At 34.8% G+C, this 72,089-nt stretch overlaps 3 protein-coding genes across 3 annotated transcripts; all 3 read right to left on the reverse strand.

Annotated features, from left to right (window-relative positions):
- Nucleotides 1–19,404: 19,404 nt before the first annotated feature.
- LOC120114644 (WEB family protein At1g75720-like) lies at nucleotides 19,405–20,503 on the reverse strand. The gene is made up of 2 exons (XM_039135479.1): nucleotides 20,360–20,503; nucleotides 19,405–20,002 (listed from the first exon to the last, which is right to left on the reverse strand). The coding sequence occupies exons 1-2, from the start codon at nucleotides 20,501–20,503 to the stop codon at nucleotides 19,583–19,585; spliced, it is 564 nt and encodes a 187-aa protein (XP_038991410.1). The 3' UTR covers nucleotides 19,405–19,582.
- Nucleotides 20,504–38,793: 18,290 nt separating this feature from the next.
- On the reverse strand, nucleotides 38,794–39,257 carry LOC120114646 (gibberellin-regulated protein 11-like). The gene is made up of 3 exons (XM_039135480.1): nucleotides 39,168–39,257; nucleotides 39,037–39,085; nucleotides 38,794–38,975 (listed from the first exon to the last, which is right to left on the reverse strand). The coding sequence occupies exons 1-3, from the start codon at nucleotides 39,255–39,257 to the stop codon at nucleotides 38,794–38,796; spliced, it is 321 nt and encodes a 106-aa protein (XP_038991411.1).
- Nucleotides 39,258–39,938: 681 nt separating this feature from the next.
- On the reverse strand, nucleotides 39,939–40,571 carry LOC120114631 (snakin-2-like). Its single transcript, XM_039135474.1, has 3 exons — nucleotides 40,460–40,571; nucleotides 40,333–40,375; nucleotides 39,939–40,241 (listed from the first exon to the last, which is right to left on the reverse strand). Exons 1-3 carry the CDS (start codon nucleotides 40,535–40,537, stop codon nucleotides 40,060–40,062), a joined length of 303 nt encoding a protein of 100 aa, XP_038991405.1. The 5' UTR covers nucleotides 40,538–40,571; the 3' UTR covers nucleotides 39,939–40,059.
- Nucleotides 40,572–72,089: the final 31,518 nt, after the last annotated feature.

The following is a 72,089-nucleotide window of genomic DNA, read 5'->3' on the forward strand; positions in this document are numbered from 1 at the left end:
GTTCCTTGTTGAGTCAAATATCAACTCTAAGAAATGTTTAGTCGCATAAATCTTACAATTACGTGTTCTGTAAAGGAGTATCCTTGCATATGGTCCCGTCAGATACGAGACTATAGGGACGTTTTCGTATCATCAGTAAAAGGTATGTGTTATCGACCCGCGATAATTAGTACTCTTAGGTTCAGTCTTGGAGGTAGAGATCTCCATGAGAGCGTTAAGAGTACTCAGGTTACTATTGCTAGTGTAGTGATCACACTGTTGTCAGAATCCCATAATATGTCTCAGCAAGTGCCAAGGCACTTTAGTTGTTAACTGGGCACAGATGTCCCAAGCACTCGCAATGAGTAAGTTAGCTCGATGTATATTCTGATGCAGTAGTTTTGAAATTTTACCCCATATTTTAGATATATTGTATGTGTTATAGCGAGTTGTGGGTCTCGTGGTTCAGTGAACCCTCAAACATCACTAGGATGACTTCTTGCTTGAATAGTAAGTGAATTAGCTAAGTAAGCCAAACATCGTCAGTAGTGTCTTTGTGTGGTATATAAGCGCGAGCTATATGTCGCACACATCAGCATGCAACTTTGTATAGTATCACAAATTTTATTTCAGATTAAAGGAAATCAAGTTCGTTAAGCGTCGTATGGCTAATGATAGCCGTCATCAGATAACTTAATAGTGGTAAGCGATAGTGAATGCCATATGTCAAGTCTAATAATCCTTAGCTAGTGTGCGAATGCGACATATTTTTGCTTGTGGGGTGTGTTCTCTGGGACAGCCAGATGTTGCTATTTTTGCTCGGTAAGTGGTTGATTTCCAATTGTGAACACCTTAGATGCTCGATAAGGTGAGTGGAGCGTCTATAAGTTGTAAGGTAAATGAGAAACAGTCAGGTACCATGGGCGAATATTAAATCAGAGTTTTCAAGAAGAAGCGTAGATCTCGACGTTAGGAAGTCGAGATTTGTCGTCATATTTTAGTAGTCGATATCGAGACAGTGCTTCCAAGAGCACGACGAGTCACTTATATTCAACAGTAAAAAAAGGGTATCCTCTTACACAGAAAATTATCTCGATTGAATGAGGTTAGCCAGAGAAGGATTTAGTGATAGCAGTAAGCTATGGAGTAACGTCATCCTTGTGAAATGCTCCGAGTGTGAAATACTAGATAGCCACAATGTGATTTCCTTAGCTTCGTGCTTCTTGAAGGTTTTCGCTTAAATTCAACGTTAGTAGCACCCTCAGAAAATCTTAGACCGATTTTTGCGGGTACCGAGCAGCATGTAAGATTGAGAGGGATTCTTCCTTAAGAATCAATTTTGATAAGGTTTACGTCCTTCGAGATTTCGTAACTATTTGACCTAAGGATAGGTCATTTGAACCAAGTAAATTTTGAGGACAAAATTTGATACATGCATCACAAGGCTCACATCAAAGGAAGAAGTAATAACTCTTCCAAATGATCCACTCGTCCAAGCATTGGAAAAGAAGATCAGAACAGAAGCAGACTTACGACGACTTTTTTAATGGGATCCTGATCTTATTTAGTCAAGATGTCTTCTGGAGATACAACCGTCTGTCTCTTATCTTTCTAACGGTTCTTAAATCGCATCAATCCATATGGCTATTCTACTGAAGACGGTGCATGCAGAAAATCCTATACGGGATTTTGTAAATATTACGAATTTTCAATATTTTTATTGATTATTTGTAATATAACTTAATATAGGATGATGCATTATCTTTTAGGATTAGATTTATTATTTTATTAGGAATTAAGGTTGGGTTAAAAATATTATCTTTAGTTATTATTATTTTATTAGGAATTAGAGTTAAGATATGTTTAGTTTATTATTATTTTATTCATTAGTTATTTAGGACCTTTAGAACTCAGCCCCTATATAAAGGAGGCTTCATTAAACTTTGTAATTCAAGATTTCTTTGATCAATAATACAAAGAGAGTTTGTTTTTGCAAGTGCTGATTGCCTTGTGCCTTCGAAGCTTCTTCTCCTGGAGTTCTTTCAAGCTCTTGTGAGGGAGATTAATCTTCACACTCCAATTTGCCTTTTCATCGCAACTAGGAGGGTTGGTTAGAGCCATATTATCGTGTTTGCCTTTTCATTGCGACTAGGAGGGCTCGATAGGACATTATCCATGATTTTCCACATCCATCCACGCCATCAATCATCTTTACCGTTCACTTTCATAAGGGAGATCTTTGATTTCTTGGTTATTTTCTCTATTTTTAATTCCTTTATGTTTTGTTTATCTTATTTTAATATTGTTTCTTTTCTTGTTTCCAGCACTAAAAGAAACCCTAAAGAACCCTAGCTATTGCCGCCACCTTCCTCATTCATTCCTTATTGTTCTTCACCGAGTCTAGAGCTTTTCTAGGTTTGATTCTTCAACAAGAGCAACGTTCATCAATCCGCCACCGCTTCCCTATCAATTGGTATCAGATTTGGGCCGATTCTTGGAAAGAAGTAAGCAATCTTGCTTGTTCTTGCACACAAATTCGTCAAGGTATCCCAACGGAGCTAGTCCGGAGAAGATTCGTCGTTTCAGGTTCTTTTTATTTAATTTTAATTTAGATTCAAAACCTTCTTGTTAGTTTGCTATTTTTTAGAAAAAAAAACAAAAAAAAACAAAAAGCCAAAATTTCAAAAAAAAAATGCAAATGAAGGTATTTAGGGCTGATTTTCTCCAGATATTATATTCATCCTAATATAAATCTCCAGTCCAAAATTCACCCAAATCGAAGTTCATTAGTGCCTTCAAATACATTCTTCAAGTTTCATTGGCAGATTCGATCTAGGATCTAGTCGAATTTCTTGAAAATTCTACAGGAGAAATTTCATGGTGAAAATTTCCAGATTGCAACTTCATATATTGAAGATCATTTACACAAAAAAGAATAAGATTTAGAGATCAAGAACACCTTCAAAAAAAGCAATCAAGAAAAACATATTGTTTGAGGACTCACCGTTCAACAGAGTCCACTGGATACTACTGAAGGTATTTGGTTATTAAATTTTACAGGTGGTTTCTTGATGCATCGAAAAACATTCAAGAATTTTTCCAAAATTTTAGGACACCGGTAACCCCCTCAAAAATGTTGCTCAAGTTGATCTAGCGTTTTCCAGGTTTCTGGGTTGTTTCTTTTTTTTTCTTTGACTCTTAGTGCTTTAGGTTCTTTTGTTTTTTCTTTTTGTTGTTCTTTTGCATTATCTAACACATTATCTTTCTTGTGTTAGTAGGACTAAAGAGTTTGCATATTTCTTCCTTCTTTGCATTCTCGTTCTCTTGGAGTCTGACCCTTGTTTGGCCTCTTAGAACTTTTAAGTTTTTCTTATAATCTTTGCTAGTAATCAAACTCCGATACGAACTGTGGAAGACTACTTGGTAAACTAAGTTTTAAAGAGTACAAGATCGGCTTACTTGCCTCTCGTTGTGTTACTTTCTTGGAGTGACTTGTGAGGTTTCTTGCTTTGTTGAATTTTCTTTCTTTTATTTTTATTTTACTTTAAAATTTTCTTTTGAGTGTTATGATTTCAGAATGGGCGACAATAACAACAAGACACTTACGGCTATCTTAGCCACACTTGCCCGACTCACGACTCAAGTTGAAAGATTTGATGAAATCGTGAGAGAACGACAAGAACCACAACTGGATCTACCAAACCAGAATCCAAGACCAAACAATGCTAAACTTTTGGTACCCGGGCGAGAACAACCACGTTTCCAAGCACCCAAACTCTTTACAAAACCAAAGTTCACGATCTCGTCTTTCAAAGGAGACAACGATCCAGACAGGTACATCGAATAGGAAGGAAAAGTTGATCTCATGTTTGCATACCATGACTGCCCCCAAGCTAAACAAGTTCACCTCATCACCATACAATTTGAAGGATATGCTCGAACTTGGTGGATGAAAACAAGGAAAAAGATCCAGAACTTCCAAATTACAACAATCACTTCTTGGACCGACCTCAAACAAACCATGAGGAACCGATTCCTACCGACACATTATACACGAGAAGTTAAACAACGACTACACCGACTTCGACAAGGTAGAAGTTCAGTTAAAGATTACTACAAGGAGATGCAGTCCTTACTCAATAGGGCTAACATAACCGAAAAAGAAGAAGTCACCGTGACAAGATTCGTCGTCGACTTAAACTCAAACATCACTGATCTTCTTGATCTAAAAGGGTACGAAAACCTTGAAGATACACTAAAGAATGCAATGACAATCGAAGCACAAATCCAAAGGAGATCTCGAATCAGTGAACATTACCAAGGTACTTCATCCTCTTACCAAGGTAATCCTTCAAATCCTTCCTCATCTTCTACTCCATCTTCTCTGAAAAAGCCAAGAGATGACAAACCTGACAAGGAGAAAGAATCAGCAAAGAATGACACACTTCAAGTCCCTAAAGATCAAATAATAATTTGTGAGGAGGTAGGGAAAGAAAAAAAAAAGTTGAGAAAGAGGCAAAAGCAAAAGAGGTCACTAGTTATAAAAGGTGAGTGAACCTAAATGTGAGAAGAAAAGAGTGACTCAAAATCTATGTGTGAGCACAAAAGAATTGAGAGAGAACCTTATTTACAAACAACCTTGCATCCTTGTTCACTTTAGGGAATCAATTGTTTCGATTTCTAACATTAACAAGGATTTGCCTAGTGTGTTTTCATCTCTTTTACAGGATTTTCGAGAAGTGTTAGGTGATCTACCTAACGAACTACCACTGAAAATAGGAAAATAATGCCAAACCAATCTAATTCAAGGTTCCATCATACCTCGTCAAACATACAATCTTGAAGAAACCAAAGAGTTGGATTTGTTACAAAAAGGCTACAACCAGGAAAGCCTTAGTCGTGACGCCATCTTAATGACGAAACATGATTTGACCAACACTACATGCTTTATAGTTCGTGCACAGAAAATCCATGTAAATGATGAAATAGTAAAAGCAATACGAGACTGACTCACACCATCTTCCATAGCCAAGAGTTGTCGAATAATATTAGGTGACCCTCCTGACGGGTTACCACCTGAAAGCCCTAATCACTATGCCATATCAATTAAGAGTCACGATTTACGGGAGTCCAAAGGTAAGTATTTTATTACTCAATTTAATGACATTGTAACATACTTCTTTTCCTTCTTACAAGGTCAGGCTCGTGAAGTTTTCATCCATACTAAACACAACTCCTTTAAGTGCGTAGCTGACCGAGGTAAGCAAAACACATTAGACGATGCACTACCACGAAGGTATACTCTTAAGCATGCTACTATTCCAAGAATTGAACATATAAAAGATGTATATCATGATAACTCGGATATTTCTGATATTTCTACCCATACTTTTAATGAGTTTTATCTTGTATATGAGTTTCCTTGCCAACTAAACAGGTTCTACAATCCACAAATCTACTGTCAAGAATTATTAATTCATGAACCACACTTAGGAGACTTAAGGGATTACTTTAACAAACTAGTTGACATGGTTTTTAAAAACTCATTCTCACCACACACGAATAAAACCATGCAGAAATTATCTGAAGAAATCATACAGAAAGCAAACAGTGGTCGACACCATGTTGAATTTCAACCTAAACATCAGATTACAAGACTTGTATGCAAAAGCGGATTTCAAGACTACAAGAAATCAGTTCCTACAAAGAAGAAACCTCGACTGAAACGCATAAAGACACATCACATTGATCCTGGTAAATGTTTCACAAGTTTTCCTTTCAACACATCTAAGTCTCTTTCTCTTGGATTTTTAGATTCGAGGATGAATCCTTTTGAGGAGTGGGGGAATGATACATGCACCAGATTCCATAATACATGTTTATTTGGACTAATGTTTCTACTCGAACCTATTAGAAGAACAAAGTCTCGAAGATTCAAAGCATATCTATTCGGTAAGTATAATGTGAATGAATCATTAAACGATTCTAATGTTGCTCCCTTTAATGTTTCAGATTCGAGGTCGAATCTTTTTGAAGAAAGGGAGGATGATACATCCATCACAAGGCTCACATCAAAGGAAGAAGTAATAACTCTTCCAAATGATCCACTCGTCCAAGCATTGGAAAAGAAGATCAGAACAGAAGCAGACTTACGATGACTTTTTTAATGGGATCCTGATCTTATTTAGTCAAGATGTCTTCTGGAGATACAACCGTCTGTCTCTTATCTTTCTAACGGTTCTTGAATCGCATCAATCCGATATCGGGAACTTAAGATATGGCTATTCTACTGAAGACGGTGCATGCAGAAAATCCTATACGGGATTAATACGGGATTTTGTAAACATTACGAATTTTCAATATTTTTATTGATTATTTGTAATATAACTTAATATAGGATGATGCATTATCTTTTAGGATTAGATTTATTATTTTATTAGGAATTAAGGTTGGGTTAAAAATATTATCTTTAGTTATTATTATTTTATTAGGAATTAGAGTTAAGATATGTTTAGTTTATTATTATTTTATTCATTAGTTATATAGGACCTTTAGAACTCAGCCTCTATATAAAGGAGGCTTCATTAAACTTTGTAATTCAAGATTTCTTTGATCAATAATACAACGAGAGTTTGTTTTTGCAAGTGTTGATTGCCTTGTGCCTTCGAAGCTTCTTCTCCTGGAGTTCTTTCAAGCTCTTGTGAGGGAGATTGATCTTCACACTCCAATTTGCCTTTTCATCGCAACTAGGAGGGTTGGTTAGAGCCATATTATCGTGTTTGCCTTTTCATTGCGACTAGGAAGGCTCGATAGGACATTATCCATCGATTTTCCACATCCATCCACGCCATCAATCATCTTTACCGTTCACTTTCATAAGGGAGATCTTTGATTTCTTGGTTATTTTCTCTATTTTTAATTCATTTATCTTTTGTTTATCTTATTTTAATCTTGTTTCTTTTCTTGTTTCTAGCACTAAAAGAAACCCTAAAGAACCCTAGCTATTGCCGCCACCTTCTCATTCATACCTTATTGTTCTTCATCGAGTCTAGAGCTTTTCTAGGTTTGATTCTTCAACAAGAGCAATGTTCATCAATCCGCCACCGCTTCCCTATCAAAATTTCTTTTAAGAAGAGGGAGTTGGACACCCCAAATTTCGGGAAAGTAGTTTAGGTTTACCCAAGAGGTAAGTAGACCCCATAAAATTTATAATTCAAGTCATTAGGCTTAATTAGGTTAGAATTGGGCCCAATTAGCCATAGAAAGGAGATTTATGAATTATGGAAAGATGATGGAGGATCGATAGTGCAAATTTTCCATTTTTAAAAGATGAATGCTTTTATACCTTTCATCTCCATCTTCTCTCCATTTCTTTTATTTTCTTCTCTCTTCTCCCCTCCAAGTTCCTTAGAAAAGGTAAGATCTTTAGTCAATTTCATGCTTCAAATTCGTCCTTAATTTAACTAGTAGCATCTTTTACATGAATCAAAGCTTTGGGTTCTTTGGTTGCAATAAAAAAGTGATGGGTTTTCATCCAGGTCATGGTGGAGGATGATTTCTAGCTGAAGGAGCTCAATTTCATGATTCAGTCATCAAGGTAGTGTATTTCTAATCCTTTGAAGTTTTAAGTTTCCATAAATTTCAAGAAATTGCTAGCATTTGGATATTTGATCATGTTTAGAGTTTATATTTGATTTCATGATCAAATCACATTTTAAGTGTTAATAATGTGCTTTTAAGAAACCTTAAGACCTTAAACAACTTTCTAAAACTTTAGAACAAGATTTGAAACTAAACCAAGTCAGTTAGGGTGATTTTTAGGTGACTTTTATTCCTAAAATATCTATTTCAGGGTTTGAATATCAATATTGGGGTGAACAGTATCGATTTTGGTTCAATTGGGGCTAAACTTATGGTTTTCATAGGAGAATATCGATACTGACAAGATGAGTATTGATATTGTCCCTACAGTATCGATACAAAAACCTCATTTTTACAACTGAGTGCATTTTTTGTATCGGTACTTATAGGGGTATCGATACCTGAACCTAGGGTATCAGTACTACAACTAAAGTATTGATATTACCCACTTTGTATGATCAGATTCGACATGGTTAAGGGCCATAAGAGTTAGGGATAATTCATAAGGAAAAGACTTAGACCATGAATAACGTAATTGGCCAAAGGGGCCCAGTGACACTCGTAGGAGTGGGTTACAACCAGTGTAACCATTGTAGGAGTTATACGTCCAAGTATGTTTAGTGAGCACATAACATATATTTATTGATGGAGGATCAGTGCAAAGGGTGTACCGATGAGAGGTATGACCAAGTAATTAGATATAAGACATTAGTGTCGTATATCGCAAGAACGACTGAGAATGTTGGACGTACAACTACTCTTTTAGTTCGATGGAGAATTGAGGAAAAGCATAGTAATTGCAAATAGAGTGTCGCTTCCCAGAAATAAACCTGAGGTAAATATCATACCTACCAGAACCATTGCCTGTAAATAGTCAACACATAATCGTCATAAAGTCTCAAAACGCATAAAGATCTTCCCAGAGTCAAAGAATGACTAAAACACCCTTAAGTGGTGTAAAAATGGATTAGTACATATTATCAGTTATAATAGATTAATTAACCCTCACATAATGGTCTAGATGAGAAAATGAGCGAGATAACAACTAGAAACAAAAATAGTAACAGTAACAGCTTGAAATAGTATCAGCTAGGATGTCATAAAACTAACCTTTGTGTGATATTCGGGAAAAAGCTAGGACACTCGAATTATTTTAGCAGTAGGTCGACTGTCTTGTTTGTCATTATGTTTAGGTATATTCCAGTCATTGCCAAGGCACTTCTCTTGCCAACTGAGCACATATGTCCCAAGAATTGACAGAGTAAGTTGATGGGTGTACATTTTCAATGCAGATTTTGGATCTCACCCTAGTGTACCAGAGGGTATATTGACAAGCTAAAAGGGTGTATGAGCTCTTAGATGCAAGATCCCTCAGCCACACCATAATGCCCACCACAACTTTATGTTTATTGTTATGTGTCCTATATTAGTATCCGATAGGCTAGAGGGTTCTGTAAACTCCGAGTTATAGGAACCCTCAGTCGTACCATGATGCCTATCTCAGCTAGTGTATGAGACACAATAGAGTCAGTATTGCATTCAGATAATGCATAGTAGAATCAATGTTGCATTCAGGTAATGCACAATAAAGTTAATATTGCATTCAGATAATGCACAATAGAGTCAGTGTAACATTTAGATGATGCACAACATAGTTAGTGTTACATTCAGATAATGTATAGGAACACCAATATTGCATTTAGATAATGCACATCAGATACTGTCATTTGGGTTAGAGACCCTTAGAGGTGTACTCATGATTAAACCCTTAGCAGAGAATTTAGGGAAGCATGAGACCCTCACTTCAGATATAGGACAACTAAGCCTTTAGTAGGTAGCACTTAATCTATATCATGCATTTACCTACTGCTTAGTATCATATCTTTAGCATGCTTGTGTTTATAAAATTCTTATGTTGCTCTAGATTAGCGATTATACTATTAGGCTTTATAAGTTTTATCTTAAGATATTTTTCGTTGGCAGGTTAGTAGCATGAGCAGTTTGTGGAGCTCCATCGTAGCAGGACTTCCAGTATCTCCTTCAGAGTATTGTACCGTAGCTTAATGGGCATATATATTCATAGAATCTTACTCATGTATTCAGTTTATTAAACTCAGAGTTTGCATTATTTTAATTTTAAATTATGTGTTACGGAGCTTTGATTTTGTAAAATGGTTTTATAACATTATTTAAGTTTTATTTATGATACCATTCATCACATTTGAAAAAAAAATAATAAGTTTCAAAAATTAGGGGTTGCCTTGGTAGCCCAATATGGTACTTTAGGCCCAATCGGGTTTAGAGTGTTATATTTTGACCTTTTCTCTATATCATAGATTGTATGATTGAGTCGAAACGATGTATTGTTTAGGGGACCCGACCTGATGATTCGATCTTCATTAGTATCCTCTCAAGGACAGATTAGTGTTACCGAGCAATGTGACCTGAACTTTGTTTGCTAATTAATGATTTTATTTTAAACCATTCTTCTTGATCAATGTCAAATTCATTAAGAGATAAAGCAAAGAATTAGGTATGGCTCCCCCAGACTTAGAAAGGTTAAGTTTAACACTGATAGAGCTGTCATAGGCTCCCTTGGTCAAGATGGGATAGGCGGCAATTTGAAGAATCACTTGGGAGTAATAATCGTTGAATTCTCAAAGTCTATCAGATGCTCAAACCCTACATCTGTTGAGTTGCTAGCTATCAGGAAAACCCTCAAGATTTTCAGTGGGCTAAGGTAGAATAATATGCCTCATCTGGTGGTAGAATTTGATTCAAAGAATATGGTGCAATGGTTAGTGAACCCTCATTCTTATCCGCCTGAGTTTAAAAATTGGTTCCCAACTGTAATCGTATTGGCAGTAAGTTTAGTTTGGAATATGAGTTTAAAGAATAAGTTCAGTTTCATATAGAACTATTAACCCTCGTCAATATTTTACCCTTAAAATGTTTTCTTTAAAATATAATATTATGAATATATTTTATAATTTTATATTGTATTTAATATATTAAATAACATTATAATGTGAAAATAATATGAAATATATATATATATATATATTTTATATGGTTAGAGAAAGTCAAAAAATTGGTAGAGAAACTTGAATAACTCAACCCAAATTTATTAAACCCGACTTGATTTGAAAATTTTTCAATTTAAGTTCGAGTTGTAAAATTCAACTAGTTAACTTGAATAACTCAAAATTTTTGGACTCAACTTGATCAAATGCTAACCCCTAGTTTTGGTGAAGCAAGCAAGTTAGCAACGTCACGACATACGAATGTTATGTGTAACATCCTAAATTCTAGGTTAATAGTTTAGGGTTTACTCGAGAGGTAAGTGGACCATGTGGGCGTTCCAATTTAAGGTCATTGGATCAAGCTAGGCCTAATTGGAATTGGGCCTAATTATCCATAAAAATGAGATTTTGTTTATAAAAATGAAAAAGAGGAAGGACTAAGAGTATAATTAGACAATTAAAGAAAAGAGGATAACACCTTAGGTTTTATTAGTAGGTTCTCCTATATTTTTTTTCTTTGTGTTTCTTCTTCGTCTTTTCTCCATCTTTTCTTCTTCATTCTTCCTCCTAAGAACCATAGCTCAAAGGTAAGTTCTTGGGCATCTTTCATACTTCAATTTTATTCCTAATCCCTCCAACAACCTAGTTTTAATCATTCAAAGCCTTAGGTTCTTTGTTTGCAAGAAAGTGAGGTTTTATCAACCAAGTCTTGGTGGAGAGTGATTGTTAGCTAAAGGAGATTCATTTAGAGATTATTTAACCAATGTAGTGTATTTCTAATCCTTTGGGGTGTTAAGGATTTCATAAATATAAAGAATTGCTAAGATTTGGTATTTGAGCATTTTAGGGTTTATACTTGGTTTCATGATTAAATGGTGTTTTGGATGTAAAGAATGTATTTTTATGCAATTTTAAAGCCCTAAGTAACATCCTAAAACTTTAGAACATGATTAGGAACCAAAGTAAGACCTTTGGGATGTTTTTAGAGTGTTTCTCGAGCTGAAACAAGGCATTTCTGGGTTCGAATATCGATATTGGATGAACATAATCGATATTGGATGAACAGAATCGATATTGGATGAACAGAATCGATATTGGATGAATTAGGACAAAATCTTAGGATTTCAAGCTGGAAGTATCAATACTACTTGGGAGAGTATCGATACTTCTCCTACCATATCGATACTCAAGATATATAGTATCGATATTGGGTCAGATTGTCAGCAACAGAAGCCATTTTTTGTATCGATACTTATAGGGTATCGATACTTAACCCAAGGGTATCGATACTGCAAGTAGAATATCAATAGTACTCACTTTGGATGGTTAGATTTGACTTTTTTAAGGCCCATAAGAGCTAAGGATGATTCGTAATGGGAAAATTAGTTCGTGAGGGACCCAAACAACTAAGAGGGTCTAAACACACTCGTAGGAGTGGGTTACAACCGAAGTAACCATACTAAGCGTAATGCGTCCAAGTATATTTAGTGTAACATGCATCAAATAATTAAAAACGAAGATTATTGTAGAGGATATACCAACAAACGGTACGATAAGTAAGTCATATTTCGTAATAGTGAAGTTATATTCTTAGGAAACGTTAGTGAACCGAGAACGTATAAGTCGTCCCTTCAATTCAAGGGGTATTAAAGGAAAGTACGATAAAATGACTAGAGCGTCGCTACCCAATAATAAACCTGAGTCGGGTATCGGACTAGCTAGTTTTATAGCCAGTGAACATCAAACAGGGTAATCGTCGTTAGGTCAGGTATCAGACAATGCACATCAGAGTGAATGTTGCATTTAGATAATGCACAACAGAGTCAGTGCATTTTGAGAATGCATAGCAACTATAGTGATTATACCTTTTAGAGGTATACTCATGGAGAGGCTCTTAGCAGAGGATTAAAGGAAGCATGAGACTCATATTTTAGCGATAAAACAATTAACCCTTAAGTAGGTAGAACTTGATTAAAATCATACATGTACCAACAACTTAGTACCATGTCTTTAGCATGCTTAAGTTTATGAGACTCATAATGCTGCTTAAATTAGATATTGTACTGTTGGGCTTTGTAAGCTCAACGTTCGCAGATTTTTAGCTTGGGTCATTTGTGGAGTACCGTTATAGTAGGACTTCCAATATCTCCGTTAGAATATTGTACTATAGCTTTAGTGAGCATATATATTCATAGAGCCTTATGTATTTGGTTTATAAAACTCTGATTTTGTATTATTTTGCTTATAAAAAATATGTCATGGAGCTCTAATTTATAAAAATGTAAAGTGTTTTATAATTGTTATTTACATCTATATGATACCATTTAGTATGTTTGAAATGAAAATAAACAGGATTTTGAAAATCATGTGTTGTCATGGCATCCTAATGTGGCACTTTAGGCCCAATCGGGTTTAGGGTGTTACACCATGTCATCGTGCCGTTAAATCATTTACGGAGGAGTGGCATAATTGAACATAAAATTAAACGTTAGTGTTAAAATTGACAAAATTAAAAGTTTAGTGGTATAAACGAGTCAATGCTTAAAGTTTGGTGATATCTTGTGTAGTACCCTATTACTATTGGATGCTTCTCTCCTTATATTTTTCATGTATGTTTTTAAAGGTAAATTATATGAATGACCACTTAACTACAAGGGACTTTTAAATTGATCGTTGATGTATTACTTTTGTTATTAAATCAATCAATTATTTAAATGATATGTTTAAAAAATTATATAAATGATGTCAATTAAACCACATATCCTTAATATTTGATACATAAATTGATATGGTTAAAAAATAGTAAATTACATATTTAGCTTTCATTTTTTACATATTCTATCAATTTGGATCTATTTTTAATTTAATTTTCTAATCGGATAGTTACACGAAGAATAATTTTGAGAGAAATCAAACCTGAGAATTAGCAGATTGAGCGTGCCATAATCACTTGGCCAAATCTCATGTTTGACAATGAATTACGACATTATAGATATATATATATATCATAGTTAATGCAAAAAAGTGATTGAGTGAGGACTCAAACCTAGACTAATGAAAGACTATTAAATTATTGGAATTATTTAAATAAATCTAAAAATTAACTTGATAGACAAAATTAATAGAATAATTATTAAATATCATAATTTTTTTTGAAAAAAGGTGTTCTATAATTAAATTGTAATTCATGTAGTACATATTTTGTTTATTAATATATACAAGTTCTTTGTAAGTAGTTGGTTACTCTCTTCCTTGGTGGATTTTCGAATCTTCCAAAGAAAGAGATTTGGAATCTGTCATTTGTTTGTACATTGAGAATAATCTTCGTTTGGACATGTTCCTTGGGTTATGTTTTGATTTCCATCCTATTTGTCAAGGATTCCAAGTGCCCTAGACTCGAAGCCAAGGTTAATGTACAACTATCAAAACTAAAGCATAAAGGCTTAATGTGATATATTGAATCCAAACCTAATCCAATTTTTCTTTATTTTGGATAAATCTTGTTTATTCATTCAGAACAAATCTTCAATCAAATAAACTTCATAACCATAAAAAACAGCACTTAAAGAATAACAGAGACTTAAGCTAAATCTCCCATTAAACAACAGATTAGCTATGAAATTTGTTTACAACCACGGTAGAATCAAGCTCAAACACAACATTTGGCCATCCTTCTTGAGCCATAGTAATTGCTGCAACGAGATCATGGAGTTCTGCAAGCCCGGAGTTGAAGCAGCCAGTAGAAGAGCTAGACCTTTAAGAACAGCTTAACACTCATCACGTGCATTGACCCCCGTATTCGCGATACGAAAGATTGGGTCAAAGGCTTCATCCGTATTTATTTTGACGGTATCCACTGCTCACCGTGAGAAGGTCTGATAGTTTGGCGGTTGACAGAACTTTGAGCAGTATCCCCATAAAGTGCCTGAACGTTAGCTACAAGTACTCAAGCAGGTTGAACCCGTCCATCATGAACAATCGAATTTCATCCATAGGATCACTAGAAAACCTACGACTGCCTCAAGACCTAACATAGCGACTGTCGTTTCTAACCAAAGTAAAGGAGAAATACAAACTAAATTGATAAGTGTACTTGGTATACCAGTAAGCTGCAACACTTTCTTATAAAAACTACAATCTTGTACTACATGTAAAGTTGTTTCCATGTCAAGTCGGTAACGAGGGAATAACCCATCGCTAATGTCCGCCGCCCAGACCCTAGAACCCACCGACAAGGCTTCATGCACTAAACGCCATGCTAGAATGAGTTCTTTAGGGAGTGTCTTCAACTTGGCCATGGTTTTCTAGAGTGTGGACACAGCTTCCGAAGAATGGGTAGGAGTTTGGAACCACCAATATGTTGAGGGAACGATATAGTTATCGGAAACATGATTGCTCCATACAATGCTATCATGGAAACACGGAGCTATCAACACATGAAGCACATTATCTGTATCTTGAGGATGGAAAAAGCTATGACCTTCATTTTATCACAGCAAGGGCGATCACGCATCATGAAGTCTCCATATTGTGCCTCCATTGCAAAGTTGCAATCGTAGGTACCTGCAAGCGTAGTTACTCTAATACTACCCCACCTATCCTTGAACACACGGGTATCACTATTATAGCCAAAGCGCCAGAAGAAAACATTCGATAGGGCCTGTAAGCTTTATGAAGACTTTTCCAAGCATACGAGTTGTTGTTTCCAATCTTAGCATTTAACACATTGACATCAAGAAAGTACTTTGCACTTAACACTCAGGCTAACAATGAATCTGGTACCTTAATAAGCCTCCAAATTTTCTTGCTTAACATTGTTAAATTAAAAGATCAAAGGTCACGAACCCTAGCCTACCCACCCGCTTAGGTTTGCAGATAGTATTCCATGCAAGGAGAGGCCAACCTCGTTCATAGATTTTCCCCATCCACCAAAATCGACCCATGATTCCAGTAATCTTGTTGAAAAGATGCTCTGGCAACAGATAACAAGACATAGCATATTGAGGTAATGATTGAGCGATAGCTTTAAGAAACACCTCCAAACCTCCTTGGGATAAAAGCCATTTAGTCGAACCAGTAACCCTAGTCAGAACCTTATCACGTAGATAACCAAAAGTCCTCATTTTGTTTTTCCTAATATAAAGCGGAAGGCCAAGGTAATGACCAAGAGAATCAACTGCTTGAATATAGAAAATTTACATCATTCGAGCAAGATGGTCTTCTATGGTGTTTGGACTAAAATAAATAAAAGATTTTGAAAGATTAATCCGCTATCCCGAGGACGATTCATATATTCCTAACATGTCTTTAATATGTTGTTCCTCAGAAACAGAATTCTTAAGGAACACTAGACTATCATCTGCAAATAGTAAATGAAATACTTGTGGTATATTTCGAAAAGCACGAATTCCTTTAATTGCCCCTGAACGTTACGCTTTATGAAATAATACTGACAAGCCCTATGTCACAAACAGAAACAAGAACAGAGACAATGGGTTTCCCAATCGAAGACTCCTACTAAAGGTAAAGTCCCGTGTCAAAGATCCATTAACACGGGCAACGAAGGAAACAAACATGACACACGTCATAATTAGATCAACAAAGACAGGACTGAAGCCAAACTTAATCATAACACTCCAAAAGAAAGCTCATTTGACTATATCATAAGCCTTCTCGATGTCCAATTTAAGGGTCGCATCCTTATTAATATCGTTCCTAGACGAGTTTTTATAATGTAAAAGTTCATGAGGTACTAGAATGTTATCAGAGATTTGACGACCAGAAAGAAAGGCTGCCTAGTTGTCATTAACGCATCGAGCCATCACTGGCTTCAATCTATTTACCAAACTTTAGAAACACCTTTATAAATCATTGTACATAAACTGATAGGTCTCATCTGTTTCATGTACTTTGGGTCTTCAATTTTAGGTATTAGAACAATAATAGTCTTGTTTACCTTAACCGTGTCCTGGTGCCTATAAAGAAGATCCATGCAAAGTCATATGACATCATCGTGAAAGAAGTGATTACAGTCTCAATGGCATCTAAGATAGTAGCATTCAGAATCACTTGTGAGGATGTAAACAAATCCTTAAAATTACTAACAACAATGTCCTCCATCTCATCGTGATTTTCAGTCCAGCACTCGTATACGTCGTATATGTCGTGAAGTCTACTCTTCTTTTGACCTTGACTTGAATGAGCATGAAAGAATGTCGTATTTCACCATAGGCTAACCAATTGACCTTTGAGCGTTGGAACCAATACTTATCTTCTTTATCAAGAAGAATTTACAGTTCCTTTTTGGCATTGAGGAATCGTGTCAAATTAACCAAACGCAAATTCATATGTAAGCCATCATTTATATATTTATGAAGTTTTGCAATCCTCTTGTGATTAGAGGATAGATGATTAAGCTATCAGTCCTTGAGTGAAACCCCAATCGCCTCAATTTTATCAAGAGCAGAAAAATTGGTAAATTTCCAAGCAGATAGAACTCGTAAATAGAACTCTTTCTAATTAGAGTATCAGTCCTCGTATTGAAAAAGATCATCACATTGACCATGCCACATAGCACTTTGATGACCTACCGTATTCATAACTAAAAAAAAGTGATTCGAATAGTCGAAATACTCCGTTGAGACACGAAATTGGGAGTGAGCGATTAGCCAATTTGATGATGCCACAAATCTGTCTAACCTCTCCACGATAATAGTGTTGTTATAGCTGCCAGAAAACCAAGAGAACCACCCCTCACTTGTTTACAATCAAAAAGATTATTACGATCTAGAGTAGTTCGAAATTCGTCCAATTTGAACAAGAGGTTTTTGTCGACCACCAAACCTTTTTCGATTCGGTCAATATTTCATTAAAATCACCTCCAATCAACTAGGGCTAATTAGAAGCTCGTTTCATCAAATCAAGACAACTTCATGTCTCATGTTTAAATTTTGCGTTATAGTGCCCATAAATGCCAGTAAAATGGAATTGTTGGTATTAATTTTCACAATAACATCAATGTGACGTGGGAAGTAGGACAAAAGATCAACATCAATATTATTATTCCAAAGCAGCATAAGACCGGTACAATTATCACTACGATCCTCAGTGAAACACCTAGTCATTCCTAATTTATTCCTAAGAGCTTCTCTCTGATTTTGCCTTACTCTAATCTCTCACCAAAAAAAATACTAGGAGAACGTTAAGCGACAAGCGCCCGAGAGCCTGACGAGGATTACCTAACCCTCGACAGTTCCAATATAAGAGATCAATGGCGTCTACAAAGATAACAATACATCTTCATCCTATTTAAATTTCAAGTGGTCAAAATTAGGGATGGACATGGGACCCGAACTCGATTGTTTCCTATTTGATTTGACTCTATTGAGTCATTTTAAAAAAAAATCATGTTTAAATTGGGTTCGAGTTTAGGGTTAAAAATATTTAATCCGACATGACTAGAAAATAATGTAATTATAGTTTATATATTTTAGGGATAATTGAAATAATATATCTCTTTATATTATTTTTTCAATTAGATTTGTATTTTTTGAATAAAATTAAGAATTTTTTTATAAATATATTTATGTCATGTCTAATCGAGTCAGGTCGAGTTCGGATTTTAACTTAAAAGACACATCGGGTTTGAGGTCTAGTGAAATCATGCTAAATATGATTGGTTGAGTTTGAGGTGAATGGTGTATATTTTTTAGTCAGGTCGAGTTAACCGAAAACCTAACTTATACTCATCCCTAATCTAAACTCGAAGTACTTAAAATTATTTAAATTTAAAATAATTCGAATCTGTAAGATTTCAAAGTTATCAGAATTTAGAATGATCTTAAATCTTTTAACATGTCTCTAAAACCAAAATCTCAAATCTTAAAAATGTTTTAAATTTTAATTTTACTTGAATATAAAAATAATTTTTATTCTAAAATCGAAAATGACCTAACTTAAAATCAATCCAATTTATCCTATTGATGGTTCTAGGCTAAAAGACTTCAAACACGTCTAGGATCCAAGTATTTAGTGGGTCAATTGGGCTGCTTAAGGCTCCAGCAAACTTGGTAACATCATTTGCCATTTCTTATTTGTCATAGTGATTTTTAGCCAAGTAAATGAAACAGGTTATGTAAATGAGTGAGGAAATGAAAATGGTAAAGCATGAAAGAGGGGTTGCTGACGTTTATTTCATTACTAGGGGGTTGGTGTCTGTCTCTCATAACTAAAGTATCAAAAAGCAAATTGAAGTTGGACCATTTAAGCTTTGATAGCTACAAAAGCCAGATATTTGATAGCCCTCCCTCTTTCCGAACCAAACACATGCCATAGTAGATCGTAATGTTTTTTTCTCATTTAATCACTGGTCTATTAATTGAATAATTCAAATCGAATATTATAGAGACTCGTCAAGAATATAACTGATTGTAATGTTGATCAACCTATTTAAGCATTACAAAGGGTTTCTCTCCATGGGCGGAACTAAACTGGGACCAGCAAGAGCCTTATCTTTAGGAAATAAATAAAATAAGTTTTATCGAATCCTCTTCATTTAAAAAATATATATATTTAGGAAATAAAAAATATTTTAACCCATTTAATAAATTTCTGGTTCCGTTCTTGTTTCCCTCCTTTTCTTTTCAATCTATGTTTGAAATTTTACATTTATGACTCAGATTGGGGCAGTATGGGAGATTACAAGTCACCACCATTGGTAACATTCCAGAGAAGGTAAAAGCTAAAGAAATTTTAAAAAGTCAAATCCAACTGTGAACTTTATTACATAGCTCTCTTATAAAACTGTCTCATTCTGCTTATGACTTACCCTGCTACAACTTACAAGTGTATAAAGAAGGAAAACTATGGAACTTAAGAAAAGAAAAGAAAAAGGGTTCAGTTGATAATTATTGTTGGAACTATGGAGTGATTGAGGGACTTCATGGTGATGCAATTTCTGGGTTTCTTTTTTTCCTGGAGAATAACCCTCCAATCAGGGGAATGAATGGCTTCTCCTTCTTCTTTCTTAGTGAAGGGTGCCTCTCGAGTTTCTCCAAACCTGGTGGAATAATAACTTGAGCCAAAGAAGGTGGATTTGCAAATGTCACGTATCTCTTCTTTTGGAACTCTGTTCCTTGTTCATTACATGTTTGTGTTTTCTTCACTTGGTCTGGGTCTCGTTCCTTCATTTTCTGCAGTTCTCTCTTTGTTCTATCTAGCTCCTCTTTAAGCGAAGACAGACAATTCGCCATTGTCATACTCTCCTCTATGGCTTTTTCAAGATTATGTTTTGTCTCTTCCAGCTCAGCCGTCATGGTTCCCAGCCTGGATGAACCATTTCCACTTGCTTCACCATACATCTGTCGGAAATTAACTTGGTAAACTGGTGACTTTAGATTATAACATTACCAAAGGTATCATATAAAGTTTACAATATTCCAGTGGATTAGTTTACAAGGAAACTGACTGTGACAGAATATATGCTTGCTTCCTTGATGGACAATCCTCCCTTTCTAAAGTTTTGAAAATATTCTCGGACATTTTAGAAGGGTGATGGAACCATATGCTTGATTTACCATATGGATCATTGATGAAACCGATAGGCATGACATGTTATATTTTTACAGTAAATGAACATCTAGAGTGATGGAGAAAGTACACATGCATGGCTATCTACAATGACGAAAAGGAGAAAAGAAACAAGTCGAATTAATTACCTCCTTGAGTCTGTTGGCATAAAGCTCACCGGCTAAAACTTTCTCCCCGAACAAGGCGACCGCCTCTTTCACCGAACTGAATGGCGCCCTGGTATCGATCTCCGCCCGCTTGATCATCACAACTCCACCTTCGCCTTCTGTCATGTCATAGTTGTCAAAAGAGTGAGGAAAGAAGCCTGTTATGTATTTAGGGAGGTTGGTTTCGAGTTTCAAGTGGCTAAATGTTGAAATGGAGCAAAGGGATATAGGGTGGGAAGGGAGCTTTTACTTGTCGTTCACTTCACTGGAATTCTATTATATATTTGACAATGAAATCTGAAAGTGAGGCCGGTGGGGCGTTGATGGGCTTGAAAAGAGGCACTTTTTAACGTCAAAGGGTCCAATATCTAGCACTTGGGAGTTTTTGGGTCCCTTCTCTCTCGCCGTATGATTTACTTTCAAGAGTGGAAATTATTATTATTATTTTTAAAACATGGGCACTTATAATTTAATGTTTGTTTAAAAGACACTCAATTATTTGATACTGAATACTCAAATATTCTGTGAACGTCGTGCTCAAAACTAGGATCTCTAGAGATATTAATCATTTCTTTAATAATTGAAATAGTTTAACTAATGCAATAGAAGAAATTAATGGTTTTATAAATAGTAGAAATTAATGGTTTTATAATTTTGGGCATTAGTTAATTTGTGTGTTACGAGGATTTCATTTCATATTTGGTTTAAAAGAGAGGTTGGCTGTTGGCACAATTATGATACAACTAACTTTTACTTGGACGGGGTATCCAAATAAAAGTTGCTTGGCTAAGAGGTTAGCTAGGTGCATGAAGGAGTTGTGGGTGAATCACAATTCGCTTTTATCAATGTGAAACAAATAACGGATTGTTCATTTATTGCGAATGATGTGATTGATGATCTGAAAAGAAGAAAAAGGGAAGCAATCGTGTTCAAAGCCGACTTTCGGAAAACTTATGACTCGGTGGATTGTCATTTTTTTGGATTTGGTTATACAAAATATGGGATTTGGTAGAAAATAACGTAAATGAGTGTCCATGTGCATGTCTACAGCATCCATATCCGTGCTGGTAAACGTATATCCCTCGAGTAAAATTCATATAAAAAAGGGTTGCGCCAGGGATGTCCGCTATCCCTGTTCCTGTTTAACATTATTGGAGAAGCGATGAGTAGTATGTTTAGGAAAGCAGTCGAGCTGGATTTGATCAAAGGGTTTCCGGTAGGGATGGATGGGTTAATCGTATCCCATGTCCACTTTGCCGATTATCTCATCATGTTATTGGAGGCGAGTGAGGAGTCCATAATTAATACTAAAGGTATTCTGCGTATTTTTGAAGTTGCATCCGGTTTAAGCCTGAATATGAGCAAATCCAAGATTTTTGGGGTCAATGTCGATGATAGTCGTGTGACCGCATGGGCGGAGCGTATTAAGTGTGAGAAAGACAATTTCCCATCGATGTACCTAGGATTGCCGTTGGGTTTCTCGAGAAATTCAGCAGCTCTTTGGGAGCCTATAGTGGAGAGAGTTGGAGCTAGGCAGACTTGCGTGTGAGGAATCGTGCATTTTTAAATAAGTGGATCTGGAGGTTTGGGCAAGAACCGGCAAGCCTCTGGAGAAGAGTGGTTTCCGAGAAGTATGAATCGACCCGCTTGCCTTGCTTCCTGCTGGTTCCCCTTCAAGGTTCTATTCGGGAACATGGAAAAATATTGTAGCGCCTCTATCTAAGGAGGAGGATGTGTTCATTAGAAGCCTGAAATGCTGTGTGGGAAATGGTAATATGATTGAGTTCTGGGAGGATCATTGGACGGAGTCTGGTCGCTAAAAAAGACATTTTCGAGGATTTTCGGGGTGGCCATCAAGGAGGGAAAAGTATCTGAGTTTGGATTCTGGACAAATGATAATTGGGAGTGGAATATTGAGGTTAGAAGGCCGTTATTTGAATGGGAGTTACCTATTTGGGATGAATTCATGGGCATTTTAAACAGAGCGGTATTGAATCCTGGAGAGAGGGACAACGTTCGATGGGGTGGGAATCGAAGGGGTATTTACTCTCCTAAGGATTTTTTGCTTAAATTTAACCAATAATGGGGGAGACATAGATAGTATCTGGAAGCTCGTTTGGGTGAAGTTCGTTCCATCGAAGGTTCAAGCTTTTGTTTGGAGGGCGGTGCTTTGGCGAATTCCTACCCTTGTGGAGCTAGAAAAGAGAGGTGTCCAAGTTGCATCTAATCTTTATATTTTCTGAAGAGAAGAACCAGAAACAGTCGCCCATTTGTTTTGGAAGTGTAAAGTAATATGGAATATGTGGATAAGATGGTGCGCGTGTTGGAACCTTAATTTAATATTCCCAGGAGAGCTACGATCTTTGTGTTGAAAATAATAGTGATAGCAGCCGGCGGTTGCTTTTGTTTTTAATTATTATTTTTTGTTGGATTATGCAAGGGATAATTACAACATTTAATCATTGTACTTTAAGATATTTATAAGATTAGTTCTTCGGTTTCAACTATAAATACCCTAGTTCATTTAGCTTCAAAACCATCCCAAAGCATTCTAATTTTCTTCCAATACTAGAGAATTTAGAGAGTTTCTTGAGAGTTGTTTTCTCCTTTTTATCAAGAGAGAATTATCATTGTTTTCTCCTTGGTAGATCGAGAGAGGTTGTAATTCATATTTTCTCATAGTGAAATTCTTCTACCGTTGCCCGTGGTTTTTACCCTATATTATTTAGGGGTTTTCCACGTAAATTTTGTGTCTCTTTTATCTTCATTTTTATTTTCTCAAATTATCAGTTGCGATTTTGCTCTATCCGATAGCCGTCTTCCGCAACAATTGGTATCCGGGCCAGATTTGAGTGTGTAATATCTGCTTATTGTCTTTGTGGTTGCCACCAAAAGGTGGATCCTCCAACATAAGAAAATAAGAAGGTATTACCCATTTTTTGAGGTTCTAAAGAACTATTCACAATAGTGAAATAGTGAGAGCTATCAATAATAGAAGCTATGGCAACAAAATTTGACATTGAAAAGTTCAATGGGAGAAATTTCTCATTGTGGAAATTGAAGATGAAGGCCTTCCTCAGGAAAGACGCGTGTCTAGCGGCTATCAATAAAAGGCCGGTGGATTTCGCAGATGACATCAAATGGAACGAGATGGACGGGAATGCTATGGCAAACTTTCATCTAGCATTAGCAGATGAAGTATTGTCAAGCATCGAGGAGAAGAAGACAACTAAGGAGATATGAGATCATCTCACCAAATTGTACGAGGCCACATCGCTGCACAATAAAATTTTCCTTAAGAGGAAATTGTACACTCTCCGTATGCCAGAATCTACTTCAGTGACGGAGCACTTAAATACACTGAACACCTTATTTTCTCAGCTTACATCCTTAAGCTGTAAAATAGGAGAACAAGAACGTGTTGAACTTCTACTTCAAAGTCTACCGGATTCGTACGATCAACTCATCATCAACTTGACAAACAGTAATGTCACTAGTCTAGTCTTCGATAACGTTGCAGCTGCTGTTCTACAAGAAGAAAATCAGCGCAAGAACAAGGAAGACGGACAAGTAAATCTGTAACAAGTAGAAGCGTTGACAACGATGAGAGAGAAATCAACAGAACGTGGCCAAAGCAGCAGTCACAAACATGGTAGATCGAAGTCAAGAAGCAAAAAGAATTTAAAGTGCTACCACTGTGGAAAGAATGGTTACTTGAAGTTGGAGTCTAAATAAAAACTCCAATCCATAAGGCAATACCGCAAACACTTCAGATGATGGGGATGCTCTATGCTGTGAAGCGTCAACCACCGTGGAAGGTAGAAAATGATTTGCAGATATATGGCTCATTGATTCGGGAGCAACATATCACATGACCTCAAGAAGAGAATGGTTCCATCAGTATGAACCTGTCTCAGGAAGATCTGTGTATAGTTGCAATGATCATGCCTTAGAGATCATTGGAGTGGGAACCATCAAATTGAAGATGTACGATGGAACAATCAAAGTTGTTCGAGATGTGCGGCACATGAAAGGCCTGAAGAAAAATTTATTATCCTACGGATTGTTGGATAATAATGCAAGCAAGATTGAAACACATAAATGAATCATGAAGGTGTTCCGTGGAGCGCTTGTGGTGCTGAAAAGCGAAAAGATAACTGCAAACTTGTACATGCTGAAGGGAGAGACTTTGCTAGAAGCAGAAGCCTCTGTTGCCTCATGTAGTTCAGATTCTTCAATGCTATGGCATCAGAAACTTGGACACATGTCAGAATAAGGAATGAAAGTCCTTGTGAAGGAAAAGCTACTTCCAGGCTTAACAAAGGTATCACTAACTTTGTGTGAGCATTGCATAACAAGTAAGCAGCACCGGTTAAAATTCAACACGTCAAATTCTAGAGGCAAAAGTGTTCTATAATTGGTTCACTCTGACGTATGGCAAGCACCAGTTACATCCCTAGGCGGAGCAAAATATTTTGTCTCATTTACTGATGACTACTCTAGGAGATATTGGGTGTACCCTATTAAGAAGAAGTCAGATGTGTTTTCAACTTTCAAAAACTTCAAAGCGCGGGTGGAACTTGATTCTGGAAATAAGATCAAGTGTTTCAGAACAGATAATGGAGGAGAATACACAAGCGAAGAATTTGATGACTTTTGTAAGAAAGAAGGCATCAAAAGACAGTTCACAGTGGCGAACACTCCTCAACAAAATGGAGTGGCAGAGCGGATGAGCAGAATCTTGTTAGAAAGAACAAGAGCAATGTTGAGGGACGCATGCCTAGAAAAATCATTTTGGGCAGAAGCAGTCAATACCGCCTGTTATTTGGTGAATCGAGCTCCATCAACTGCAATAGAGCTGAAGACACCAATGGAGATGTGGACTGGTAAACCAGCTGATTATTCAAACCTCCATGTATTTGGAAGTATTGTGTACGTGATGTACAACGCCCAAGAAATTTCAAAGCTGGATCCAAAATCCAGGAAATGCAAATTCTTGGGGTATGCTGATGGAGTAAAGGGGTATCGCTTGTGGGATCCCACTGCCCGCAAAGTGATCATTAGCAGGTGTCGCAACTGTCTTTCGGTTGGGCCCTGAAATTGGGCTTCGACTTGAAAATGTGGATTGGAGTCGCCACCGATCATTTATTTAAAGATAAATGGGTTGATCGGATACCCTATTTCTTACCTGATCTGCGTCTTACCAGAAATATGTCGGGCTCGGGAGTCGGTTACGGTCAAGGAAGGATTAGCACTCTTGAACCGCCCTTTCGGTACTACGTAATTTTCAGTTGTCTTAATTAAGAAAAATAACAAGTTAAATTAAAAGATAAAATAATGATCCAAAATTACTTACCTTTGACGGATTTACAAAAATACCCTTTAAAAGTCAAAATATGGGTTAGAAGAGATGAATAAATGATAAATAAAGTAAAACAAATAAAATAAGGAGATTAAGTAAGAAATAAAGTAAATATAAAATGAATAGAATATATAAAATAAAAAAAACAATAACACTAATATATGCACAACAAACAACTAAATAAAAATAAAATGATAATGCAAATAAATAAAACAAGTAAAAGAATATAAAAACATAAAATATAGGATAAATATAAAAATAGATAAATAAATGAGTAAAATATATAAAAAAAGTAAAAGCATATATATATATAAGTAAAATAATAATAACAAAAAAAAAAAGAAAATCAAAAGTAATATACGTATATATACATGCAAAATAGGAAATATAAATATATATATATATATATAACACTAATAAAAAACATATATACATATATAAAATTAATAGAAAGTAATATGCATATATAACAAGAATAATAAAGTAGGAAAAAAATGATTTAGGGGGGAGAATTAAATATTTTAAAAAAATAAACACGCCTCGGGGGTGGATCTAGGTTCGAAACTTCGAAATCCCACCCTTTTTTAGTCATCGGCGCAACCCACGTTTTTGGTTATTCGAACCAAATCTCAAGAAAAATAACGTGCACATGCGAGAAATGAACGAACCAATGTAAAAAAAGATGCTACCTTTTATTTCCTTTTCGAATCGTTTACAACAACTTTGCCTTTGTATTTTCCGTGCCTTCCTCTGTGTTTTGTGTGTAAAATCGTGTGTTACAATGGTGAGTTACAATGGCTATTTATAGTGCTTGTGGATCCTATCTTTAGGAATTTAAATCTTAGTAGAACTCTATCCTATTTTTAGGAGTTTGAATCCTAGCAAAATGTTATCCTATTTTTAGGAGTTTGAATCCTAAAATTCTATCCTATTTTTAGGAGTTTGAATCCTAGTAGGACGAAAAATGTGTGTTGACAGCTGCCCCTCTTTGCCCATAGTCGTGTAACGGGGATAGGGCAAAGATTAAAAGACACACTTTTCGTTCAGTTGAGTTGAAAATTAACTCTGATGTTTCAATAACTCCCTCTCGAATTGAGTTACGGATGACTCCTCCATCGTGAAGTCAAGTTCATCTTGAAATGATATGAAATTAAAGCCGTCGTTCGGAATTTGAATCAGCACGTGGTTTCCCGTTACCCTTCGGTCTTCTTCTCGGTTTAAAGACCTTGGATCGGAATCGAACTCAGAAATCTTCATTAACAGATTTCTCTGTTTGAAAATGGTTGTTTGTCACTAAGGCACGGCTAACCCAGGTCCTCTTCTCGACTTGAAAACCTCAACTGCAACCGGAAAGTAGTGCGATTGATGTGTCATCGAGCTGAATGGAGTCGAACTCGACAATTTTGATGGCAGATAATCCTTCTTTGAGTTGGATATCCTTCGTCGTGAAGTTGAAATCCAAGTAAGTAGCATTGTTCCAAGTCCAATATCCTCCGTCGTGAAGTTGAAATTGGCTCTGGAACCGGGAAATTGTTTGTTGACAACCAGCCGTCCCTTCGTTGTGAAGTTGAACTTGTGTTGTCTCGAGTCCAATATCCTTCGTTGTGAAGTTGAAATTGAATCTGAATGAAATTTTGTTGACAAGCAGCGGTCCCTTCGTCGTGAAGTTGAACTTGCGTTGTCTGGAGTCCAATATCCTTCGTTGTGAAGTTGAAATTGGCTCTGAGATTGGGAAGTTGTTGTTGACAAGCAGCGGTCCCTTCGTCGTGAAGTTGAACTTGCATTGTCTGGAGTCCAATCTCTTTCGTTGTGAAGTTGAAATTGGCTCTGAGATTGGGAAGTTGTTGTTGACAAGCAGCGGTCCCTTCATCGTGAAGTTGAACTTGCGTTGTCTGAAGTCCAATATCCTTCGTTGTGAAGCTGAAATTGACTCTGAAATTGAGAAGTTGTTTGTTGACAACCAGCCGTCCCTTCGTTGTGAAGTTGAACTTGTGTTGCCTCGAGTGCCACGATATCCTCCTTCGTGGAGTTGAAATCGCAGATGGCCCCTTCGTTGTGAAGTTGAGCCTTGACTTGAATATCCTTCGTCGTGAAGTTGAAATCCAAGTATTGTATGTTGCGGGTGGACACAATTCCCTTCGCCGTGAAGTTGGAACCGTGGAGACCCCTTTATTGTGAAGTTTGGCTTCGAGCTAGATATCCTTCGTCGTGAAGTTGAAATCCACTCTCGAGCAAATCCTGTCGCTTTGAGTTCAATATCCTTCGCCGCGAAGTTGAAATTGACTCTAGCTAAAACCTGAAAAAATTATGCATATATGTGATGCTATGGATGCAATGCTCTTAGGTGTGCCTAAAATGCATATGCAACATATGTTATTTTTTGGGGCTCTGGAGAGAAATCTCGATCTCTAGTTGCCTGTCTGGAATCTTGATTCTTGAATCTTCAAATTTTGATCCCTGATCTTGAATTCTTCAAATGTTCAAATTTGATGTGCACATTCTATTTTTGATTTGAGAAATGCTTCTCGACCATCTCAAGTATGTGCCTGAGCTGAGTGTAACGGTTCAGATGATGCTTCAAGAGAAATTGTCTCAAAAGAGACAAAACTCGTTTCAAGGGAAACGATCTCAAAGATATTTGTTGTTTCAAGGGAAACGGTCTTAAGGGAGACAAAATTTTGTTTTAAGAAAAACTGTCTCAAGAGAGACAAAACTTAGTTCCAAAAGAAATTGTCTCACGGGGAGATGAAATTAGTTCCAAGGAAAACATATTCAAAGATGATGCTTCAAGAGAAAACTGTCTCAAGGGAGACAAAATTTTGTTTTAAGAGAAACTGTCTCAAGAGAGACGAAATTCATTTCAAGGGAAATGTTTTCAATGTTTATGTTTCAAGAGAAACTATCTCAAGAGAGACGAAATTCATTTCAAGGGAAATGTTTTCAATGTTTATGTTTCAAGAGAAACTGTCTCAAGGGAGACAAAATTTTGTTTCAAGGGAAACTATCTCAAGAGAGACAAAATTCATTTCAAGGCAAATATTTTCAATGTTTATGTTTCAAGAGAAATTGTCTCAATGGAGACGGAATTTTGTTTCAAGGGAAACTATCTCAAGAGAGACAAAACTCATTTCAAGGGAAATGTTTTCAATGTTTATGTTTCAAGAGAAACTGCCTCAAGGGAGAAAAAATTTTGTTTCAAGGGAAACTGTCTCAAGAGAGACAAAGTTTGTTTCAAGGGAAACTGTCTCAAGAGAGACAATGGTGAGCACGATTCCCTTCGTCGTGAAGTTGAAATCGTGGGTGGCCCCTTCGTCGTGAAGTTGAGCCAGGAATTGGATATCCTTCATCGTGAAGTTGAAATCCAACTTGAAAATACAAACTGGATCGGTTCTGAATTATCTCTCGAACTCGTCTGAAGTTGATTCTAAGATCTGTCGATCTTTCAATATGTCAAATTGGTTGAAGTGTAGCTTCTTGCTGCTGAGTTAAGCAACCAACATCAATCTTTAAAGGTGCTTTTGAATCGAGTATCCTTCGTCTTGAAGTCGAAACTTGACTCTAAAAGCTACAAAAATTATGTATGTGGGGAAAAAATGATGCTCTAAAATGTATGCATAAGATGCATATAACATGAATTGGTTATATTTTATCTCTTGAAAAAGGCATGATAATTCGCATTAGGATGTTGAATCCCCAAAGATGCCCAAAAAAATGCCCCAATATTTCATTTTGAATCTTCAAAGATGCCCTAAATATTCCTCATTTCTTGCTTCAGCATTGATTCTGAGCATGAGTTTTGTGTCTAAGAGTCACATGTCATTTACCAAGATCCACTCTAGAGAGACTGTCTTGTTTGAAAAAAATGTTTTTCTTTCTCTTTTAATATCAATTAAAAGAGTTTCAAAAAATGTTTAATCCCAAGTTTTAAAAATATTGCCCCTTTCACGGTTTTACAATTGAGACGAATCATAAAACTAGAGTTCATTGGATATCAAAGAATTAATTACAATGTTAATCCTTCAATAAATTATAGCTATTTGACAAGTGTCAAGATCAAAGCTATCTTTGAGAGATGGTCAAGTAAGGAAAGGATAAAAAGTCTCAGGTTATTGTGTTTGGTCAAAGGTTTGGCATTTGATGCTCAAAGGTTTGACATTGGATGCTCAAAAGATTGATGGGGTAGCTTGCATGCTCCTCTGCTGGAAGTGTTCCCTGACTCCCAACCTTTGTTGTCACACTCGGATTGTGCGATGCCTTATCAAGGAATTTACGTGATCGCCTCAGTTGCACAATTTTTATATTCGAGCCGCCTTTTCAGGTTTTCAACTCGAACCCTCCTTTGGTTTCAAGACGTTATTCAGGATTTACGTCTTGAACCCCCCTTTGTTATTTTTTCTACCATGCATTAATTACATTGTTTTTTTGCAAACAACGATTAATCCTGATGGGCGGGATGAAATCTGAAGATAGTCTCTTCTGTTTAGAAATCCATGTATGATTAGAAGGGACTTTTAAGGCACGTAATGTAGGCCAAGGCTCATGCTTATGAAAGAAAAGGATAAATAGGCCCAAACAAGTGTTTCAGGGTGTTGAACCAAAGATCAATTCATTCTGATGCCTTCAATTCTGTCTTGCTCAATTTGGATCTGCTCATATGTGTTTCTCTGGATTTTCTCTGGATGTTCCATGATCTTCGAGTGAAGTGATTCAGAGATTCGGGAATGATTGTGCTTGATCAATCTCATAGTTTGAAGCTTGATGTGCCATTTGTCTTTAGGGAATCTTTGCATGTGCTTTTTGTCCCTTTTTCTTTTTGATTTTTGCTTTTTTTTCCTTTTGTTCTTGTTTCTCTTTTTCTTTGTTTTTTTTTTTTTTTGCTTCTTTTCTTTTTTGTTCTTGATTGGATCTTCGCACTTGCCATTTGGTCCACCTTTTGGTGTCTCCTTTTGATTGATGTCTTCACTCATGTGAGCAGATTTCTTCTACCTTGCCCCCCAATGTGGAGGGTGATCCTTGGTTAGGGTTGAATCAGAAGAAAAATACTACAGGCTCAAAAGGGGACACAAGGGATATATATTTTCTCCTGTTGTAAAGGGATAAAGAAAGAAAGCCGTTCATCATTTCATACATGGAAGTCCTCACAGAAGAGGTATCCCCAGGGGGATAGATTTTCAGGATTAATTTCATTCACATGAAAACAGTGTAGTTAATGCGTGATAGAATTATTTCAAATGAATTATTTTTTTTTGCTCCTTGCTCCCAACATATCTCAATGTTCAGGCTCCCGACGAGATGCCCCAAATTGTGTCTTAGAAGAATGGGTATTAAAATGTCAATTGTGAGTCTAAAAAGACAACGGTGTGACTTTATTTGACTCAAAGAAAGGTATGGGTGTATCAAAAAGATAAAGACAATGTTCAAGAATTTCAAAGGGAAGTTATGTCAAAATTTGGTCTTTTTGGTAATGATCAAGGTATTTCCATTTTGGGGTTTGAGACATGATAAGAAAGGTCTAATCTTGTCATATGTCAAAAATCTATAATTCTTGAAGAGTTAAAAGAATCCTTAATTCATTTAATATTCGAAGAACTAAAGATTAAAATTTGTTCAATTGCTCCACCTTAGAAAGTAGCATAAATTCAATCGTTTAAAAGATTAAGCAAACATGAAATATCAGTGACGTGTTCAAACAAAACAATCCTCTAAGTGCAAATGGTATATGCCATGCCCCCTTCTTTGGCTGTCAATGCCCCTGAATCCATCAGGTTTTGGATCTTGCGCTTCAGCGCCTTATAGTTCTCAGAGGAATGTTTGGAGCTTCTTATGTGGTAACAGTTAACAGCTTCAACATTGTAGTCCTTAGGATATGAGGATTCTTTTCTTAGATCATCCTAGCCGGCTTTGTCCTATCATCAGCTGATTAGGCTCTTTAATGTTACAATCTTGCTTCCATGTGGTTAAATTCGCTTCATCGAGTCCTTTACGACTTAATTTCATGTTTGTGAAAATGCTTAAAATGTAGATGAAAATGCAAAAAGGCAAAAATGCAAAATGCAAGAATGCACGAAATGTTCGAGGCATTGATCCAGAAAAGTGTCCATTATTATAAATAATCCTTATTCAGACAAAAATGTTTTATCTTGTAAGAGATATAAAAACAATAAAAGGTATGTTCGGACTAAATCTTCTAGACATCCATCCGAGATACTTTCTTCCATGACTCGACTGCTTCTTTGATCATCTTCTTATAACTGTCACCGTGATACATAAACTCTGATATAGATAATCCATATGTTGTTGGGACAAACTGATATGCCCCATACTGTCTAAGTGCCAACAACAGAGCATACCCAACTGCACCTCAAAGTCCAAATAGGGTCATAGTGTCAGAATTCCCACACTTGAAAAGAACATCACTGAGGAACAACCAGGGGGCTCTCCAGGTAATATCCCGGTCCTGAAGATGAGTGAAGACTTTCATCCATTTCTCTTTTGAAGCGCCTTCATGTCATGTCATGGTGATGAACTCTCTCAAAGGTGAATACGTAGTGATAAATCTACAGTAGGCAACCCCATTAGTCTTTCAGAAGTGGATGTGAATCCAGAAGTGGATGTGAATCCAGACTTGAAGGAACTGAACACATCCAATGAATCTACCTCCACCAGCTCTTCGGTAATGGTTGAGAGACCAAAAGGTCTCGGCTGAGATGGTCGGTGCTGGGTTGACTCGTTTCGGAAGTTGCTCAAACAGTTCCACCACGGCTGCGTCAATGCATCCTAAAACCTTTGGAAAGATGATCAAGCCATCCAGACCTAGTGCAAAAAGGTCTATAGTCTTCCATTCATCACGGTGGTCCTTCATTAGTTTCCCTTATGTGGATCCACTCAATTCCTTGCCCGTTACCTTTGTTTCAGAGTCGTTCAGTCACCCATTTTTCATCAACTCCTGCAATCTTAGCCAGTCCGTTCTTGAAAGGCTGACTCTTGATATGTTTGATGTAGGCTCGCTCCAGTTTAATGCTTTCACAGTGCAATAGTGTAGTATACTCCTCGATGGTAGGTACCATGTCCTCCTGGTTAAAAGTGAAGCAACTGTATCCCAGGTTCAAAAATTGAACCAAGACTCTGATTAAGGGCTCATCGGTCTTAACATGAAGCAAAAATGCAATGTCACCATACCGCTGACTGAACTTCTATTTCCGATCATTATTTCAACTATCTCAGATATCTCGAAGTTCTTGCACATTATTCTGTTTTAGGTTGATAGAGGCGTAGCTAACCAGCACTAACACATAGCTTCCTTGAAGACTGTCTCCCTTTTCCCTTCTGAGTCTTCTCGGACCATAGTCGTACCTCGGGGTTTTTAATCTCTTGTATTACAACACCTTTGTCCATGGATTCAGATTATTCGAGTTTTAACAAACACGTTTTAGTGGATCAATGACCTCTTTTATGATGCAAGTGATGAAAATAAAATAAAAGAAAGATGAAAAGAGTTAGTGAGGTGAAAAAAAAAATAAAAAACGATCATAAAAATGAAAGTCCTACCCCACATGATATCTACCCCACATGCTTATTATTCCTACCCGGACATGATCTCTATCCCGCATGCTACTTTCAAACAAATCCTAACCGCATATTTGTCTAGTTCGCATGCTTTGAACAGAAACTAAAGCAGGAAACAAAGCAGCCTAGGGTTTGGAATGAGATTTTGGGGTGGGCTCTAATTCTCCATGGTCTCCCGGTTTAGGTGCTAAAAAATGGTACCCGAGTTCTCCTTGCTGGTGCCCCCTTGGGCTTGCCAGACCCTTAGTCCTAAACCCATCACAGGCTTGTGTGGACTAAGTTAAACTCGAGAGGAAACATTCCCTTATGCCCATACGGAGAATAAATTCACACGAATGCATAAGGTATATGAATCCCGAAGGTTACTTGCTAGGCCCATACGAAGAATAAATTCACACGAAGGCGTCGCTTTCACCCCCACTTAAATAGAGTTCGGAGCTCGGGTATAGAGCCTTTAGATGAAAAATCTTTAAGGGCTGAAATCATTAAAAAATGGTCAGTACAACTATTTACTTCGAAAATATAATCAAAAGTAAGCAATAAGGATCGAAATGTTACCTTAAAATTTAAACTTACCCTTTTCATTAAAAAGACAACTAGAAATTACCTTAGCCTGACTCACTTACGGTCCCCAGCGGAGTCGCCAAGCTGTCGCAACTATCTTTCGGTTGGGCCCCGAAATTGGGCTTCGACTTGAAAAATGTGGATTGGAGTCGCCACCGATTATTTATTTAAAGATAAATGGGTTGATCGGATACCCTATTTCTTACCTGATCTGCGTCTTACCAGAAATATGTCGGGCTCGGGAGTCGGTTACGATCAAGGAAGGATTAGCACTCTTGAACCGCCCTTTCGGTACTACGTAATTTCCAGTTGTCTTAATTAAGAAAAATAACAAGTTAAATTAAAAGATAAAATAATGATCCAAAATTACTTACCTTTGACGGATTTACAAATATACCCTTTAAAAGTCAAAATATGGGTTAGAAGAGATGAATAAATGATAAATAAAGTAAAACAAATAAAATAAGGAGATTAAGTAAGAAATAAAGTAAATATAAAATGAATAGAATATATAAAATAAAAAAACAATAACACTAATATATGCACAACAAACAATTAAATAAAAATAAAATGATAATGCAAATAAATAAAACAAGTAAAAGAATATAAAAACATAAAATATAGGATAAATATAAAAATAGATAAATAAATGAGTAAAATATATAAAAAAGTAAAAGCATATATATATATAAGTAAAATAATAATAATAAAAAAAAGAAAATCAAAAGTAATATACGTATATATACATGCAAAATAAGAAATATATATATATATATATATATAATAACACTAATAAAAAAACATATATACATATATAATAAAATTAATAGAAAGTAATATGCATATATAACAAGAATAATAAAGTAGGAAAAAAATGATTTAGGGGGGAGAATTAAATATTTTAAAAAAATGAACACGCCTCGGGGGTGGATCTAGGTTCGAAACTTCGAAATCCCACCCTTTTTTAGTCATCGGCGCAACCCACGTTTTGGGTTATTCGAACCAAATCTCAAGAAAAATAACGTGCACATGCGAGAAATGAACGAACCAATGTAAAAAAAGATGCTACCTTTTATTTCCTTTTCGAATCGTTTACAACAACTTTGCCTTTGTATTTTCCGTGCCTTCCTCTGTGTTTTGTGTGTAAAATCGTGTGTTACAATGGTGAGTTACAATGGCTATTTATAGTGCTTGTGGATCCTATCTTTAGGAATTTAAATCTTAGTAGAACTCTATCTTAATTTTAGGAGTTTGAATCCTAGCAAAATGTTATCCTATTTTTAGGAGTTTGAATCCTAAAATTCTATCCTATTTTTAGGAGTTTGAATCCTAGTAGGACGAAAAATGTGTGTTGACAGCAGGGATGTTATCTTTGTAGAAGATAAGCTACAAAGAAAAGAAGACGATGACAGCGCTGAAAAGTCAGAGACTACACAGATACATGTGGAAAAGGAGTTTGAACAAGGAGATTCTTCTGAAGCAAAATCAGCACATGATGAACAAGAACCAGAGAGTTCTGAAGCTCCAACAACTCGTCAATCAGATCGTGTGAGAAGACGTCCCAATTGGCACTCAGATTATGTTATAGAAAGAAATGTTGCATACTGTCTTTTAACAGAGGACGGTGAGCCATCAACATACCAGGAGGCAATAAACAGCTCAGATGCTTCACTGTGGATGATGGCGATGCAAGAAGAAATCGAAGCCCTTCATAAAAATAATACATGGGATCTTGTGCCACTACCACAAGGAAGGAATCCAATTGGTAACAAATGAGTTTTCAAAATCAAGCGAAATGTTGACGATCAAGTGGAGAGGTATCGTGCAAGACCGGTGGTCAAAGGATATGCTCAGAAAGAAGGTATTGATTTCAATGAAATTTTTTCTCCTGTGGTTCGACTAACAACAGTTCGAGTAGTCTTGGCAATGTGTGCTACATTGAATTTACATCTTGAACAGTTAGATGTTAAAACAACTTTTCTTCATGGAAATCTTGAAGAATAGATTTATATGCTCAAGCCTGAAGGTTTTGAAGAAGACGAAAAGAAGAACTTGGTTTGCAGGTTGAACAAATCTCTGTACAGTCTAAAGCAGGCGCCGAGGTGTTGGTATAAGAGATTTGATTCCTTCATTATGTGCCTTGGATACAACAGACTTAATACAGACCCTTGTACTTATTTCAAGAGGTCTGGTGAAAACGATTTTGTTATATTGTTGTTGTATGTGGATGACATGTTAGTTGCAGGACCCAACAAAGATCATATTGAAGAATTGAAGGCACAACTGGCTAGGGAATTTGAAATGAAGGACTTGGGATCAACAAGATTTAGGGATGCAAATTCACCGAGACAGAAGTAATAGGAAGATTTGGCTTTCACAAAAGAATTACTTGAAGAAAATCTTGTCACGATTTAGCATGCAAGATTGTAAGCCAATTTCTACCCCTCTTCCTATTAACTTCAAATTATCCTCCAGTATGAGTCCTAGCAGTGAAGAAGAGAGGATGAAGATGTCTCGAGTACCATATGCATCAGCAGTGGGAAGTTTAATGTTCGCTATGATATGCACAAGACCAGACATTGCACAAGTAGTGGGAGTGGTTAGTCAGTACATGCGAATCCAAGCAAAAAGCATTGGAAAACAGTGAAGAGGATCCTGAGATACATCAAAGGAACCTCAAATGTTGCATTATGTTACGGAGGATCAAACTTACTAATAAATGGTTATGTAGATTCTGACTATGCAGGGGATTTGGATAAAAGCAAATATATTACAAGATATGTGTTCAAAGTTGCTGGTGGAGCTGTAAGTTGGGTTTCAAAATTGCAGTCAGTTGTGGCTACGTCCACAACAGAGGCAGAATATGTAGCAGCTACACAAGCCAGTAAATAAGCAATTTGGTTGAAGATGCTATTGGAGGAGCTTGGGCACAATCAAGAGTATGTCTCTCTGTTTTGTGACAGTCAGAGCGCCTTGCATCTAACAAGGAATCCAACATTTCATTCAAGGACAAAGCACATACGAGTTCAGTACCATTTCATTCGTGAAAAGGTTGAAGTGACAATAGATATGCAGAAGATTCATACCAAAGACAACATAGCAGATTTCATGACGAAGGCGATCAACGCTGATAAATTTACTTGGTGTCGATTCTCTTGTGGCCTGACAGAAATATAAGCAACATAAAGGTACAAGGTAGAAAGAATGGTGTGAAGATATGATTGTTCCAATCAAATCTTCAAGTGGGAGATTGTTGAAAATAATAGTCATAGCAGCCGACGGCTGCTTTTGTTTTTAATTATTATTTTTTGTTGAATTATGCAAGGGATAATTACAACATTTAATCATTGTACTTTAGGGTATTTACAAGATTAGTCCTTAGGTTTCAACTATAAATACCCTAGCTCATTTAGCTTCAAAATCATCCCAAAGCATTCTAGCTTTCTTCCAATACTAGAGAATTTAGAGAGTTTCTTGAGAGTTGTTTTCTCCTTTTTATCAAGAGAGAATTATCATTGTTTTCTCCTTGGTAGATCGAGAGAGGTTGTAATTCATATTTTCTCATAGTGAAATTATTCTACCGTTGCCCGTAGTTTTTACCCTATATTATTTAGGGGTTTTCCACGTAAATTTTGTGTCTCTTTTATTTTCATTTTTATTTTCTCAAATTATCAGTTGCGATTTCTCTCTATCCGATAGTCGTCTTCCGCAACACTTTGCTAGTTCAATGGGTTTCTCAACCTATAGCTTTCAATCGGAAAACATTTGGCAGTTAGTTTTTTGTGGATTTGTTTGGTCGTTTTGGATCTGCAGGAATGAGACGGTGTTTAATAACAGGTGCTGGTGCGTGGAGCAATTATTTGAGGCGGCAACTTTAAAAGCGGGTTTCTGGTGTAAATACGCTTGGCCGGAGATTTGTTTGTCGGACACGGATCTATTTATATGCCCAAATGCCATCATGTCAGAGTCGTTTATCGGAATGATCGGCAGCAGTTGGAAGAAGTTAATCTGAGTTCGTGGTTGTGTGGTAGTTGTTATGGATGTCGATGTCTGCAGAATTTGTGATGATTGTTCATGGCTTGTTGATTCTAGTATTGGATTAATTAAAGTGGTGCTTGAATTCTTGAAGTGGGCCAGGATTTCATATGGTACTTCCTTGTTGCAGTATTCAATGGAAATGAATTAAACAATGTGGGTGTTGTGCAAGGCGATCGAAATATCAAATTGGTGAGTGGAGGGATGGGTTAGTGGTGGCACCTCGCTTTGAGGGGAAGCAGATTACGTGTTCCTGTGTCCTTTTCTTAGGGAGTTTTACTATTGTTAATTCTTTGGTTAGTATACCGGTTCTGTCGTGTGAGAGTTGCATTGCCAATGTTGCTCAAGTGATCTTTTTATTGTGTACTCTATTTTTTTTTAACGATACCCATATTTGTATCTCATTTTGTGTGTATTCCGTTAATACAATACAAAACACTCTTGACTCCAAATTCATACCCAAAAAAATGTAAATCATATAATTGGATCATAGCACAAAAAAATCCCTTTCAGGTAAGGAATTATAAATTGTTAAAATTAATCAACACTGACATTAATAAATTTGAAGGGACTATAACATGAGAAAAAAGAAAAGAGTATTTTTTTATTCGTGATTATGATTTGTTGAAAACTGAAAAGATGACTCGTCATAAAAAAATCAAAAAGATGTAAAAGTACAGGAAAGTTAGAGTACAAAAACCATTAGGATGCTCTTATTCAATCTTGTAGGATTTGGAACGCATTCATTACTAAATTACAGATTACTTTGGACCAAAATTACTATTCATTACAAAAACCACATATATGTTTTACACTGCAATTAATATTATTTAGTTACTTTCAAAATCATAATACTTTAACTCGTTATTAAAGCAGATTATATGGTTTACTAAGGGCATTTGTGTCTGCCGCCGTGGGTGGTCATGTCACGGTAGCACGGGCACACGTCATAGTTGCCGGAGGTTCCCGGAGGGACACAATGGCACCGATCGCAGCACGTACCACATGCTCTCTTGCAAAGGTTGGGCCTCGACGATAACTTGCATCTCTCCCCACAAGCTTCGTCACAATCTGAACCAAACATAAACATCATTTATAACGTTCAAACAAAAATGAAATCACTATTTCTTACCGATTTCCTCATCGGTCATGGAATGTTCTTCTGCCGTGTTCTTGATCACCTGCAATACATGAAAATGGGCAAGAATATTGTATGGTATATAGGAAAATTAAGAACAAAGTTATATAGAAATGGGGTTTTACCATTGGATCAGACGACTGAGCAAAGTGAGGTAACAGCAAAAGAGAAACAAGAAACAGAGGTAAAAGAGTCTTGGAGTTGGAGACGGCCATTACTTGGAAACAAAACGTACGATCAAAACAGGAGCTGACCTGCTATGGTATTTATAGTGAGCTATAGAAAATAAAGGAGGTAATATTCTAGATAGATGTGCTTGATTCTAACCCAAGGTAAAGTAGGTTGATGTTTAAAAGTAAAGCTATCAGAGTAATCAATGACTAATGAGCAGTTATAGATTGAATTATCTGCCATTTTTCCTCATTTCATTGTTATTGTCCAATAAATAAATGAATGAAAGATATTCAATCATATTTATTTTCCCAATATGGACTATATGATCAACATCCAATTCGTTTTTCATATTTAATTTGTTTTTGAAGAATTGTGATCCAAAAATTTACGTCTTTCACGATACAAATTAAGAGCATCTAGGACCATATTGATCGAGATAAAGATGAAATTTGGTTGTATGCTTGTACAACTCATCCTTTAAGAATCAGGCATATAATCGTTTGTTTTTTAAGGACACGGGTTGTCTTCTTTTTCCAAGGCTGATCATTTGCCTACCAAACCCACTTAAAACACACGTACATGCATTAAAAATCAAAATACTATTCACGTAAATGAAAGCAAATATAATTACAAACTTCATTATTATCATTAAAATATGACGCATTAAAATTCAAGCCAACAAATCGTTAGGCATATATCATCGCAAAAAGAAAGAAACGATCAACTAAATGAGTTGTGCTTTACGTATGACACACTTTTAATTTATTTATTCTTACACCATGCTATTCGTTTATTTCATCACAAAGCTGAAAGCAAAAGATTCGTTCCAAGTTGATTAAAAACTCAAGGGCACTTGCGTCTGCCACCGTGGGTGGTCATGCTAGCATAGCAAGGGCACATTTCTTGGTTCCCGGCGGTTCCCGGTGGAACACAGTTGCAGCGTGCGCAGCATGTCCCGCAAGCCCTATTGCATAGGTGTGGCCTCGATGATAACCGGCACCTCACCGCACAAGCCCCTCCGCAGTCTGGGAAAAAAAAACAACAACACTAATCGATTTGTCAAATGAAGTGTGTCAGTCCAATTTCTCGATACCACCGAGGATCTATGATAGTTACCCATTTTCGTTGGGGGAGCGGTTCCCTTGCTGGCACTTGTCACCTGTGTTTCACATCAACATGTAGCATAAATTAGGTTACTACTCATAACTAGCAATCATTCAAAAAAAAAGTGATCAAGCTTTACCAGTTGATCAGCACCGACAAGTTGGATAAGGAGAAGAGAAATGAGAAGTGAAGCGATCAAAGCCTTGGAGATAGCCATGACCGAAACAAAAAAAAATGGAGAGACGTGTTTGGTTTTTCGTGTCTATATCTTAGAGTTATGTGTGGAAAACAAAAAATTTCTCGTATTTATAGCCAAAAGAATTTGCTAAGGGAGAGTGCAAAGGAGTGATACTTGTACCGGAAAGGGGGTTTGGTGGATGTCTATGGGTCAGGTTTTCATTAATTCGAACTGATTCAAAAAATTTACATTTTCTACTTAAAATCTGATTTGATTCGAATTTAGGATGGTTTTATCAAACCAGAATTTAACCCTTTCTCTTAGATTAAATCTAATTCTAATCTAAGTTTACCTGAAACAAATATATTTATAAAAAAATATTAATTTTATTTGATAAAAAAAATTCTAATTGAAAAAATACTATAAAATGAATATTATTGTAATTATCGTTAAATATATAAAACATACTTATATTATTTTTCAAGTTGAGTCCGATCAAGTATTTTTTTCATTCAAAATCTGAATCCAACCCAACCTATATTTAAATATAAACTCAAATATATTTTTAGAAAACTTAACCTAATAAAATTGAATTAGGTCAGAACCTTTGGATTCGAATGCATTGTAACATAGCAGAGAAAAGAAATTTGAAACGGTGGATTGTCGGGGAATATCTGGGGGAGGAAAAGCCCAATTGGAACCATCTGGAAAAAATAAAGTAATGCAAACTTTCTGAATTGTTTCTCATTATTATCTTACCAGCTCTGCCAAGGAACTAGTTGTTGCTTTTTCTGTGGGGTTAATAAGTAGACATGTAAACTTGGATTGTTCTGATAATATCTATCATTCTCGGCTCTAAAAATTATGCCGTTCTGTAGAGTTATATATGAATCCGGGATTCATTGGCAAATCAAGTACATCCCATCTTTGAATTATTCCTGACAGAGACGCGAGCAACTTGTTTTACAACTTAAATACGGGAATAATTCGACCACCACCATCTCCAGCTAACAGTAAGCCGATTGATGCAAATTCAATGGCATCCATGACAAATTTGGCAACTTTCCCTTTCTTAGATTAATTTAGCATGTTTATGCTTTTCTCAATGGCATGCACCTATCACAAATTATTAGCACACATTGTTAGGGCAACCCTAAACCTAAAATATAGAACATTTTAACTTTGTGAAGGCAATTGATGTATGGTAATTCGTATGATTAATCAGAGCATGTTGAATATAGTCACAAAGATATAGATAAATTGGAAGTTATGTCAAAAAAAAAAAAAGATAGAAACTCAAATTGATTTCTTAAATTGACATGATTGCGACCTAAGTGAGAAGTTATTTGTAAATAATGATCTATAAACATTAGTATAATTTTTGTTGACTAATTATGCTTATTTTCCAAGGACATCACATGCATACTAATACTATAAGTTTAGTATCTTTTGGTGTAGTATAAATTTAGATGAAGCGGGTTATCTCAGGAAAGGCGGGCTAATATACGGTATTACTGGATATATTAAAAGATATTTCACAAATTCAGTTTAGCGCTCCCGGAAATGTTGAGTAATAATAATGTAGTAGGTGTAAATCATGAAGAAATATTATAAAATTTGGCAACCGATAAACTTAGCTTGCCGGTTTGTGTCGATCCAAATAAAAAATGTATCGATCCATATCAATATAACAGGTAAAAATATGACAAAAACGGTGTAATTATGACAAAATCGGTAAAGTGCTATCGGATATGTTGAAAGTATCGATTAGATTGAAATAAGTATCGACACTTTGGGAATTTAAAAGAGAATCAGTTTTAGCGCCTATGAAGTGTCGATACTTTATAAAAATGTATTGATCCATAACGATATAACAGGTAAAAATATGACAAAACCGATATCGAAATGACAAAATCAGTAAAGAGCTACAGGATATATTGAAAGTGTCGATACTTTAATATAAGTATCGACACTTTGGGAATTTAAAAGAGAAGCAATTTTAGCGCCTATAAAGTGTCGATGCTTTATAAAAATGTATCGATCCATAACAATATAACAGGTAAAAATATGACAAAAACGGTCTCGAAATGACAAAACCGGTAAAGCGCTACCGGATATATTAAAAGTGTCGATACTTTAATATAAGTATCGACACTTTGGGAATTAAAAAGAGAAGCAGTAATAGCGCATATAAAATTTCGATACTTTATAAAAACGTATCGATCCATAACGATATAACAGGTAAAAATATGACAAAACCGGTCTCGAAATGAAAAAATCGATAAAGCGCTACCGGATATATTGAAAGTGTCGATACTTTAATAAGTACGCGTAATAAATTATCGATACTTTCGAAGAAATAGGTAATTATCCTATCGAAAGTATCGACACTTTGGTAGTTGTATCGATTAAATATAAATAACATATCTGGTGAAAATATAAAGGGCATAGCTAAATATCTTTTGATTTTAGATAGAACGGACGAGTTTTTGAAATCGAAGCGTAATTGTTGCAGCATTTCAAAATGTGTTTCTAAAGCGAAGTTTGTTTGTTTGTTACTGCAGTTGAATCGAAAAATACGTTGTCGAAACCCTAGTTTTTTATTATTACAGTAATCGAAAATAGGGTTTTTATGTGTTGTTTGGGGTTTTCTAAGTAAAGAAGTATTTGGGATCGATTACAAGTAGAAAGTGATATTCTAGGCAAAATATAAATATCGATACTTTTATTAAATATTATAGGTAGAAAATGATATTATAGGTTGTATAAATGTGTCGATACTTGGAGTATTGAGTGTTCTCATTCGTTTGAAGGAAATAGGGATTAGGGTTTTTGGGTTTAGTTTGGGGATTTTGAATCAAAGCCAAGAAGGATCTGAGACCGATTATATAATATTATAGGTGGAAAATAAATATGGATACTTGTTTATAATATTATAGGTAAAAATGATATTATAGGTTGTATAAATATGCCGACACTTGTTGTAGTGGCCATTCAAATTCTTTTGAAGGAAGTCGTTTTACTACAAAAGTAGTTATCGATATTTGTATATTGAATAAAGTGTATGTAACCAGTATTTGATTTTATTTGCGTAAACTGATATTGAAGGAAAAATGAAGTCAAAGGATCTTGGAATTGTTGGTGGCAAAGATGACTTTGAAATTGAGGCCGAGATTCGAAAGCAACCAAATGGTGGATATATATACTTCTAGTAAGTATCAATGTCTTTTTGTTATTATTGTTGAAATGGTAATTGGATTAAAGTATTTAAGAACTTTAAATTGATTACAAATTTTAAATGTTGACAGTATGACCGAATACCAAAGGATGAAGGAAAGTGGCAAACACATCGGCTCAGTATGTAAATTGAAATTAACATTGAGTATTATTTAGCGTTAATGTATTGATTAAGAAACATTTATGCTTAATATTAGAAGAGAAATGATGTGTTGGAGAAATGGAATTCGATGAGTGATGCTGAGAAGGAACCTTACATCGCACAGTCAAAGATGGATAGTGAAGAATACAAAGAATGGAGGAAAGCACATGAAAAGAATGTATTCATTAAACTTGTAAATACGTTGATACAAAATATATAAGAACAATAACATTATATATTGTTAAAAAATGTAGGAAGTGTCGACAAGGTGCAACATTAAAAGGGTGAATTCATTAATTAAACACCTTAAGGAGGATGATCAATTGAATATGCTGGAAGAAATGGGGTTTGGATTGTTGGTAGGAGTAAGGGATCAACCTATTCGGAGGGAATTATGTCGATCCTTGATAGAGCAATTTGATGTCGAACAATGTATTGCTAAATATGGTGATTATTCATTTCCTCTGGGGATTCCAAATATGGTTTGAAGCAGAAGGTGACATAAACTGAACTTGAAGAGAAGATCAAAAGTGGATCTTACGAGGGGGATGAGCTTAAGGCCCGAGTTCTATTGTACCTTGTCAGGATCTTTCTTTGTCCAACGGGTGATACGTCAAAGAACAAGGATTATATAAAGCTCATTTGTGATGAAGGCTTGAAGGGTGAATTCAATTGGGCTGAATATGTCCATTTGAGATTGATTGAATCAATAATCACCTTTAAAAAGGGCAGCCAGAGATACCTCAAAGGCTGCATAGCAATCTTAGAGGTAAATGAGTTGAAGAAAAAGTTTTATTTTTTTATATAAAATGATAGTATAGTTATTATATAAAATGATAAATTTTATTATAAATGCAGGTTGCACTGTTCAATTTTTGGTCGGGCTGTGAGGCAGTTCCAGCTTATGAAAGAACCGGAGTGTCACGCATCCATGCATGGGGGAAGGAATAGGTGGTTAGAGTGATGACAAAGTTGAGTTGGATAGACCGAGGAAGCAAGAAAGGGTAATAAATGTAATAAGAATATAATCAATGTCTTAATATTGTAATTTAATTTTGAAGGTTATTGGCAAGGAGGCAGCGGAGAAGGAAGAAGAGATGGTTGTATTGGGGATGACGGTGAGGGGGTGACGATGAGGGAAAATATAGTAAATTTGACATTTTGATGTCTGAATTGGTTGATATCAAAAAAATCCTTTTTGATATCATGCAAATATAATCAAGAGTTGAAGAGATACTTGAGAGACATAAGGGGGAAGTGGAAGGAAAAATAGATGGAGTAATGAAAGAAGTTGAGGTGTTGAGGGGTAAAGTGGTGAAAGAAGTTGAGGTGTTGAAGGGTGAACTTAAGATGGTGACGGGTGAAAAATTGATGGAGTGGTCAAGGAGGTTGTGGAATTGAGGAGTGAACTTACGGGGATGAAGGGGGTGGTTGAGAAAAACTTGGATGAAGGGGGAAAAATTAAGGGTGAAATAAAAGAGATGAAGAGCTATGTAGAGCAAAAATTCGATGATCTGAAAAATATAAAGAAGAAATGATAGAGGAATAAGAGAAGATGGAGGAAATAAGGAGGAATGATGCCGATGTGATATATACATCGGAGAGTGTTATAGATATAGAGTTGGATTCGGAATGTCCTGTACCCCAGAAGAAGAAGCAGAAGGTAAGTTGAATAAAAGAAAACTTGATTTTGATTTTTATCATGTTGAAAACTTAATTTTGATTTTTATCATGTTATTGTGAAAAAAATTTGTATGCAAAATTGTAGGTTGAAAAAGCGGATATTCCAAGCGGAATTGATCAGCTCGAAGCTACAATTTGTGATTATTTATGGAATAGTGGGTTAGAATCGGAGTAAGTGAAATATATTGCTTTGTGAGTGATATTTAAATATTTCATGACAAGATATTAATCTTAATGATTTATACAGTCTTTCTGTAATCTCAATGGGAAATCAATACGCTAGTGTATCCGATGTTGGAACGTTGAAGCCTACGGAATGGGTTGGTGGTGTGGTAAGTAGAAAGTACAAAATGTTAAAACCTATTTAATATGTTTTGATTGCGTAATTAATTTTGTTAGGTTATTTATTTGCTCACCTGGATAGTATGCTACGATGCAAAAAAGTCACTTCAGAGGACTGTCTACCTTTCATACCACTTAGCGGTGAGTTAAATTAATAAATGTTGAAATGTAGTATTATAGATGGTAATTAATAACGATTGCCGCGTAATTGTAGCAACAGGCGTTGAAGAGCAACAAAAAAGTAACTATTGAGGGTATTGCAAGCTTTTGGGGTCCCATATTGGATAACTATATGAAATTCACTGACTGTGAGAAGGTAAGACACCATACGAATTGCAAATGATGTTTTTGGATATATAATGTTGAATTTTGTCAAATTGGGTGTGAAATTTGTTGCAGATCATGATCACAATAAACTACCATAATTCACATTGGTATATGTTGGTGTTGGATATGGTAGAACGTGTTGCAACGGTATATGATAGTCTGTTTACATCTGAAGCAGCTAAACAGATAGTGAATGATGCTAAGAATTGGTATATATGAAAGAAAATTATGTAAATTATAATGCATAATTTGTTTGGATCATCACTTCATATTTTTTTAATGCAGATGAAAATATTAGATATTTATAATAAGAAACGCAATTGAGTAGAAGCATGTGACTCTCTAGGAAAGGTCCCCTTGAAAAATTTCAAATTTGTGGAGCATAAGATGAATGAGCAATTGAATGAGTACGAGATGTTTTCATAAATAAAAAGCTTAATTTATGCAGGTTTCATAATTGACATGTGTGGTATTCAAATTTTGTAACAGATATGATTGCGACATTTATGTGATGATGCTGATGGAATCGATCAGTTCTACAGGGGCAACTGGTGATTTTGTAAGTGGAATTAAAAATTAGTTTACGATTAAATTGTTAAAAGTCGTAGATTGAACGTTGTGGTTTACAATACTTAGCGTACTGACAATTTGAATATATGTTGTTGGAGATTGGAATTGTATGCGAATATTAAATGATCTCGTAAGCCACAATCAAAATAAACTAAGAGAGGATATGACAAAAGCTGTCACGACACACAAGAATAACAAAAGGAAGTAATGATGTAAATGTAGGGTTAATTTTGTATAATATTTATAATTTTGTATACGATTTATAATTTTCATGTGAATGTAATTATGTATGAGATGAGAAAAGTTAGCAATAGGTTATTGTACATGTTTCTTATACACAGTAGGAGTCATGTTGATAATTACGATATATGGGGATCGTTGTCTGCATTATTCCAAATGTCACTAACATAATTGTCATCATGTGCGGGACTGAATGGTCTTTTCATATTTAGGTATGTACAATAACTACAAAATTCAATAACTTTAAAGTAATAGATAAATTTACAATGTAGGTGGTAAAAATATAATTTTTTAATGACAAAATTAATAAACAGAAAGATTTGTTTCTAATATTTTGTCTAGTATGGTTCCCAAACGTAAAGTTTCCAAAAAAGTGTGTCGATACATTTATTGTAATTATCGATCCTAACAACATTGAAGCCAATTATTATAAAGTAATAGGTAAAATATATCGGTTTAATGAGAGAATAGGTAAACATATGTGTCGATACATTTACAAAAAAATATCGATCCCAAAAAGTTCGAAACCCATAATTATAATGTAATAGCTAATTTTTCAATGTAACCGGTATAAATATATCGGTTTTATGTGAGAATAGGTCTATATAATATATCGACACTTTTTAAGTTTGTGTCTATAATTTTTGTCCAGAATGAATGCCCAATCTAAGTGCACGCATAAAGTGTCGATACATTTACAAAAAATATCGATCGCAAAAAATCGAAAAACATATTTATAATGTAATATATAATTTTTCAATGTAATCGGTATAAATCTACCGGTTTTATGTGAGAATAGGTCTACATAATGTATTAACACTTTTTAAGTTTGTGTTGATATTTTTGTCCAGAATGAATGCCCAATCTAGGTGCACGCATAAAGTGTCGATACATTTATGAAAAGTATCGATCATAAAAACATCGAAACAGATATTTATAATGTAATAGGTAATTTTTCAATGAAACCAGTATAAATATATTGGTTTTAAGAGAGAATAGGTTATATAATGTATCGACACTTTTAAAATTTGTGTCGATACTTTTCGTCAGAATGAATGCCCAAACTAGGTGCACGCATAAAGTGTCGATATATTTATGAAAAGTATCGATCGCAAAAACATCGAAACGCATAATTATAATGTAATAGGTAATTTTTCAATGTAACCGGTATAAATATACTGGTTTTAAGAGGGAATAGGTCTACATAATGTATCGACACTTTTTAAGTTTGTGTCGATACTTTTCGTCCATAATGAATGCCCAAACTAGGTGCATGCATAAAGTGTCGATATATTTATGAAAAGTATCGATCGTAAAAACATCGAAACACATAATTATAATGTAATAGGTAACTTTTCAATGTAACAGGTATAAATATACCGGTTTTAAGAGAGAATAGGTTTACATAATGTATCGACACTTTTTAAATTTGTGTCGATACTTTTCGTCCAGAATGAATGCCCAAACTAGGTGCACACATAAAGTGTCGATACATTTACAAAAAATATCAATCCCAAAAACATCGAAACACATAATTATAATGTAATAGGTAATTTTTCAATCTAACCAATATAAATATTCCGGTTTTAAGAGAGAAGAGGTCTACATAATGTATCGACACTTTTTAAGTTTGTGTCGATACTTTTCGTCCAGAATGAATGCCTAAAGTAGGTGCACGTATAAAGTGTCGATACATTTATAAAAAGTATCGATCGTAAAAATATCGAAACACATAATTATAATGTAATAGGCAAATTTTCAATGTAACCGGTATAAATATACCGGTTTTAAGAGATAATAGGTCTACATAATGTATCAACACTTTTTAAGTTTGTGTCGATACTTTTCGTCCAGAATAAATGCCTAAAGTATGTGCACGTATAAAATGTCCATACATTTATAAAAAGTATCGATCGTAAAAATATGGAAACGCATAATTATAATTTAATAGGTAATTATTCAATGTAACCGATATAAATATATCGGTTTTAAGAGAGAATAGGTATCTATAATGTATCGACACTTTTTAAATTTGTGTCGATACTTTTTTAAATTTTGCGTTTTTGTTTTCCCTTCATTATTTATAAATTATAATCGATACAACCTCCAAATTGAAAAACCCTAAACCTAAAGACAAAAGAGAACTCTTCGACTCCGATGAATATCAGTGTTCTCATGACAGTTACAATCAGATATTCAAGTAAATATATCGATGTTTTTCCATAAATTAGGGTTTGATTGATTTCTAGATTGGACTCTTTTTTTCCTTAATGTGTTTGTGTTTGTGTTTTTTTCATTAATGTGTTTGTGCTCTAATATAACAGCATCCACACCCAAAATAGTTTCAAAACGTCAGCGCCAGAGGCTCGGTCTTTCTCAAAGCTCTTCTCAACCAAGCTTTTCTCAAAGACAACCTCCTTCTGTACCAATTGCTTCTTCTGAGCAAATCAGGTCGTTCGAAACTCTGAACTTTAGATCCGATGAGGAGAAAGTAAGATGGCAGAGCAGTTTCAAAGAAATGAAGATTTGTCCCGAACGTGTCATTAACTTGGGTTTCTTGTTCGATGATAAATATGATTTTAGTTTTAAATCCACATTTACATCTTGAGGTTGGCTTGAATTACTTGGTATAGAACCAAAATATTACCCCGACCTAGTTAGAGTATTCTACAACAATGCTTCATTCTAGCGTGAGCCTAATAAGAGTAATATAATAGGAATTAATACCCATGTCATGGGGAAATATATATATATATTACTATTACTTCGGGTATAGGTGTACAAATTAAAGGGGATACAGATGAAAATGATTTAGATAATACAATACAATGGGTTGTTAGAAATAGCTCAATTCACCTAGATGTAGAAGCCAGAGTGTTTCACAAAATGCTCACTTGGTTTATTCGGCCTACTGGGGGAAAATATTCAATGATTCGAGACAGCGATTATTGGTGGATAGCAAAGTATAGATCCAAAACGACTCCAAACATTGCTAAACTGATATTTAATTCAATTGTATGTATGGTCACAAAGGGAGCATCAATTTTAACTTCACTACCATATGGATGTGTCATCACCCATCTATTGAATAAGGAAAAAGTTGATTTTTCGCTTGACGCCTCTGTTCGATTAACCCGCAAGATTGGCATGTTATTTATTACCAGAGCGGAATATGATTTTGTTGAAAATATCGATTGGAAGTGTGTGAAGGATGTCGGATTAGATCAAGATAAGGAGGAAATGAACCCCATTGGCCATAAAGACGACCAACCAATGGGAGACGCAATGATGGAAGAAGCTCTAGAAGCTCCAGGTGGAGATGATGTCACAATTAAGACAGTGATGGAATACATAGTCAATTTTTGGGAGCATATTGATTCCCTTGTTAGCGGAATGTGAGCCTATATTTCATCATTACACGATAAAGTCTCCATGTTGCGTGACGAATTACGTCAGCGACATCAAACAAGTTAGGTAATTAATTATTTATGTTTCTAAACATTTACATGTTATTAAATGCATTTTATTTTCTTTTAACAGATGTGGACAACCAAGCGGTCAATGAAGATTACGATGAAGATGAAGATAAAGATGATGATGATGATCCAAACAAGTATATTGTATCTGCAACGCCGCCTGCAAGAAAACTTATAATTTTTTATGTCAATTGTGCCATTGCCTATATCCCAAGACATCCAAAAGGTTTAAATTATGTTCATTTGTATCCATTATTTTAACATATAAACGTACAACTTTAATCTCATTTTGTTCATGTTGTAGATGTTATCCTCAGAATAAGATTATGTGAATTTATGCATTTTTAAATACAGAATTTTGTTGTTGTCATTTGGTCATCCAAGATGAGGTTAGAAGTGTTGAGCAATTGAATTACTATAGCCAAAATCGTTAATATACAATTAAATGTTAACATTTAAACTTGATTACAATCTCAGGCATAACATCGACCGTGTACTTGAGAAACTACCTTTGTTCTCTGACCAATTTCTATTCGTTTGGGTAAGATGAATGTCATTACACTCTGCTGAATTTAATTTGTCTATGCTTCCTACATATTTATGTTCGACTGTTTGTAAACAGGATCAAGGAAGGTGCAAAACAGAAGATAATGTAACCTACTGTAAAGATCTCAATGATGTTTGGAACGAGTATCCTGATTTTAACGCCCTAAATACACTTTTCGTCGATGATTCAGCACGAAAAATTATTTATAATCCGGTAAGTTACATTTATGCCAAAAATTTCCAGTTAAACAGGTGTTCATACATTGATTGATTAACAATTTATGTTTTTATATAGAAAAACAATTACATATGTCTACATCCTTTCGATTCTGCTTCCCATTCGAACGACGATGCTCCAGGTATGACACAAATTTATTCATGATTATGCTAATTTAGTTTCGTGTTATTAAAATTGCACCTAAATAGTTTGATAATTAAAATTATTTATATATGCCCTCAGAAAAAGGCGGTAACATACGAGAGTATTTGAAAAATTTATTGAAGGCGCCTAATGTTCCGGACTTTGTTAGTAATAACCCTTTTTCATCAGATTACTTTCGTTGTGGGTACATTATTTGAACATTGTTATGTATAAATTTGTTGTGTATGTATGTTTTGTTTTGATTAAATTGTTAGTATATTTCATTCGGATGGATTTCGTTGTGGGTTTGATTATTTGAACATTATTTGAACATTGTTATGTATAAACATATAATACAGTAACTGTGTCTTTTAATATTGCACAATATAAAATGTGACATACAGTAAATATTCCATTCGGATGGCCTGTGCATAACAAAACAATCTATCTCTTCCATGTGAGTACTTTATTCTCATGTGACAAGTGTGACAACCCCATCAACTCATAACTCAGCTTTGAACTGAATCAATGTTGTCTTTTACCCGCTTGATGGTTCATAACGCATGTTACTTGAATAGTATGAATCAATTATGTAATTTCCATGGTCAATTTAACACTGCATTTCAAGTTCATTTCATATGTAATTGGAGTTTGAAGTTAAAATACAAATTTGAGGTTGAATTTGATGTGGAAATTTCGTCTCCACTATAAATATTAGTCCGAGCCTTTGTTCCATCCAAACAATAACTTACTCAATGGAAGCATCGGGAGTGTTTCAAACTTCATTTCTAAGGTAACAACTTACCTTTTCCAAAACTTATTAACTTAGACAATATGTATGTTATCATTGATTATTCCTAATTTTCATTGTTTTTTTTCAACTTTAAACGCGACCCGACCATTGTAATTTTTGGTTAACAAGCAGGAAGATTGGATATCCAAAGAATGCCTTCCGGATACTATCCATTTCAGCCAGGTCACTGAGATAGGTTAACCCTAAACTGAAACCGCCTTAGCCAAATATACTTGATATAGAAGCAGCTGCAGATTTAAAATCTCAACGGTGATGCATTTGGTTCTCAAACAGTTAAAATGTCAGAAACGTTTTGGACGTATGATCTGGGTGGTATACGGGAAATGCAACAAATGGCAACTAAAAATCTCGATAATTGAGGGCTACAACTTGTAATAATAACAAAAATAATTGAAGGGCACACGTGTATAAACTATCGATACTTTGCTAAATTGACAATGTAAACGGTAAAATTCTACCAGTGCAATGATAATAGGCGTATATGACAAGCGTCTGAACTTGTCATTTATGACTATTTTCATTATACCAGAGAACATTTATCCATTTACATTGTTAATTGTACTGGGACTTACGCTTTACGTGTGTATCTTCCATTATTTAACATTATTATTAAAAGATCCAGCGTTTAATTCTCGAGAATTTTTTGATGCATTTTGTTGCATTACCCTTGTAGCACCCAAATCATAAGTCTGAAATTCTTCCGATGCTTTAAATGTTTGAGAACCAAATGGATCACCTTAGAGATTTTAAATATGCAGCTGCTTCTACATCAGTTATGTTTCTCTCAGACAGTTTTGGTTTACGGTTATCCTATCTTCGTGAGCTGGATGAAATGGATAGTATTCGGAAGACATTCCTCGCCTTTCCAGTCTTCCTACTTGTTACTCAAAATTATGATGGTCGGGATTTCCCTCTCGTTTCATTTATGTTGATTGCTCCGAATATATAACGACATTTGATCTCCGAATCGTTGTTGGTTGATTGGTCGGGCTTTTATATCCATATTTGCTTCTCTGTATACCGAGACATTTGAGGATTGTTGAAATATCAATACTAGTTATTAATGTATTTTATATCTGCATACAAATGTATCGAAACAAATTATTAAAGGATCGTTTTGAGTAATCTCCAGAATGAATGTCCAACCGAGGTGCACGAATAAAGTGTCGATATATTTATTACAAATATCGATCCCAAAAATATCGAATAAGATAATTATAATGTAATAGGTAAATTTACAATGTAATCGGTAGATATATACTGGTTAATTAGAAAATAGGTCTACATAATATATCGACACTTTTTAAATTGTGTCGATACTTTTTGTTTAGAATAAATGACCAACCGAGGTGCACGAATAAAGTGTCGATACATTAATAAAAAATATCGATCCCAAAAATATAGAATAAGATAATTATAATGTAATAGGTCAATTTCCAATGTAATCGGTAGAAATATAATGGTTATTAGAAAATACGTCTACATAATATATCGACACTTTTTAAATTTGTGTTGATAATTTTTGTCCAGAATGAATGCCTAAAAGGGTGCACGAACAAAGTGTCGATACATTTATAAAAAGTATCGATCCCAAAAACATCAAATAAGATAATTATAATGTAATAGGTCAATTTCCAATGTAACCGGTAGAAATATACCGGTTAATTAAAAAATAGGTCTATATAATGTATCGACACTTTTTAAATTTGTGTCGATACTTTTTGTCCAGCATGAATGCTTAAAAGGGTGCACGCATAAAGTGTCGATACATTTAAAATTGTATCGATCCCAAAAACATCGAAACTGATAATTATAATGTAATATGTAACTTTACAATGTAACTGGTAGAAATATACGGGTAATTAGAAAATAGGTCTACATCATGTATCGACACTTGTGGAATTTGTATCGATACTTTTTATCCAGAATGAATGCCTAAAAGGGTGCACATATAAAGTGTCGATACATTTAAAATTGTATCGATCCCAAAAACATCGAAACCGATGAATATAATGTAATACGTAAATTTCCAATATAGCCGGTAGAAATATTTCGGTTAATTAGAAAATAGGTCTACATAATGTATCGACACTTTTTAATGTTGTGTCGATACTTTTTTAAATTAAGCGTGTTTTTTTATTCATTATTTATATGTAATAGTTACTATACAAACCCTAAATCGATAAACCCTAAAGGCATAAGAGAACTCTTCCACTCCGACGAATACCAGCGTTCATTACAGTTACGATCAATTCTTCATGTAAATTTATCGATATTATGGTATTCAAATTAGTTTTTGATTGATTTCCAGATTGGACATTTTTTCCCTTCATATGTTCGATAGGTATGTTGTCGAAACCCTAATTTTTTAGAATATTAGTCTTCGAAAAGAGGGGTTAGGTTTTAAAGTTTGATGTTTTTGAATGGTTATAGGTTGAAAGTTCAATCTTTGTTCGCGAAGATGATGACCTTCAAATGGAGCCCCAGCATATCAATATTGAAGAAAATCGAAAGTGACCAGTAAGTATCAATGTATTCATGTAATTGTTCTTGAAATGGTAATTGGATTAAAGTATTTAATCCAATTTAATTGATTCAAATCTCTACAATCTGACTGAATGCGAAAGGATAAAGGAAGCTCATAATCATGTTGATTGCATAGCCAATAAAACCCCTTGCAGGGTCCAAATGGTAAGCTAATAATTGGTAAGGTAAGCTTTCTTTGAGGGTTAAGGGTTTAGAGCCATCCAACGTAAAGAGTGCTTGATTGAACATTACGTATAATAATTGTATTCAGTTGTTGAAGAATTATTCTTAATTTTATATAAGAATAGGTGTAATGATATACGTTCACGTTTCGGGACCAATTAGTTAGATGCATGAAGTACCCTACATCCTCGAGGTAGAGCATAAGAAATCTGGTACTTAAAGATTTACCAAGAGCAGTAGTTTTGGCTTTGCATAAAGATCGAACCTAGAATCAACTTTGCAATTATGCCTATACTACTGAAGAGAACCTGCTGAATGATAGGATTTGCACATAACTGTAAGCATTTTTAACCCTAAACCCAACTACTCACATGGAAAATTATGCAACATAGATGTCAGGATTTCCCATAAAATGATTGACATCTCTGTTGCATAATTTTCTATGTGAGTAGTTGGGTTTAGGGTTAAAAATGCTTGCAGTTGTGTGCAAATACTATTATTCAGCAGGTTCTCTTCAGTAGTATAGGCATAATTGCAAAGTTGATTCTAGGTTCGATCTTTATGCAAAGCCAAAACTACTGCTCTTGGTAAATCTTTAAGTACCAGATTTCTTATGCTCTACCTCGAGGATGTAGGGTACTTCATGCATCTAACTAATTGGTCCCGAAACGTGAACGTATATCATTACAACTATCCTTATATAAAATAAGAACAATTCTTCAACAATTGAATACAACTATTATACGTAATGTTCAATCATGCACTCTTACGTTGGAGGGCTCTAAACCCTTAACCCTCAAAGGAAGCTTGCCTTACCAATTTCTAGCTTACCATTTGGACCCCCAGGTTTTATTGGCTATGCAGTCAACATGATTAACCTGGATAATCCTAGTTACAGAACTGATTTTGGCCATGATTGCGGGAGACTCTAGTCTACAGATTGTTTGGCATTTATGTGATGATACGGATGGAATATTAAACGGTCTCATCAACCACAATCAAAATAGACTAAAAGAGGAAATTTTGTTAATGTAGGGGAAATTTTGTATGCAATTCATAATTTTGTATACGATTTATAATTTTGTATGTGAATGTAATTATGTATGAGATGAGAAAAGTTAGCAATAGGTTGTTGTACATGTTTCTTATACACAGTAGGAGTCATGTTGATACTTACGATATATGGAGATCGTTGTCATCACGTGTTGGACTGAATGGCCATTCCATTATGTCTTCGAAAAAATCAGTTGATGTAGGTTGTGTGCATGTATTCAAACTGAGCTTGACTTGAGGACATGTTAGTTTGTTATGTCCCTCACCATTGCATAACCCACATCGCCTAATTTTCTTCTCGACCTTGTTCTTCGTACTTTTTTTCGCTTGGGTTGTTTTTGTTGAGGGTCGCGAACGTTGTTTACTACACTGCTCTGCTTGATTGAATCATTCAAACTAAATGAGTTTTCAAATTATTCTGTTAGTCTTTTCATCTCATTTATTGCGTTTTTGAAAGACGCATCTGTCTTTGATGCAATGTAGCATAACCTACTTGACATTGCACGTAGAGCAGTGAACCTTGCCATTTGCATTACTTCTGGAGGCACATTCAAGTCAACAAAACTGGGTGCAGAAGCCTTCGTATCCTTAGTCCACCTACTTTTAATCAAAGTCCCAGGAAAATATGTGTAATCCAAGTGCTTCAAAATGTGAAGTTGATGGCAACATGGAAGTCCGATGGTCTCGAATTTTCTGCAGGAGCAATTTATGGTTTTCGTACGAGAATCAAAACTAATTTCAAATGTCCTATTTTTTCTTTGTAGTTTGTAAAAATATAATTTTGACATTCGTCTGATAAGCACTAAATCTCTTCCTGAATCCGGTAAAATGTCTCCCGTTGAAATTCATCTTGGAACGCACAAAAAGATTCTCGTGTATAAATCTCAGCAGTATGACTTTCAAGGTCGACCAGTTTTGTAATCTTGAAGGGCTTCGTCTGTGAACTTAAGTAATCTGCTTTCAACTCATTAATACGCATTCTACTAATTCCATCTTCAATTGCACGAACAACATCTAAATATGTATTCTTGTGTTTCAGAGCAATCACGAGTGAAGCATTCATAGACTCACACCTTTGTGTTGAGTGAATATTGGCAAAGAAATGACCGATTAGATATGCTTGTGCCCATAAGTGTCGAGTATTTCCCTTCTCAATGACCTATGGATGTTTTTTGACGTTGAATTTTGAAACAACCAAACGCCATTGAATATCAAATTCCTCGGTTGTCCACCAGGAAGCTATGCATTTTGAGAATGCTGCTGTAAATTTTGGGTCACCAATGTTAGCTTGTGCATTGCGAGAAAGATGCCAAGAACATAATATGTGTTTAGCATAACGGATAACATATTTGATAACCTTCTGCATTGCCCTATCCCCATCGGTGACAACTGAAATAGGCGATTTATCATCATGGCTTCTAAAAAACTCTATAGCACCCACTCGAAAGATTGGGATATCTCTTCAGCGATTATGGCAGTGGCAAACACAATTGTGTTATGGTGATGATTGACACCGACAATAGGCATAATTGGTCGACCATACAAATTATCTTTGTACGTTGTGTCGAACGCAATTACATCACCGAAGCATGTGTAATCGGATCTCGATGTAGAATCCGACCAAATAAGATTATGCAATGCCCCTGATTCCTCTACTGAGTATTTCATAAATAACCCGGGATCATCATGTTTCTTATAATCAAAGTAAGCAATAAGCATATTCACATCCCCGTCGACGATTTCCTTTGCTTTACCTATTTGAAGTGCATTGTAGAGGTCTTTATATGTAAATCCAACATTATGATAGCCCCTACCTGCTGCGTTAAATAGTTAATTACTTGTGAGTGCCAACACCGACCTCTTTCAATGTTGTTGCCTCATCGATATCTGCCTTACTTACAGCTCTATTAGAACACATAAATGGTGTCATAGCAGGTGTGCATAATGCATGATTATGTTTTTTATAAGACTTACTTATAACCCAATGATCGTTTGTATTTGTTGTTGTAACTACGAATCTAGCCTTAGATCATGTTCTTGTGACTGGCGTATGTGCACGTTGACGATCAACAGTATTGACTTTTGATACTCGAAACCCTTCTTTGGAATAACAAAATTCTTGTGTCTTCATATTCCCTTCCACGTCAAGTCGTGTTGTTCCCTTACGTGCATTAAACCCATGTTCCCGTGCGAATCCCTTGTAAAAGTACTAAGCTTGATCATGTGAAGAGAACAGCTGACCAACCAATCTGTCAGATTCATCAACATTATGTACTTCATGGCATTCCTCGGTTGGCTTAACATTGTCTGCTTCAGTATGATCCATGACAAAAATTTTGTTGTGCAAGTTCAGTGGTCTTGAAGTTGATGAAGATGTAAGTAAAGGTTCATTGAACAACATGTTTCAGTCGTGCTTTCAATAGGATGTGGTATTGGTAGTGGTAGTTGAAGGGTACAACATTAAATTCTCAGGACATATTAGGTATGTGCAACAACTACCTAAATATGTGTCGATACATTTTCTAAAAGTATCGACCACAAAAACATCAAAACCAATAATTATAATGTAATATGTAAATTAACAATGTAACAGGTATAATTATACCGATTAATTAGAAAACATGTCAACATAATATATCGATACTTGTGAAATTTGTGTCGATACTTATTGTCCAAAATGAATGCCCAAAAGGGATGCACACATAAAGTGTCGATACATTTGTTAAAAGTATCGATCTCAAAAAACATCGAAACCGATAGTTATAATGTAATAGGTAAATTTAAAATGTAACCGATATAAATATATCGATTTTATGAGATAATAGGTCAACATAATGTATCGACACTTTTTAAATTTGTGTCGATACATTTTGACCAGAATGAATGCCAAACAGGGTGCACGCATAAAGTGTCGATACATTTATTAACAGTATCGATCCCAAAAACATCGAAACCGATAACTATAATGTAATAGGTAAATTTACAATGTACCTGATAGAAATATACTGTTTTATGAGAAAATAGGTCTACATAATGTATTGATACTTTTTAAGTTTATGTCGATACTTTTTTCCAGAATGAATGTCCAACGAGGTGCACACATAAAGTGTCGATACATTTAAAATTGTATCGATCCCAAAAACATCGAAACCCATAATTATAATGTAATAGGTAAATTTACAATGTTACCAGTATAAATACACCGCTTTAGTTAGAAAATAGGTCAATATAAGCGCTACCTATTACATTATATAAACGCTACCTAATATGTTATTGTATTTGATAATATTTCCGGTTAAATATCTATTTTATTATATAAGCGCTATCTTTTACATTATATAAGCGCTACCTAATATGTTATTGTACTTGATAATATTTCCGATTAAATGCATATTTTATTATATAAACGCTACCTATTATATTATATAAGTACTACCTAATATGTTATTGTACTTGATAATATTTCCGCTTAAATGATATAACATAACTGATATAAATTTTAACCGTTCACTTATTTAATCGATCACATTAAATTTTAACCGTTTTTAAGACATCGCACACCAGAAATTCCCGGGATGAAGATATTAGGATAGTAACTTTCATTAATTTTTGACATTTTTTTTATAAAGTTTTTTTTTTTTTGGAATCGGTGAATTTTAGACACGAGTTGTAAAACAGTGAATCTTGTAAACGTTGATTTCATGTGTATATATTTCCATTCAGGCTGTCTAATCACATAGATGGATGCAGCCAAAAGGAGAAGTGAAAAGATTGAGCTTTGTACAATTCTGGTAAAGAAGTTACTGTATTTGGAGGCATCGAGCATTAATTTAATTGACTACTTGGCAAGTTAAGTGTCGTTTAACAATGAAAATGCTGATCCTACTCAATTGGACAGCTGTACCAGAGTTGTAGCGATTAATACTTATCCCTCGGCTTGGAAGTATTATTTTTAGGATAAAATACATTATTGAATTTTTTATTTATTTATTTTATTTTTAAATTCTCTAATTAATCACTAGTTGCTCCTGTTTTTATCATTTTAAATGATTTTATTATAATTTTTGTATGATGTGACATTTATTATTATTATTTAATATAAAAATAATATAAAATATAAGATAACAACAAAAGGTTGTCATCCATTGTTTGTCGGTGTTGAAAATCATTACCGAAGACAGTCGTAGATGGTGGTTGTTCGATCTTAAATCTCTTGAGTCCGAATCTGGTGGTTGTTTCACTAAAAAATATCCCAAAACTCGTGAATCTCGACTGAAACATTTCGACTTTCACACTTTTGATCTCCAATTTCTGGACTTCGGAGCAAGTTCTAATAAAATGGAGGTCATATTCTTATTCAGGGTGTCGATGCGAAGCGACCCATAAAATTTGGGATCGAACGACAGTCGATGACCGCCGATGTTGGCGTTTAGCACCAACAACTAATGGACGACCACCTTATGTTTTTATTTCATATTTTAAATTATTTTTATATTAAATAATAATAAAAAATTATGTCATACGAAAATAATAATAAAATAATTCAAAATGATAAAAATAAGATCAATTTGAAAGTTTAGTGAGTAAAATAGAAAAAATAAAAGTATATTGAATAAAATAAGAGCAAAATAAAGTTTAATGAGGAATGATATTACTTACCCTTAATTTTAAGGATGATTTGATTCACAAAATATAAAATTATTTTTTGGATATAAAATTATTAGAATATTCTATTATCTTAGGAATGTCTTATTTGTAAGATTATATTATTTGGTTTGAAGAAAGTAAGATTATTTTAATGTATATTTTACTAAATTATCCTTATAATATATGTTTTTTAATAAGTTAAACTTTGGTATTAACTTATAAATATTTGAATAAAAATTAAAATATTATTTTTGGTTGTCCTCTCAGTTTCAAGGCTTCACCCTAACTAAACCGAACATACTAATGTCGCACACATGACTTTGGTGGGTGAGTCTCTCAGCGGAGATTTTCTACATACATAAGGATTCGACCTCAAGACCTTGCTTAACTGATAACAAGTTGCTTACCACTTGAACCAACTCCGTTGTTAAATATTTTAATTGTTACACTAACTTTTGAGAGATAAAATACATTTAACATATAATTAGTATAAATTTATATTTTTAAATAAATTTCATAAGTATCATATTTATTTATATTAAATAAAATATAATATGAAAAAAAATAATGTAGTGGTCTCAAGTGGACAAAGATATTATTTTTCAATATATAAGATTCATTTTTTAATAATACAAAATTAGATATTATTTTAAATAATTATATTTTTTTACAATAATATCATTTTTCACCACATAAAATTATAAATGATTAATATATTAAATATTAAAAAATATAAAATAATTTTAAATAATCAAATTTATTAATATTTTTTACTAAATTAAAATCTTTGTATAGTATTATTATTATGTTTCTAGTTTTTTGTAAAGTACAAAAAATGAGAACTGAAAATGATTTATAGAAAAAAATTTATTATTCTAGGAATTTTCTTATATAAAATGATGATAATTATTTAATACCTAAGATTTTAAAATTAACAACACTCACATTATTTTAATTAAAAATTATTAATTGTTATTACTTTGTAATTATATTTTCTACTAATCAAACATGATAATATAATTGTTTAACTACTCACCACTTAATCATTTCGATTCCCACTACCTAATTCAAAATAGAAAAAAAGTGGGGATATATAAAGAAAGATAGTCTAATATAAGATTAAAAAAATACGCTATCGAAAATATTAGTATTTTTTAATATTTTCAGTAAAGCACTATCTAAAATATTATTTTTTCTACTGAAAATGTTAATATAAAAAATATTCATTTTAAGTAACGAAATTAATATTTTTAGGATAAAAATAATATCTTAAATAACGTTTTACTGAAAATATTAAAAAATATTAATATTTCAATAATATTTATGATGGCTTAAAGTAGAGTTACCCGAGGAAAGCTGTTTGTTTACAAGCCTCTTTTCCCCTTACTAGGGTGGGAATAGGCCAGATCAGGCTTTAATAGGTCTGGGCCTGACCTACAATGATTTGTGTAAGCCTGGACCTGACCTGTGGCCTGTCAAAGGCTTTTATTTAGGCATGGTCTGGGCCTGTTTAAAAGTCTGACCTGTTTAAAAGTCTATTTAAAAACTTGTTTAATAATAAATATTTAATATTTTCAGTTTAGCCATTAATTTTATAATAAAATTCTTATTAAGTCACTCTAACTTAGTATATTTTACAAAGTAATCACTCTAAATAGGCCGACCTATCAAACTTATAAAACTTTTTAATAGGTCTAAGCTTGGTCTTTTTAGTTAAATAAACTTTTAAAAAGACATGTGCCTGGCGTGTTTAATTAAATAGATTAGGCCATACCAGACTTTATAAAAGCCAGACCCAAGTCGATATAGGCCGGCCTGGCCCTACCCCTTACCAACCAAATCAGCTACGAGGGATAGCCTGGCAGTGGCGTTAGGCCCCACAATTCCTTTATTTTTCTCATTAACCAAGTGTAGACACTCATTTTCGTTTATATCTTTTTATTATTTATTTATTTATATATTTTCGAAAACATTTTGAAAATATATAATATATAGTTTTTAAACATTTGAAAACATTTATATATTATATAATTTGTTTAAAACGTTTTTACAAAAAAAATATAATATATAGTTTTCAAAACATTTTTGAAAATATATATATATATTATATAGTTTTTTAAACATTTTGAAAATAAATATATAATATATAATTTTTTGAAAAACATTTTGAAAATATATAATATATAATTTTTAAAATGTTTTTGAAAATTATATGGTTTAAAAAAATATTTTTGAAAATTATATATTTTTTAAAAATATTTTTGGAAATTTATATATAATATATAGTTTTTAAAAAAACGGTTTTAAAATATATATTATATAGTTTTTATATTTATTATTATTATTATTTATTATCACTATTATTTTATTACTTATTTTATTTTAATTTTTCCAGGTCCAAATGGGTCAACTGTCCAGTAGTCCAAATCAGATCCAAACAAGCCCGAGAACTAAGCCTGATCCAGCCGGTAATGTTTAGGGTCTGGAAACCCTATAGTTATAGCGCCGCATTCAGAGATAAGGGATTGCAAACCCTAAGATATCATCTGTCCAGCCAGATCTGGACCGTTAGATCTGACCCAATCCAACGGGCAGAAGCAATCTCAAACATCATCGAGAGATCAACGCAACCAACAGCCAGCGTGTTTCCCGGCCGCACCAACGGGACTGAACCATCCCGAGGTGACCGGTGCAACATGCACGGGGATCTCGGTCAACCAACAACCACGATCCCGAGATCGTCGGGACTCACAACGGCCAGTGGGGGTTATAAAAACCCACGGCCAACGGAGAACAGAGGGGCCAACGACGAACGAACCCACAATACCAACACATCAAACACGAGAAAGAACCACAAACGCAAGAACAACAAAACCAAGAACCATTTTTTGGAACGAAACATCATCAAACCAAGATACCAACAGTAAACAAAAGCCATCAACACAAGCAAGCAAAACCCCAAAAATATCACATCAACACAAACACAAAAGACCCAGCCACACATAAAATATCAAAGAACCAACCACAAAGCCGAAGAACTTAGGTAAACGAAGGGACACCGACGGTTTAAGGGTAAAAATCGAAACTTTACACCTAGATCCACGCTGGTAGGGATAAGTTTTGGTGTTTTAGGTCTCGGATTTGGGTGTACGGGGTTAAAGGGAGTATTTTGCTAGGGTTCAGTTTGTCCGGCCGCCGCTCGCAGCGGCCGGGGTGTCGGGTTGCGGCCGGCCATTGGCCGAGGAAGAGCCTGAGAGTGTTTCTCTCTTTTTGAGAGATGAGATTTCTGAGAATGGGAGAAATGAACTGAACATTGGTCTTTTGGACCTTTTATATACGGGGGACCATTGTGCAATTATAGGATTGTTAAACTCTTTCCGCCATCCCTAAGAGTTTGAATCGCTTTACAATCCGGTCACTACATGCAATTTGGCCTTTGGATTTTCAAGTTATTCAATTTGGTCACTGTTTATGCTTTTTTGCATTTTGCAAATTAACCCTCTGATTTCTGGTTACTTCAATTCGATCCTTTTTTATATATTTTGTTTTGTTTTGTTTTATTTTACTTTTGTTTGTTTTATTAATGTTATGTATATATCATTTTTCTCGTTTTTAAGGTTCAATTTTGTTATTATGTATATATTTTATTTTTTGTTTTATTTTACTATTTTCATTTTGGCTTTTTTTATTATTTGTTCTTCTATTTTTCTTTTTGGTTTTTCCATTTGTTTTTTACATTTTTATATACATTTCTCATTTTTTTTAGAATATATATATATTATCTTTACTTTTTTTCTTTTTATCTTATTTTTGTTCACGTTTGTCTATTTTAACTCCATTATTTTTTCCTTTGTTTTTTTATTATTTTTTATTTTTGTTTATTTTATCATTCTATTTATTTTGTTTATTTCCCTTTACTTTATCATTTGTTTTTATTTTTTTATATGTTGTTTATTTATTTCGTATTTATGCATTTTCCATCTTAAGTTGATTTTGCACAACTTTACAAATCTAACAATTTCATCTTTTTAAGGGTCTTCGTTCAATCGATCAAAGGTAAGTAGTTTGAATTGAGTTTTTAAATTTCAATTTAAATTTTTAATTTTCGCCATTAAAGACAACCGAAAAATTAATTGGTACCGAAAGGGCGGTTCAAGGGTGCTGATCCTTCCTTGACCGTAACCGACTCCCGAACCCGACACGTTTCTGGTACAACACAGATCAGGTAAGATGGTGTCCGACCTACCTAAATTCGTTTTAAAGTGGTCGGTGGCGACTCCTAACCCAATTAATCCAAGTCGAAACCCAATTCCGAGACCCAACCGAAAGGCGGTTCCGACACCAAGTACCAAAAAAGAAAAAGAAAAAAGTCATGTTTAATATCGTACAATAATTAAAATATTTTAATTCAAGCTTATCTGAATTCCGGAAAATTTTAAATCGAAATATCTAAATCCAATTATTGGTGTATGAGGAAGGTCAACTCTTGTGAAGTTTATCCAGGCAGATCATGTTAAGTAAACTGGATAAAGAAAATAATTTACAAACAGTAGGGAAAGATACCGAGGACAAGGGTTCGGAGTAGAGCCCGATATATAGGTTAAGGCCTGTAGGTTATCTATTTAACTTGCGACTCGTGCAGGTATCGGATCTCAAAAATTGAAGATCATTTAAATTGTGAGTTTTTTTAGTCCGGACCGTTAAATTCGCATGTTTAATGGATATAACCGCGGGTTATCCGCGAAACCCGCTAAATCTCGCTTAATTTAAAATTCATAAAATTTTAGAGAAAATAAACTTAAAGAATTTTATTAAAAAAGAAAAATAAATTACCTATAAATATGATGTTATTTATAACTATTGTAGTTCTTAAATTTATTAGGACGTTTGTCATAATTTTACCGTTGCTTGATTTTTTTTCATTTAAATATACATTATTATCATTTTAGTATTTAAAGATTTTTTTAATTTAATTTTGACCTTTATTTGTTTTTATGAAGTATGTTATTTATTTTGTTCTTTAATTATAAAAAGTCACGTGATATTATAATAATATATCACATGACACGTAATATTTGAATTAAAAATAAGAAAGAAAAGTAAAAGAAAAAATTAAAAATATATTTTTCAACTTTTAAAGACTTTTACAAAATAAATATATTTTAACAAAAAAATGACTTATATTTTATCAATTTTAGTATAACTGTATCTTTCAAATTTACTCTTATACTATAAGTATTTTATTTTATATTTTCATATTATGTTTTAGTCTTTCTCTAAAGTATCCATAAAATACAATTATTAAGATCACTTGACAACTTTCTTGTTAGATTTGTATAATGTTTGACTTAGTTGAATTTTTATGTTTAAATTTATGCTTTCAGACACTTATGTGTCTTCATATTATAGCCTTGAATAATCGTATTTTATAAAAGTATAATGTGGTTATTGTTTTATTTGTTTTTCAATTTGGTGATATAAATGAATATTGTTTTTTAATTTGATTTTAAGTAATTATATATATATATATATATATTGATGATTAAAAAATTAAAAAAATATTATTTTATAATCTGACTATTTAAAATAAAATTTAAATATTATTTATTATTTTGACGGTGCTACCTTCCTTTTCAAGTTGCTCGATCATTTTTAAAGGTGTAGTAAGTTAAAGCATTATTTTTTATTGCATTTAAAGCATTTAAAATTATTTTTATTTAACGGGCCGCAGGTAAGCCTGTTTAGCCTGCGGGTTAAATGGACGGGCCGCGAGCCTTAAAATTTAAAACCGTTTATGAATACGAACTTTTTAAACCGCTCCATTTAAACTCGCATCGTCAAAACCCACATACTAAAAGGGCTGTAGTCCGTATACCTACCTCTAGTTCGAAGTTGGTAACAGAGTGAGATAAGGTGGGCCTTGGACTCACGCACTAGTTAAATCATTGGCGATCTTAGTAAAAACTTGGAGGATTCCGCTCACATGGGGACAAAAACAAGGTTTTAAATATAAGAACCTGAGACAGCTGGGTGGCTACTCGGGGCTATTTGACATAACTGACACCAATTTTCTTTAATTTTCCCTTTCTGACACCGTTTGACCAATATTTCCAGAAGTAGCACCCTTTCTGCTGAGTTGGCAAAGGCCGGGGACGCGCTTTACCCGTGTTTTCGCTGAGTTGGATGCCACGTGTGGAAGGCGCATCCCCGGGGACGCGCCTTTGCCAACTCAGTAGACACGTGTGGAAAGCGCATCCCCGGGGACGTGCCTTCCATTAAATGTCATAAATGCCCCCATCCGTTTTTCCTAACTACCCCTCCTCCTCCCTATATAAACCCCCTCAACCCTCCCTCATTCTTCACACCAAAATCATGAGTGACATAATAGGGCAATGATAACATATTCTCTGACGAAATAATGGAAGGCGCGCCCCCGGGAACGCGCCTTCATGTGAATAGTAAAATAATAGGTACTGATATATCTAGTGTCCCCGAGGGACATGAGTGACATAATAGGGCAATGATAACATATTCTCTGACGAAATAATGGAAGGCGCGCCCCCGGGAACGCGCCTTCATGTGAATAGTACTCTGATTATAGACACTATTATATGCAACGTATTATAAACTTTCAAAACAAACTTCAGTTCACAATCTTTCAAATTCTCAAATTCCCAAACTCTAAATTCTCAAATTCTCTGAAAATGAGTCGTCTTTCTGCTGTTGTTTTGTATGATGGAGAAATTAAGGAAGCTGAAGAGGGGGTTGTTTTTGAGTCAGATCATTATATCCCCTTAACCTTGAAGAGAAACATCACAATTGAGGAGTTAATCACAAAAATTTCGTTAAAGATTCGTGTAGCAGGCCAGAGAAGACTATCTTCACTTCAGTACATATTTCCTACTGAACTTTTTTCGCTCACGTATACATCATTTCAGCTTTCAAACGATGATGATGTTTCTATGATGGTTGATGCTCATATGGGGAGTTCACAATCTCTTATTGAAATGTATGCCACTTTTATTGAGGTTCGTGCAACTCGTGGTCTCTCATATTCCTCTCACTTTGGCATTGCATATCAAACTGATCAAGTTGATAGCCCGACACAACTGATCTGTAATGATTTCACATCATTAATGGTGGATCCAACGCCATATACCATGCCATCAAGTTCAATAGGAAGGCATTCATCTGCAACTGCTTATGATCTCAACCCACGTAGCTTCACCAATAATCCATATGGCAACATCTCTTCTACTTCAAGGGGGAGACATTCATCTGCCAATGTTTTCGACTTACATATGGAAATGCCAACGAGACGACAATCTATTCACATCCCACATGATACAATAGCCTCAAGTTCAAGGGGAGGACACGCAAGCGGGAACTTATTTGACCTCAACATTGGATTATCGGAGGAACCCTCATCTCCACCAGAAGAACCTCTTCGGGAGCCAGGTGCAGATGGTGCTGAAACGGGATTATTCGTTGAACCTGACTCACCACAGTTTAACGTACATTCTGATGATGACGAGGATGACGTTCCGATAAATACAACACCAGCCGAACTTCCTGCACATATGTATGAGGTTGATTATGATGCAATGTATGAGCCTGAATTTCCAGATCTTCCTGATGTTGGCAACTATGGACTTCAATCATCATTCAATGACGGTAATTTACATATTGGAATGGAGTTCGCATCGAAGGAGGAAGCAATGATGGCAATAAAGAGTTACAATATTCGTAACTCAGTTCAGTCCCGAGTTGATCGATCTAACACAGAGAAATATGTCTGCTACTGCGTCCAACGTGATAACGGATGTCAATGGATGGTCCGTGTATCAAAGACGAAGAGGAAGAACAACTTATGGGAACTAACCAGATACAACGGTCCTCATACATGTTGTGCAACAGGTATAAACCAGGATCATCCCAACTTGGACTCCAACATTATTTGTCAAGCAATCATGCCCATTATGAAGCAAAGCTCTCATATAGCTGTTGCAGTGTTGATTTCTGCTATACAGTCACAATATGGGTACACTGTCTCATATAAAAAAGCGTGGTTGGCAAAACAGAATGCCATTTGTAAACTTCATGGTTAATGGGATTCCTCTTACAACGAGCTGCCCAGTTGGTTTCATGTTGTGCAAAGACTTAATCCCGGGACAATTGTTGAGTTCGAAACTCAACATCATTACGTGAATAATCGAATGGCTCGCGATCGCTGCCAATTTTACCGAGTCTTTTGGACTTACCCTCAGTGTATTAATGCAGTCAAGTACTGTAAACCAATTGTCCAAATTGATGGTACTTTCTTGTATGGGAAATACAAGCAAGTTTTATTATTGGCTGTGGTCCAAGATGGAAACCGCAATATTCTTCCTGTTGCGTTTGCCCTCGTTCAAGGAGAAGACACTGAGTCTTGGGCTTTTTTCCTTAAAAATTTACGTTTACATGTTGTCACCAGGGAACGAGTATGCATTATTTCAGACCGAGGAGCCGGGATAAAAGCAGCAATGGACTCTTTGGGTACAATGTATAGACCTCCACATGTTCAACATCGTTATTGTGTCCGTCATATTGCTGTAAACTATTACGGAAAATACAAGAAGAACGATGAACGTCAGTTAGTCGTGCGGATGGGTATGTTACTTTTTCCCAATTTTTCTATCAATTTCTTATTACTTATTTATACTTCATATTAACTATTACATATTCCTAATGGCTTAGGTTACGAACTCTTACTTCAAAGGTTTGAGTCGATGCTACAAGAGCTGTTTGGCAAAAATAAGAAGGGGTGCGAGTACATTATGGACATCAGCAAAGAAATGTGGACAAATGCATATGACGGGGGGTATCGCTATGGTCATATGACAACAAACTTGGCTGAAGCAATAAATTCAACCTTAAAGCGGGCGCGTCATTTACCAGTCACGGCGTTGGTTAAAACGACTTATTTTCGTTTGGGTCAACTCTTTGCAAAGCTCGGTGGACAAGCTCTTACTTGGATGCAAAACGGACATATTTACCACCCAAGACTAGTAGTTGATTTACAGAAAAAAGTGGCTGCATCAAATGGGATGTTAGTTACAAATTTTTCTCGCACCCGTGAATTGTTTCGTGTAACCGAAATGCCACGTCCCCTGCAAGAGATTGAAGCTAACTCTTTCAGAGTTAATCTGCAAGAGAGGTGGTGCGATTGTGGTTTCTTTCAAGACTCAAATATCCATGCTCTCATGTCATTGTTGCTTGCTCACATTCGCATTTGGACTACAAAATTATGTTGATCCCGTATACCAACTTTCACAAGTATTCAAGGTATATGAATTTGAGTTTCTGCCCATAGGAAACGAAAGAGACCCAAATGAGATTCAAACTTGGCTTACAATTGTACCAGATCCATTGCTATTGAGGGACTCAGGTCGTCCAAAATCTATTAGAATACATTGTGATATGGATATTCGGGAGAAGTCAACAGAACAAAAACGATGTGGGCATTGTAGAAACATCGGGCACAATAGAAAAAAATGTCCAGCTCTGTTATCATCATATAACCGTTAACTCTTATGTAATTAATATTGTATTTAAATGAATGTTTTGTTTCTAATAATTTAATGTTATTGCATTTATATAATTTGTCAATGTATGTACACCTAAATAATTTTTTTAACTTTTAAATACATAAATATATTTAATATATTTATTTAATATAATAATTAATTATTAGTTATATTTTTTTTAAAATATAATAATAATTCCACCTTCTAAGTAGAGAAAAATATTAAATTAAACAAATTAAAAGTTATTAAAAAATTTATGTATACGATGACACATTTCATGTTCTGATTGGAGGATTAAATTTATTAAATTAAATTTTCAATAAGACTAATTTTATAAAATATGTAAGTCTTGAAGATTAAATATGTAATTATACTAATTTATTAACTTATGCATCAATATTTTTGTTAAATATTGATATGAGATGACTAGATTGATAACATTTAAATAATTAACTGATAAAATTAATAGATCGATAATCAAAATCAAAAATAATATAACCATATGTGTAATATTATAATTTCATACATTTTTCCTATAACTACAATAAAGTCAAAACTGGTTTTCATATAGTGTTATATCATATTAATGTAGATAATTCACTCCACCTTTAACACACATTAACAAAATACAATTGATAATTCTTACATTATAATCGAAACATTTTACATAATATATTATTAACTTATAATAATAATAAAAATAAACTATTTATTATTAAACAAAATACGTGTCTGCTGAGTTGGCAAAGGCGCGTCCCCGGGGATGCGCATTCCACACGTGGCATCCAACTCAGCGAAAACACGGGTAAAGCGCGTCCCCGGGGACGCGCCTTTGCCAACTCAGCAGAAATGGTGCTACTTCGGGAAATATTGATCAAACAGTGTCAGAAAGGGAATATTAAAGAAAATTAGTGTCAGTTATGTCAAATCCCCGCTACTCGGGCAGTTCTCAATGCGTCACAGCTTCTAGCAGATTATCAATTCCGCGTTATTACATTAAAGGTAAAGTATACAAATGGTCACTGAACTTTTCAGATGCTTACATTTAGATCCCTTAACTATTAAAACTTGCAATATAATTACCAAATATTTAGTTCGTTTGCAATATGGTCCCCGACGTAACATTTAGTTATTTTTCAATCTGAATCACATATAAATATGATGTTTAAAAGAGACATCACATTTGTAGAAATGAATGAGAGGATAGAAAGGAAAATCGAGCTACAGTTGATGGTTTGAGGTACAGGTTTATGATATGTCCCAATCCAGTCAGGTATGTTGCAATACCACTTGAAGAAGATAATGATATTGTAGACACCCCCCATTTCATCCATTCATTCGTTATATATGTATATAATAAACATATATTATTTTTTTTACAGGCCCAAAATCACATGTGTGGCCCAAATGCACCCAAGTCCCACGTGACCCAACACACTCCAGCAACCCACTGTGCGAAACCCTAGCACTTTCACTCATCCACAGTACCGCAATAAGGAAAACACGTCCCAGCCGAGAAGCCCTCATGCAGCACGCCTCCTTCCTCGCAAGTCCTCGCGTGTACGCCTCTCTAGCAGTCCCCAAAACGTCTGGCAACCGAGACTCATGCTCATCATCAACAACCAAAGCAACAACCCAACATTAGACTTCTATTAGGATTTAAAGATGTAATCTAAAAACATATTTTTCTTTTGCTATAAATAACATGTAATCAACACTATTGTGACACATTCGGATTACATGAAATAAAAGCAGAAATTCCAAGAAAAAGTCAGAGCAAAACCGAAACTTTTTTGAGAATAACAAAAGGTAAAGCTTATACCATTTTTTTATTTTGACACTTGCATGCGTTCGTTTTGATTCGGAAAACCACCAGAG

The sequence above is a fragment of the Hibiscus syriacus genome, unplaced genomic scaffold, assembly GCF_006381635.1.
Source record: "Hibiscus syriacus cultivar Baekdansim isolate YM2019G1 unplaced genomic scaffold, ASM638163v2 tig00110239_pilon, whole genome shotgun sequence".
NCBI classification, from domain to species: Eukaryota; Viridiplantae; Streptophyta; class Magnoliopsida; order Malvales; family Malvaceae; genus Hibiscus; species Hibiscus syriacus.

Coding starts and splice junctions, on each gene's coding strand:
- LOC120114644 (XM_039135479.1), bottom strand. CDS start 20,503: ATGACAGAAGGCGAAGGTGGAGTTGTGATGATCAAGCGGGCGGAGATC. Junction 20,003..20,359: donor ATGCCAACAGACTCAAGGAG/GTAATTAATTCG, acceptor AATTTCCGACAG/ATGTATGGTGAAGCAAGTGG.
- LOC120114646 (XM_039135480.1), bottom strand. CDS start 39,257: ATGGCCGTCTCCAACTCCAAGACTCTTTTACCTCTGTTTCTTGTTTCT. Junction 39,086..39,167: donor CTCAGTCGTCTGATCCAATG/GTAAAACCCCAT, acceptor CATGTATTGCAG/GTGATCAAGAACACGGCAGA. Junction 38,976..39,036: donor CATGACCGATGAGGAAATCG/GTAAGAAATAGT, acceptor TGTTTGGTTCAG/ATTGTGACGAAGCTTGTGGG.
- LOC120114631 (XM_039135474.1), bottom strand. CDS start 40,537: ATGGCTATCTCCAAGGCTTTGATCGCTTCACTTCTCATTTCTCTTCTC. Junction 40,376..40,459: donor TTGTCGGTGCTGATCAACTG/GTAAAGCTTGAT, acceptor TGTGAAACACAG/GTGACAAGTGCCAGCAAGGG. Junction 40,242..40,332: donor CGCTCCCCCAACGAAAATGG/GTAACTATCATA, acceptor TTTTTTTCCCAG/ACTGCGGAGGGGCTTGTGCG.